We start from the raw sequence: 72,089 nt of genomic DNA, 5'->3' as shown, positions 1-72,089 counted from the left end.
GCGTTCGCTTCCGATACAGACCTTTTTTAAACCAATGATCATTTTCCATCAATTTCTAGGGCTTATTACATCCCTGAAATGCGATCTTTAGTATCTGCATGATATCCATTTACGGCCATCATTATCAGTAGTGGGAATGAAAGGAATGCAAATTTGATAAACAGAGTTTCCGCTTCATTAATTTATACCTAAAATTCCTGAAATTTTTTGCAACAACCAAAATATTTTTACGCAGTGCCTTCATTAATAATAATCTTAAAGGTCACTTTTCCTGTTTCCACTCCAGGTCTCTTATCATGTGTTTTCTGGTTTTCATCTAGATCATCCAGAAAACTTATATTCTTTAGTTATATTTTACTTACTGCATTGTATTTACCGTCCCATTGCTACACTACTGACCATTAAAATTGCTACACCAAGAAGAAATGCAGATGATAAACGGGTATTCATAAGACAAATATATTATACTAGAACTAACACGTGATTACATTTTCACGCAATTTGGGGGCATACATCCTGAGAAATCGGTACCCAGAACAACCACCTCTGCCCGTAATAATGGCCTTGATACGCCTGGGCATTGAGTCAAACAGAGCTTGGATGGAGTGTACAGGTACAGCTGCCCATGCAGCTTCAACACGATAGCACAGTTCATCAAGAGTAGTGACTGGCGTATTGGTACGAACCAGTTGTTCAGCCACCATTGACCAGACGTTTCCAATTGGTGAGAGATCTGGGGAATGTGCTGGCCAGGGCAGCAGTCGAACATTTTCTGTATCCAGAAAGGCCCGTACAGCACCTGCAACATGCGTCTGAGGTCATCAGTCCCCTAGAACTTAGAACTACTTAAACCTAACTAACCTAAGGACATCACACACATCCAGGCCCAAGGCAGGATTCGAACCTGCGACCGTAGCAGCATCGCGGTTCCTGACTGAAGCGCCTAGAACCGCTCGGCCAGGCTCGTGCATTATCCTGCTGAAATGTAGGGTTTCGCAGGGATCGAATGAAGGGTAGAGCCACGGGTCGTAACACATCTGAAATGTAACGTCCACCCTTCAAAGTGCCGTCAATGCGAACAAGAGGTGACCGAGACGTGTAACCAATGGCACCCAATACCATCACGCCGGGTGATACGCCAGTATGGCGATGACGAATACATGCTTCCAATGTGCGTTCACTGCGATGTCGCGAAACACGGATGCGACCATCATGATGCTGTAAACAGAACCTGGATTCATCCGAAAAAATGACGTTTTGCCGTTCGTTCACCCAGGTTCGTCGTTGAGGCGCTCCTGTCTGTGATGCAACATCAAGGGTAACTGCAGCCATGGTCTCCAAATGGTTCAAATGGCTCTGAGCACTATGGGACTTAACATCTACGGTCATCAGTCCCCTAGAACTTAGAACTACTTAAACCTAACTAACCTAAGGACATCACACAACACCCAGTCATCACGAGTCAGAGAAAATCCCTGACCCCGCCGGGAATCGAACCTGGGAACCCGGGCGCGGGAAGCGAGAACGCTACCGCACGACCACGAGCTGCGGTCCGTGGTCTCCGATCTGATAATCCATGATGCTGCAAATGTCGTCGAAATGTTCGTGCAGATGGTTGTTGTCTTGCAAACGTCCCCATCTGTTGACTCAGGGATCGAGACCTGGCTGCATGATCCGTTACAGCCATGCGGATAAGATGACTGTCATCTCGACTGCTAGTGATAAGAGACCGTTGGAATCCACCACGGCGTTCCGTATTACCCTCCTGAAATTACCGATTCCATATTCTGCTAACAATCATTAGATCTCGACCAACGCGAGCAGCAATGTCGCGATACGATAAACCGCAGTCGCATACGTTACAATCCGACCTTTATCAAAGTCGGAAACGTGATGGTACGCATTCCTCCTCCTTACACGAGGCATCACAACATTTCACCAGGCAACGACGGTCAACTACTGTTTGAGTATGAGAAATCGGTTGGAAACTTTCCTCATGTCAGCACGTTGTAGGTGTCGCCACCGGCGCCAACCTTGTGTGAATGCTCTGAAAAGCTAATCATTTGCATATCACAGCATCTTCTTCCTGTCGCTTAAATTTCACGTCTGTAGTACGTCATCTTCGTGGTGTAGCAATTTTAATGGCCAATAGTGTACTTGTATCGCTCCATTATTTTGATGACTTGTTCGAGTTTGGCTTGAAGTTAAGAAGTCACTTCTCAACCAAAGCTAAATTCTTTTCGAACGTGGCATCTGCTAGCACATTCTATATTTGCGCTTGGTAAGTACGCAACAAATTCGGAATTATTTTGCAGAAAGTTTTCTCAAATGTTACATGAGTGTCACATATCGCTATGCAATAATGTTTCTTGATTGTGATGTTAAATTAGTGGCATTGCTGGACAGGTTTGCTTGGGAGGAGATATTTGCATTTTTCTATATGGGAAGGTGCGCGCCCAGTATGGTTCCTAGTTGCTCTATGTGGGGAGAAGGCGGTTACTGAGCTTCATTGGAAGGGGTGAGCACCCCTGGGAACTCAAATGTTAAACAGAAGTGGTGCCGCGGCGTAAACTGTGCTTTTGTTGGTTGCTATAGGTACCTCTCCCTCCTGAGACAGAGGCTGCCGTGTCACCACTTCCGTTCCCAGAGATTAATTAAGGGTGATAGTTTCGCCTTTTCCATACAGACATCAAAGGCTGGGATCCCATGGTGCCATCTGAGCTGCTTTACAAAGTAGGCTGCTTATGCTCCAAAATTCAGGTGTATGTAACGAATATGTTGCTCCCACTATTGTTCTTGTTGCGAAGAGGCTGTCCAGTCAGTGGAGCACTGCTACATACCAATAACAGCCTCCTGTTTACTGATGTGCATTATGCAGAGTGAGAAGTTTCTACTGTGTTACTCTGTTTTTTTCCTGAAATAAGCAGTATTCTAGTCTGTCTCATTGGCAATATCACTGCATCATCGTTCCCATGTGCTGTTTCTTTTCTTTATTTTTTAAGTTGGGAGTTGAGGGCAGAGAAGGAAGTTTCTGGGTTATTCACCTCCTGGCCGCTGTCTCGTGCGGATCGATACATCCTAGGAGATATTTGAGGAAATGTAAGCGTCGAAATTGTGGTAGCTTCAGCAACCTCTGATACTGCTTACAGGATGAGGTTTGGGCACTCGTCTTCTCCAAGAGCAGTCCAGCCCTAGTTGTCGGTACTTGTAACTCATCTGCTAGGTCAGGTAAATGGTCAAAGTGCAGTTTCAAGATTACTCCAGATGCGCCCCCACAGTACATTGCCCCTCGGAGAGGATGTCTTCTATAGTGTTTTGTTCAACAGTCGGACACCTCAGCACCTGGAACCATAAACTGCGACCTCCAACCATCGCTGCAACAGGTCAGTCCATCCATGACAAAGGCGTCCACAAGCATGGCTGACGACAGGAGCTATCCAGATTCCTTAATTCCACAGGTTGCTGGGTGGGGAAGTCGTGACTTACTGGGACTTCAAGATGGGTCACACCCTCACACCACAACCAGTCGACCTTCAGCATCAACTGGGTGGTCTGTGCAGCAAAGCCCTGGGGGCCACTCCAGCAGACGACAGCCAGAAGGCTTCACTTGCCTGCCGAGTGATTGCTGCAGGAGAACCTGGCCATAAGGACCTACTTGCCTTTGTCGGGTGATATGGCCACAAACAGATCCGGCTGCATCATGGTGCGTTTACAGTATTTAGGTCGATACTTGGGCTGCCCCAGGCAGTTCATTCCAGTGAGCTCTCGTAGCCAGGGACCAACTGCTGTGTCACTTCATCAACCAGAACCTTGCTAAGGAACAAGTGCCATGTTAGATACCTTATTGCAGCCAGCAACTTCGTCTGCTTGGAGTAGCCCATGTCGCCACCATACTTCACCAAGACATGGCCTCTGCACCTGGGAGGGGGATGGGAGGCGGGGGCAGCGTGTGTCTACTTTGGTATTGACCGTCATAACGTTTCGTGCTATTAACTTTACCATTCCAAAGTGAACTCAGCAATTAAGTTTGATCTTTGATACTATGTGGGGTCATCTGCCTGATAAAGTGTTATTATGCCATTCAAGTGCATCCCCGACTTTACCACGTTCTGTGAATATAAAAACGTGCTCCAAGGAGATGTGTGCCCTAATACTAATAAACTTATGCTGTATTTTTTACCTGAGCTTTGTTCTTCTGTCTCCAACAGTGCCGTACACATCAGTTATAAAAATCATGACATCCTGATGTGGGAGAAAGATATTTTTAAGAAACCTAATCATTTTTTGAAGGAAAGTAGTTCCAAGTTGAATTTCATTTCCATTTTTGCCAAATATTGAGTCAAGTATTGAAAAAAGAAAGTTATGATAATCCTGTAGCATGTGTTTGAGAAAGGTGGGCACTAGTCCATCCAAGATGCATATTGCGCAGTGTAACACAAAATTTTGATTAATTAAGTCGATCGAGGCTACGATCGTTCTGCCAAGACTGCACTGTGAACGAGACTAAAAAGTGACTTAATGATTATTTGATTTATATTGTGTGGAACAGAAATTACAGGTATTGTTGTTGTTGTTGTGGTCTTCAGTCCTGAGACTGGTTTGATGCAGCTCTCCATGCTACTCTATCCTGTGCAAGCTTTTTCATCTCCCAGTACCTACTGGAACCTACATCCTTCTGAATCTGCTTAGTGTATTCATCTCTACGATTTTTACCCTCCACGCTGCCCTCCAATACTAAATTCGTGATCCCCTGATGCCTCAGCACTTGTCCTACCAACCGATCCCTTCTTCTGGTCAAGTTGTGCCACAAACTTCTCTTCTCCCCAATCCTATTCAATACTTCCTCATTAGTTATGTGATCTACCCATCTAATCTTCAGCATTCTTCTGTAGCACCACATTTCGAAAGCTTCTATTCTTTTCTTGTCCAAACTATTTATCGTCCATGTTTCACTTCCATACATGGCTACACTCCATACGAATACTTTCAGAAATGACTTCCTGACACTTAAATCGATACTGGATGTTAACAAATTTCTCTTCTTCAGAAACGCTTTCCTTGCCATTGCCAGCCTACATTTTATATCCTCTCTACTTCGACCATCATCAGTTATTTTGCTCCCCAAATAGCAAAACTCATTTACTACTTTAAGTGCCTCATTTCCTAATCTAATTCCCTCAGCATCACCCGACTTAAATAGACTACATTCCATTATCCTTGTTTTGCATTTGTTGATGTTCATCTTACATCCACCTTTCAAGACACTGACCATTCCATTCAACTGCTCTTCCAAGTCCTTTGCTGTCTCTGACAGAATTACAATGTCATCGGCGAACCTCAAAGTTTTTATTTCTTCTCCATGAATTTTAATACCTACTCGGAATTTTTCTTTTGTTTCCTTTACTGCTGACTCAATATACAGATTGAACAAGATCGGGGAGAGGCTACAACCCTGTCTTACTCCCTTCCCAACCACTGCTTCCCTTTCATGTCCCTCGACTCTTATAACTGCCATCTGGTTTCTGTACAAATTGTAAATAGCCTTTTGCTCCCTGTATTTTACCCCTGCCACCTTTAGAATTTGAAAGAGAGTATTCCAGTCAACATTGTCAAAAGCTTTCTCTAAGTCTACAAATGCTAGAAACGTAGGTTTGCCTTTCCTTAATCTTTCTTCTAAGATAAGGTCAGTATTGCCTCACGTGTTCCAGTGTTTCTACGGAATCCAAACTGATCTTCCCCGAGGTTGGCTTCTACTAGTTTTTCCATTCGTCTGTAAAGAATTCATGTTAGTATTTTGCAGCTGTGACTTATTAAACTGATAGTTCGGTAATTTTCACATCTGCCAACACCTGCTTTCTTTGTGATTGGAATTATTATATTCTTCTTGAAGTCTGAGGGTATTTCGCCTGTTTCATACATCTTGCTCACCAGACGGTAGAGTTTTGTCAGGACTGGCTCTCCCAAGGCCGTCAGTAGTTCCAATGGAATGTTGTCTACTCCGGGGGCCTTGTTTCGACTCAGGTCTTTCAGTGCTCTGTCAAACTCTTCACGCAGTATCATATCTCCCATTTCATCTTCATCTACATCCTCTTCCATTTCCATAATATTGTCCTCAAGTACATCGCCCTTGTATAAACCCTCTATATACTCCTTCCACCTTTCTGCTTTCCATTCTTTGCTTAGAACTGGGTTTCCATCTGAGCTCTTGATATTCATACAAGTCGTTCTCTTGTCTCCAAAGGTCTCTTTAATTTTCCTGTAGGCAGTATCTATCTTACCCCTAGTGAGATAGGCGTCTACATCCTTACATTTGTCCTCTAGCCATCCCTGCTTAGCCATTTTGCACTTCCTGCCGATCTCATTTTTGAGACGTTTGTATTCCTTTTTGCCTGCTTCATTTACTGCATTTTTGTATTTTCTCCTTTCATCAATTAAATTCAATATTTCTTCTGTTACCCAAGGATTTCTACTAGCCCTCGTCTTTTTACCTGCTTGATCTTCTGCTGTGTTCGCTACTTCGTCCCTCAAAGCTACCCATTCTTCTTCTACTGTATTTCTTTCCCCCATTCCTGTCAATTGTTCCCTTATGCTCTCCCTGAAACTCTCTACAACCTCTGGTTCTTTCAGTTTATCCAGGTCCCATCTTCTTAAATTCCCACCTTTTTGCAGTTTCTTCAGTTTTAATCTATAGGTCGTAACCAATAGATTGTGGTCAGAATCCACATCTGCCCCTGAAAATGTCTTACAATTTAAAACCTGGTTCCTAAATCTCTGTCTTACCATTATATAATCTATCTGATACCTTTTAGTATCTCCAGGGTTCTTCCATGTATACAACCTTTTTTCATGATTCTTAAACCAAGTGTTAGTTATGATTATGTTGTGCTCTGTGCAAAATTCTACCAGGCGGCTTCCTCTTTCATTTCTTAGCCCCAATCCATATTCTCCTACTATGTTTCCTTCTCTCCCTTTTCCTACACTCGAATTCCAGTCACCCATGACTATTAAATTTTCGTCTCCCTTCACAATCTGAATAATTTCTTTTATTTCATCATACATTTCTTCAATTTCTTCGTCATCTGCAAAGCTAGTTGGCATATAAACTTGTACTACTGTAGTAGGTGTGGGCTTCGTATCTATCTTGGCCACAATAATGCGTTCACTATGCTGTTTGTAGTAGCTTATCCGCATTCCTATTTTCCTATTCATTATTAAACCTACTCCTGCGTTACCCCTATTTGATTTTGTGTTTATAACCCTGTAGTCACCTGACCAGAAGTCTTGTTCCTTCTTCCACCGAACTTCACTAATTCCCACTATATCTAACTTCAACCTATCCATTTCCCTTTTTAAATTTTCTAACCTACCTGCCCGATTAAGGGATCTGATACTCCACGCTCCGATCCGTAGAACGCCAGTTTTCTTTCTCCTGATAACGACATCCTCTTGAGTAGTCCCCGCCCGGAGATCCGAATGGTGGACTATTTTACCTCCGGAATATTGTATCCAAGAGGACGCCATCATCATTTAATCATACAGTAAAGCTGCATGCCCTCGGGAAAAATTACGGCTGTAGTTTCCCCTTGCTTTCAGCCGTTCGCAGTACCAGCACAGCAAGGCCGTTTTGGTATTAGGTTTTTATATTGCTAACATATTTAGACTATGTACTATACTGAAGTAGCTTATGTATCCAGACATCGTGATATTATTGTAAGTCAAGCAGGTAATCTGATGTCTTACCATTTTCTGTATCCTGATGGAAGAGTGTCAGGAGTCATTTCCTGATTATGGCGGTTGTTTAAGTTATTTAGTTCTGCGATGCCTAAACCAGATGCTGAATGAATATTGCACTTCTTGAGAGTTTTATTCTTTTTTGAAGGAGGGATGCAGACGGTAAAGTGACATGACCGTACCACACCGCTATGTAATATTGTTTCATTTTTCTGCTACTATTGTGAGCTTATTTTATTGAGAATATTTGGTATAATAGTTTGGAAGCAAAGATTTACGTTTTTCGCACAATTAAGGTGCGCTCCCCGTGTGCTGTCTAGTTCCTATCTGTCAACAGAAGGTGATAAGTAAGTCTCATTAGGAGGTGGTAACATCCCTGAGAAATTGAGCAGTTGAACGGAAGTGAGGCCATGGCTCGCCTGGTGCTGTCGCTTCGAGCTGCTTTTGTAGGCTAGAACCAGTCAGGCTATGCTGAGGGCATAGACCGCTGTGCCACTATAGCTGTTCCCAGAGAACAATTGAGCACGACAGCTTTGCGTGACACGGCTAGAGCAGTGTGAGTGAGCCGATTAGTTTCATTCCAAAATTTTAGTGTATCCAATGGAATGAGTCACTCCGACAATCGTGTTTGCTTCGAAGAGATCGTCTAGTTGGTGAGATACTCGTGCGTGCCAGTACTAGCCTTCTGTTTGTGCACGTACGCTCTGCACGCCTAGAAGGGAACGTTTTTGCTGCATGCCCATGCTTTTTCATGAAATATACGATGTTCTTGTACGTCGCATTGGTAGCAGCATTAAGTTGTACCCTCCATGTGGACCTTTTTTTTGGGGGGGGGGGGAATTGGGGAAATGTAAGTGTCACGGTTGTGATAGTTCTGTCCGTATTCTGGGCAGCTTGGTTTCTTTTGTCTCGTTAACTTTGAATTTGTGAACTGCACAGAAGAGGAAATGTTGCTGCGTTTTCTTCCACACAGTATTTTACATAACTGGTACGCCGCCCTCCCGGCCCCTCACATATGCAGAGTCAGCGTCATTTTGTGTAATTTCTATTAACATTTTAGAAAACTTCTCTATCAGTTTTACGTGAATTACGTGCATCATAAAGAGCAAATAAAAATCTGTTTAACTCAGACTTGATTTAGAGTTGAAGATCCGTTGATTGTCCTACAACCTTTCCACGGTTAGGCTGTCCTCATGTAGCAGATACAGACTGTTGTATACCCAAGTTGGTGTTCTCACTGAGGTGGTGTTTTCGTTGTGTACAGTGGCCACACACCATCAATTGCTGTTTGAAGTTACAGAGAGGACCCTCTCCCCCACAAACGAGTTCCACGTATTTCTTATAAATGACGAGACTACTAACTCTCCACGGTTGTTACCTCTCATATGGCCGGCGAGAGTGGCCGAGCGGTTCTAGGCGCTACAGTCGACCGCTACGGTCGCAGGTTCGAATCATGCCTCGGGCATGGATGTGTGTGATGTCGTTAGGTTAGTTAGGTTTAAGTAGTTCTAAGTTCTAGGGGACTGATGACCTCAGAAGTTAAGTCCCATAGCGCTCAGAGCCATTTGAACCTCTCATATGTGACACGTGTCCTTTACTCGAATTTAAATTGATATAGATGTGATTCATATACGTAACGTCATTCAGGTGTGCTCAAAGAAGTACGCAATGAAGTAAGCGCTGAGTTGCTCTCAGATCTAAGCATATCTGAGATATTTTGACTTTTTCCAATATTTACACTGCCTGTGAAATGCCCCACATTATATGCGTAGTATGGCAAAGCATTTTAACTTCTGTGTAGATATCTGTTTTTATGTTCATACAGTTTGCATACTTTGTACATATGTTTTATCGTACAAACTGCAGTAGATTCAGATAGTAAGTCCTAATGTCTAAGGCGAACGTGTTTGTTACTGTGGAAACTAACAGTATGAAAGTTTCCGAAATCTTACCCCGCATGTGGAATGTATCGTACTCTCCGTTCTGATAGTCTATGGGCCAGCAGTTTGCGTTAGTGGTTGCAGTTCTGTGACTCCCTTCAAAGAGATACTTTCCACAAACCTTTTGAATTTAGCTATCAGTTTTTTACTTGTTGTAGATGAAGGAGCATACTCCTTGTATGCATTTGCGTTCTTTGGATAAGTTTCCATTGGTGACGTACCACGCAACTCGAAGAATTTCATGACTGCTTGGTAACGCAGATAATAATGTGCAAGACTTTCGCCCAGATGGCATCTCCCACGTCCGCGACTGTCTATTATTACTGCGTTGTTGTTGCTAAGTGGCTCTGCAAAAAGTTTAGAAATTCCTGTGTAAGACGCTCTGTCCGCAAATGCATAACCATATGATTCTGATCGTATACAGCGTACAATATGTATAATATGACAGTACAAACTTCTTCCGTGCCTAATAATCGCATCAGGCTGCTCGTTCTCATATCGCAACTAGAATTAATTAGGCGGAATCTGTGTTGATACATTTTTAAAAAAGGTTTTATTCACTATCAGACAAAGAAGAAAACTGTAAGTGTAAACATAAATGTTATGTTAGGATGCAATCAAGAGCTATTTTGAACGAAAGAGTTACAGCTAGCCGGCCGCAGTGGCCGTGCGGTTAAAGGCGCTGCAGTCTGGAACCACAAGACCACTACGGTCGCAGGTTCGAATCCTGCCTCGGGCATGGATGTTTGTGATGTCCTTAGGTTAGTTAGGTTTAACTAGTTCTAAGTTCTAGGGGACTAATGACCTCAGCAGTTGAGTCCCATAGTGCTCAGAGCCATTTGAACCATTTTTTTGAGTTACAGCTACCACGCTCACCCACTTTGCACTTAGTAACCCATAGACTTTTCGTAGTCACTCTCAGCTGGTGACGAAGCCACCCAACTACCCTTTCCAGTACCAGGAAACAAAGAGAGAAAGCTAAACAAAGCTAATACAGAAAATACGATTAAAGATTCGTGGCGCTGGCGAAATGACGAGTCTAATGGTACAAGGTACGGATCTATCTTCTGCATAAGTAAAGAGTTCCCTAATTAAATCAATCAGTGTACCTAAACTAACTTTTTCCGTTCAGCGAACAATACCGATGTTGTGCCTTCATGGCGGGCTAAACATTTTTCCTGTTCACCATTCAGTTAACATTAAAATCGCTGAAGGTGGCCAGTTTTCTTAAAATTGGAGCCTTACTTTCTTATTATGTCCAGAGACACGGCGGCGTATAGGGACACGAATTGGCACCCAAGCATGCCTCACAATCTAAACTTCAAAGGCCGAGCCGCTCCACCGAGCGTGGACCACAGAAACGGTTAGTGCTTCCTCGCCAACTTACGTCGACATCGGCTATCTCTTCATCTCCCGTGGAGGCATCCTGTGACACCCGAACTAACAAAAGCTCGGAGATCCGATCGCCGGACCTCTGTCGTACGCAGTCGCTTGAAGGTGTAAGGTGTGTCTGTGAGTAGCTACAAGGAAAAAGTTACCGCCGTCTTAGAACGCGGTAATCTCTTCATCTTACTCGGAAGCAGCAACGTGTATGTAGCTGCTAACCACGTGATAGGTGGTCAGGGGCTTGTACACCTACAGTAGCTACTATCGTGCAGGCACCCTGTTTATGCTACTGCGAGCTGCTGCGGACGAGAAATTCCCATTTGCGAGCAGCGCTGGGTCGAGAAAACCTTTTGCGACGTGCTACAGTTTCTCTCTATGCGCGAGATCGGAAGAAACACTGGGTGATCACAATAATTTTAGTTCAAAGTCAGTTATCTAGTAAAACTAGATGGCTCGAGCCTCCACGTGCTTCTGCACAAAAAAAGAGAAAAACAATTATCACCCAAGCAGCTTGGGGGTTCCTTAAAATGTGGTTGGACTTATTGACTAAATTGGCTACGTTAGGTCTGAGTGGTACCAACCACATCCGCTGCACCATCCCCAGTAATTTTAAATTAATGTCAAGTTTATAAAACAAATGTTAGCAGGCGGGAATAATTTTCTAGTGAACACAACTGTAATTTATTTTAACTTGTTCAGGACAGATTTGACTGAAATACTGTTAAGTGTTCTTGATTTGACCTCAGATATTTACCGAGTTAGTTCAACAGCGCCACTCAAATAATAATCACAATCATTCAGAAATTATTCACTTAATATTTCTTTTAAAATAGTGAAACTCTAAGATGGACAAAGTTCCGAGCGGAGAATACTTCTCGAAAACAATAATAATAAACCAAACACAATCCGAAGTCCAACCGCAAGCTGAAATCACTGTCCCACAGCGGTTGTTCAGAGTTAAAGTTAGACTCGACTTCGCGGTACGAAAATATTCTAAGTTCAACTCGTGCACGAAACTTTCTACAAGTCTCACAAACGCACTACCGAGAATTCTTCAAAGTCCAGCAGCACCCAACTGATGAAAATCACAAGTTTCACGCGACTTCGCGGTCCGAAAATATTCTATGTCCAGTTCGTGCACAGACTTTTGGCAGTCACACGTGCTACCCTTTTCAACTCAACTGAATGACTGCTCCCTACCACAGAAAATGGCCGCCCTTAAAAGCCGTCGGTTTGAACAATTTAAAGTCAAATCAAGTTTGTTTGCACATAAAATTTACTTTTACAATTAATATAGACACAATAAAATGCATGTAACACTTCTATTCAGACGAAAATTTTCCGATGAATTCAGATTCATCATCAGAATTTCTGTACAGGATCTTATTCTCATATTATTAAAATTTATGTGTTCTTCATATAGAACTTTTCATTATTTAAATTACTTTCAATGCACAAATAACTGATATTATTATTGTATTACCTATTTCCTTATGTCTACTTTTCCATACTGCCGCTATCTTTATAGTTCCAATTTTTTATCTATCAAAATTCTGGATTTTATAATCACGAAAACAGCATCCTGGGTCCTCATTTGAATTTTTAAAGCATGTAAAAAAAGTTACATAGATACCTTAATACTATTCATTCAGACCTTTCATTTGATACCTCGTTCGTAAAAATTTTTCAAAGCGTCTCCAAGAATTTACAGACTTGCTTAGTTATTAAAATATTCACTTTATTATAATTCAACAACTGCCAGGGCGACTGGACGTGCGTTTGTAAGAGCACAACCGGCTAATTTTCTGCTTTAAAATGAGCCTACAAGCTCCTTTGTGCAACATTGGGATCATTTTTTATTTATTTATACATCATAAATTCACTTTAGTTCTTTGCTGAAAGGTGCCTAGAGAAAGCCCGCCATGAGCCAGCGTGCCAGCCTTTTAGTTTCCCCCGTCACGTGGCTGGACACCAAACTGACCGTACTCATTTTAAAGGACCGCCGTCTGTCGGCCAGTGCCGAAACTAGGACGATTCTGCTGCTGTCAAGACGGCTGACAGTCACGCATCTAAGATGTAAACACGCCAGATTTTCGACTTTGCCGCGATTTTTACAACAGAAACTGCGGCCTTCACATCCGCCCCCCCCCCCCCCTCCTCCAAAGCCTGTCCACCTCACACTACCATATCTCAATTTCCGTGGATAGTTTTTCTTACTCTCGCCTTTCAACTCTAGATATTACTTCGCACGTTTTGGTTTCAACGTTATTATTTCATTGTACATTTTGTGTGTTCGTCATGTACACTACCTGGCCTACAGGGGGAAGGCAGCTCACTTAATACTTGTTAAATGTTAGTAGACAAATATAATGGCGTGACAGTGAAAACTCAGTTTGTGATTCTTTTGGGTTTACAATGCACTTTCACATTTAACTTGTCTGAAGCTCTCTCACTTGCTGTACCTCTCCCCTGCCCCTTTTCATTAATGGCATTTTCGACCAGACATCCACCTGCTGCGAGTAGGTAATGATGACGGATGCCTACGCGGTCGTGGGACAGCTGATCAGCAGGTGAGCGACTCTCTCGCCGTCTGATAGCGAAGACGTGTTAGGCCATACTTCACTCTTTTTATCTCAGTCTCCACTGACGTGGCGACAGTCACAATCTCTGTAATATTCCGTTACGACCAGTGATAAAAATTCCAGTGGCTACAATTTTTCACGCAAGGTATTTCTCATAATTAGATATTGTTTACTGATGTGCTACTGCTGGTTTGTGTCTTCGAACTGAGAATGAAATCACTCTAATAACCAGAAAAACTGTTTTGAATATGTTTTATCAGTTCGTATGGCGTACGGTAATAATCCCATCACATTTACTTCTTGCCACTGCTTTCTCAAATATTTCCTCCATTGAGTTGAATAAACATCGATTTCCACTTCCAAAATCATTTGAATTAGTTAAATACAGACAGTTTATTGGTTCTAATCAATGCAATCAAGCAGTGATCACTTCGTAAAAAAAAAAGAGATGCACTGTCCCACATGTGGCAGTATTCAGCGAAATTCTAACATGTACAATTAATTTGAACCTTACGCGAAAATTTACCTCATCGAAAGCTACAAGTTGTTGTTACGCATCATGATTTTACATTACGAAAATAACCAAACTAATTGTTAGTCGGCCAATGTCTGAAAGAAAAATAATAATTTGTGGCTTATTTTCAGTGACTGAAAAATTACGATGTAGGTGCTTATTCTTAGTGTCCAGTAGATGAGTTTTTTAAAAAAAATTCTGATTTCCGTTTGCATTACCTTGTTCTCCAGAATTCTCTCGCACCAGCTTAACAGAATCTTAACAGATTTCCAATCGAATGCCTAGCACTTCATGTGTAACAGGCAACTGAACAACAAATATGCCACGTTACGGATGGCATCACTGAGGTCGAAATCTTTTGAGTATTGCTGAAAACATTAATTAAAACAGATAAAGTTTACAGTAAAACCATGTTTTTGTCTGTATTTTAAATAAGTGTAAGCTGTCTCCTATCTGAAAGGGAAGTGTTGACGTTAAAATTCAGTTAGCTCCAGCAACAGGCAATTCTCAGACTTTCTCACTAGTAAAACATTCGTATACTTTCAGTATCGTGGAACTCTCACGAGTGCTCGAGGCGCTGATATCCTGTTTATGTTGTTGTTGGTTGTTATGCTGGTAAGGTCTGCTACAGAGCGGGATGACCGTGGCTCCCTGTGGCCGGTGTCTGACGGTTCTCACGTGAATGCCTTCTGTCCGTAGTCTGACCTTTTCTTCATGTATGTTCTGTTGTCTTTTCCCCACTACTGCCAGTGTTGGCCCAAGAGAATAGTCATTCATTATTGGTTCAAACCCAGTTTAGCCTGACTCATTTCCTCGAAGAAATGCTAAACGTGTGTTCTTGCAGATATGCTGTGAAAGGAGAGGACGTAAATTCGCTTTCGTCAGCTGAGAATGAAAATAATTAGTCACATAGCGAAAAAAACTTCGCTGTTTCAATTGCACTACATAAGTAGCATTCCAAAGGGCTTCCTTCTTTCGAATGTGGCAAAATGATTCAAACTTACGAAAACGTGTGATATTGAGGTGATAATAGTAACTATACTATTAAGACTCTAGTTCTAAGGATCTCTCTGCACATCTTATTCAACAGAATAGAAAGAACTGACGAACATATACTTAGATTGCTTTTAATATTAGTTTACTCAGTACTATCATTAGTCATAGTTGTTGAGAAAGAGCACTATCGGTAATGAAAACTGTCTTTAATGTGTATATATGATGGTGGATCATAACGTAACGCCTCCTGGGTCATAAAAAAACTTAATAATGAACATATATCAAGCAATTAGTAGAAAACATATCCTGAACTGTCCTCTACACAACGCTTCCGTTCGAACAGTCACCACGCATTTGCCCGCATTTGTGACATCGTTGAACTCAGGCACCAGAATCAGAATCTTTCAAAAATCCAAGTGTCACTGTTGGTTGCATGCTCTGACGCGTCCGTCTCGTCGAACCACTACATCAGCACGTCCTCGGTTGCCATCTGTGACAGACGTCAGCCAGCCGATGCGCCATTTATTTGCAACGTCCATTTCTCCGTTACCAAAACTCATCACTCAACGCCACACATTGCTGATATCCATTGCAGAGTCTCTATGCACTTTCTTCATGGAAGAGGTTAAAGCAGCTTTAAAATCTAGAATTTTTTCAAACTGGTTGTTGTGGCTTTGTTTAACGCTGGCGAAAGTGTGTACAAATGAATAGTGACTATTCCAGGGCGTTTCGGTATTGCACCCGGATAACTTCGACTTCTTGCTGTGATATTTCGGCGATAAGTATTCAGCCATCTTCAGGTGAGTGTTTTGCACTGGATGTTGTTAGTTCACATCGCTGCATTTTATACAAAAAACGGCGTGAAGGTGCATGCTCAAAGACGCTACATGAGCGACTTCTTTCGAGTTATACACGTCTTCGTCGAATATTGCTCAAGGGCATGCATAATAAGATACTACACGCGCGCCGGAAAGCAGTTTCGCGGAGTTAAAATTCAGGTGTAAAAAGAATAAAATTAAATGTCGCTATATTAGATGGGTAGATCACATAACTAATGAGGAGGTATTGAATAGAATTGGGGAGAAGAGGAGCTTGTGGCACAACTTGACTAGAAGAAGGGACCGGTTGGTAGGACGTGTTCTGAGGCATCAAGGGATCACAAATTTAGAATCGGAGGGCAGCGTGGAGGGTAAAAGTCGTAGAGGGAGACCAAGAGATGAATACACTAAGCAGATTCAGAAGGATGTAGGTTGCAGTAAGTACTGGGAGATGAAGAAGCTTGCACAGGATAGGATAGCATGGAGAGCTGCATCAAACCAGTTTCAGGACTGAAGACCACAACAACAACAACAGATATGTCACTGGTCATAGAATATTTTCTTTCCGAATAAATTTAAGATATCACTGGGTTCCACGCCTTATCCAGCCCAATGGCACCGTCACGATCAATAAGACATTGCGCTAAACGTATTTCCACCGACTCCTGACAATCGAAACCCAGAAGGATCACGCCGAGGCCATGATTTCCATGGTAGCGTAGCCGGTGGAATGTGCTGTGGAGATCCAGGGCTCGACTGTGGCTGACTTAACGGGCTGCGAAGGGCGAGTGTGACGTTCGTGTTCAACGCATCTTTTACAAACAGTGCGCGGTGTCTGACCAATATAGGCTTTGCCACACTGGCAAGGTATTCTGTAGATTCCAGCCTTCCACAATCCCAGATCGTTCTTTGCTGAACCGAGAAGAGCACACGTCTTTGTAGGGGGACCGAAGATTACATTGACTTGATGTTTTCCTAAGATTCTGCCTAGTTTCGACGAAATATTGCCGACGTACTGGAGGAACGCCCTGGGCTTGAACCGCTCCTTCCCCTCTTGATAGCGTGGGTAGTCACGTTTCTTCTTCCTTAAAGCGATGTTGACTTGTTGTGAATACCCATTATCTTTGAACACTGATTGTAGGTGTTCCAGCTCCTTTGCAGGGCCCCGTGAACCTACGTTCGAAAGACGCCCATAGTGTGTGATGGGAGGCGGCAGCTAGACGTCTGCAAATGCAAGTCTGTACGCGTGGCCTTACGGTAAACGGAATGCCCCAACGACCCATCCACTTTCCGTCTAACTAAGACGTCCAGAAATGGCTGACAGCCGCCCTTCTCCACTCCCGTCGTAAATTTGATTTTCTCCTTTATAGAATTCAGATGCTGCAAAACGCGTGACAGTTCATCTTCACCGTTTGGCCACACTATCGTCGGAAGACTTTGGTGTAGGTTCTGCCGAATCAAGTGCTCTCTCCTCAAAGTCTTACATAAAAACTTTAGCTAACAGAAGGGAGAGAGGACTACCCATGACAACCCCGTCAAGTTCCTCAAAATACTCACTATTGAATAAAAAGTACGTTGGGGAAAGGACGTGAAGAAATAGAGTCGTTATGTGAGCTTTGAACCTGTATGTTGATTTTAAAGCTTTTTATGAATCGGAGGGCATTATTTTTTGACCCGCGCTTGTACATAGTGAAACACTTTTAAAAATATGAAGGTACTGTGGCCGAACACCATGCATGTTTCTTATAATATGTTACAGTGTATTGAAAATAAGTTTGTCACTTTAGCTTCGCCAGGAAATATCAACAATGAAGAAAATTCTTTATTTTCAAAATGGCTCAAATAGCTCCAAGCAATATGGGACTTAACATCTGAGGTCATCAGTCCCCTAGATTTAGAACTACTTAAACCTAACTAACCTAAGGACATCATAGACATCCACGCCCGAGGTAGGATTCGAACCTGCGACCGTAGCAGTCGCGCAGTTCCGGAATGAAGCGCCTAGAACCGCCAGGCCACAGGGGCTGGCTCTTTATTTTCAAATCACCTATAGATTGTAAGATAGCAAGAACTATGCCACTTACATGAAGTCATTAAAGATCGCCTAACTCACGTTGAGCGAACAGTAGTGCTGAACAAAAATGACTGACAAGGCACAATGCATCTTGTAGAGGGTATAGTATGGACGTATTGGAGTAATTGATGTCGGGTGATGGTTTTAAAGTAATTCACACGACATGAAAACTTAGTGGAAACTCGTCGATTTACTGGAGGCTAGTTATTCCCAGGGAAGTATTCGAGTTGACCGCGTCCGGCTGGGGCTAGGCGAAGGGAAGTGACAATAGGCAGCTTAGGGCGGCTCAAGCTCTGACAAAGCGGTAACGGGGTGCGGCCTCCAGCTGCCTTTAGATGAGTGACAGTGAGTGGTTGGTTGACACCATGCTGGTTTACCGGGAAGCAGACGGAGAACTTGTATGCCTGTTGATAAATGTTCGTCGTCCCGTTTTCAGTGAAACATCCGAGTAAACCGCGCAAAACTATGGTGGAGCGGTCAACAGAGGCCAAAATATGCGTGTTCGTGACTATAGCAACTTCACGCTGAATTCACGGTTCACAGAGTCTGAAGTAAATCAGGTGAAGAGTGACAGAATGAAATACACCGGCCTACGATGGGAACTTAGGACCGAGGAATTTGAAGTACTCTCTTGGGAGTCAGAATTTCGGAAAAATTGGTGTTTTGTGCAGACGCTAACCTTGATGGGTGGCCTGGGATGAGCTAAATAGCAGAAGTTGAGAGGAAGGGAAATTTTGTGGACATTTGTTCACTTCCCAGAGCAGGCATTTGTCGGCGCTGGGAAGCGACGCATAATTAACGGTACTTGCGCTGCAATTGGCGTAAGTGATTTTGCTGGAGGGGAAACTGAGGCAAAGAGGGGACTGGGAGAAGCCTCCGTAGTGGTCTTCCGTTCCGAGCTTGCCTATAGTGCGGACGTGGCGTTCTTTACTCAGCTTGCCGAGAAAGAGTGAGCGTCTCTACAGTTTAGGACTTACCAAATGGAACAATTGAGCTTGGAGATAGGAAGTTTTGGTTCAGCTATGTACTGAGCAAGATAGCTAGGAGTGAGTAGGCGAGCGCAGCCTTGCAGCACCACGAGGTCGGCCGACGTCCGCACAATGACACCGCCCCGCCACGCTGTATTCGGTGATATTGCGCCCGCTCCGGCCACTGATTAATTTGTTGGATGACGTCGCCAAGGTTTCCTCGAGGGTTTCATGGGCCGTGTACTGTAGAATTCTTCTCGCCTGAGTCAGCCGATAGGAATTACTTTTGAGTTATCGCGCTTTACTCCGCGCAATTGCAATTTATTACCACTGCCTGATAGGAGAGTCTTGTAATGTGATGATAGAAGGTCGGAAGTTAAAATAAATTTGTGCAAGTAGTAGAAATCCCAAGTCACTTTCTTAATTAATCTTATGTTCAACATTTGCATCTGGTGTTCAATAGCTGAATATAACATCAATGTGCACCCCTTTTTAATTAAAAGTGATCAATTCTGAATCAATTAATGTCAACACTGCAACCGCAGTTCAATCAGGAGTCACAGGGCCTTATTATGTTTTTGCGTTATCCGATTTTGCGGCAGTTTTGCACTCTCTGTTGATCTGTTAGTCAATTAGCTGGGGTGAACACACGCCAAAACCAGATAAGTGACAGGTAGGGTGTTACATATGGATATGGCTGACCCATGCCAGGATATGATACTTCGGGATTTGCTAGGAAGTAGTCTTGAAAAAGGAAATTTTTTCCATGTCATCCATTGCTTAGCCATTTTTAAGTGAAAAACGGGTAGCATTAGTTACTATAAGTTACATTGTCTTCTTCATGTGCTGTCCTTTCAAATTGACATTTATAGGTGCCTGTGCACTGTATTTGTGATTTGTTGGAGTACTTATGATGTGCAGTGCCGTAATCAGCCGATGCTGAGCACACAGAACACAATCATTGGTGCTAGCCCTTTTGGGGGAATTCTTCATGAACTGTTTGTCGGGTCACTGCTCACACCCAGTGTATCAATTTGTGTCCTGATATATGTTTTGCGTTGTCTGATTATTGAGTGTAAGGGGTACCTGGGTTTTGAGTTTTCGTGTAACATAAAAGTGCAAATGATAACGAGGAGAAAAGCCAAGACACCGGCAGAATACAAACAGACTGTTACTCGGGAGAACATGCGTGATAGCGGGGAAAGCTCTACCGATGAGCGTGACGGACGCGAGTTGCAACTTCCTGAAACTGCGTCTCACGAATGGTTTAGTCCGCTGAATAGCAAGGATGTTGATAAAGGCAGTGATACTGAGGGCTCGGTGGACGGAGGGAGTACAGGATTAATCCGTAAGTATGAAAGAGCCATCCTAAGGAGCCAGAGTGTGTTGGAACAAAACGGTGTCCGACCATTATCAAACGATTCATTCACAAGTGATCCGACGGGGGTGCGGAGACTGTACTTGTCTAGATATCGAAGGGTTCCTCAGAACAGAGGAGAAGAGTCGCATTTTCAACCACAAAAGAACGAGGATCAAAATGCGGCTACTCTCAAAAACATTACGGACCTGTTGCAACAGATGCAAACGGTGAACTTAGAGCAGAGCGCCCACCTTAAGGCCGAAATTAAAAAGGTGAATTCGGAGTTGAAAGAGCAAGTAAAAGAGGAGGTATAGAATCTCGGCGTCAAAATAGAGAAAGAGATTGCCATCATCAAACGAACGGCAATTGAAGCCAAATTAATTGCGAAAGGTGCAAGGAAAATAGCGAGAGAAACTCGGGACTCCATGCAAAGCATGGCAAAAGTAGGAAGGGTCATGTTATCAAGGCTACAAAGCCGGATAAAACGTGTCGAAGAAAAGCAACAAGAGCAATCGGACATAGGGCCTAACGAGATGTTGAAAGAGGAGGTGGCGACATTAAAAAGAAATTTAGAGGACGAGGTATAACGTCTCATTACAGAGACATCAGGAAAGGAAAAGGGTGTAATTACTGCGTCGACTGAACCGTCACTTGCCGGAACACAGATAACCGCGTCACGGTGTGACAAAGTTGACGCTATAAGCAACGGGAGCCACGCCTTCATTCACAGCTCTGAGGCAAAGACCGAGGTAAACACGGACAGCGCGCAGCAGTCCAGTGAGCACAATTGCTGCCGGCTGATTAGATGTACCGAACAACTGTCGAACATACTAAGGGTGAGAGATGACGTTAGCGTGTCGGAACGAATTAGTCCACATCCCGAAGTTCATACGAATCGTAAGAACGGTAGAAATGATAACTGGAATGTTGAACGGTTTGACTACAAGCATTTTGTATCCGTCCGAAAGTTCTATCACTACAAGGACGAAGGTAATAGCTTGCATCCAAAAACTTTTATGGGACAATTTGAGTTATCTTTGCCCCCACACTGGCCATTGATGTACCAGCTGGATTTTGTGTGCTCCCATATGGAGGGCGCGACCGCTGAGTACGTGAGAAATGTAGCGAAGACCAGGGTCTCGTTCGAAGAATTCAAAAATGCCTTCTTGGGCAAGTATTGGTCTAAAGAAACCCAAGAAAGGATCAAACAAGAAATAATGATGTCCAGAGATATGGAAGGGGCAGGGTACCGGAGTCCGGTCAAATGTTTTGAAAATATGACAAAAAGGAACCAGTACCTAGACAACCCATGTAGCGGTGCGGAAATCATCAGATTATGCTACATGAAACTTCCCATCTCGTATCAACAATCACTTGCCGGTCGTTGTGGTAGGGATACTGAGGTATTTAAGGGCATTTTGCGCGAACTGGAATTCGCATTTCAAGAGGAACAGGCGCGGGAGAAAAGCCGACAGCGTGAACAAAATAACAACCGTCGCAATAACGGACACCAGTGGGATAGTAGGCCGCCACCGAACTACAACGGCCACAATCAAAATAAGAGTAATGGCAACTCGAAAAGAAGGTACACGGAAGAAGAGCGACACTCTCCGGTGCAACATAGTAAATCACAAAGGACCTGGGGCGGTAATCAGCAATCGGGAAGGAACAGGAATTATGATTACCAAAATAACAACCAGGAAGAGGTCGAAGTCCGCCCTCCGAAGCCTGGTCCATCCCACCTTAAAGGGCAGGATTACGAATGACTAGACCAGAGCGCGGACAGGAGTTGCAAAACGTCCGTAACCTTGGAACTAGTCAGTAACATAAACATTATCTAATACGAGGATGTCACCGAGTTACTCCTCGAAGAAAAGGAAGGGCAACAAAATAAAGAAATATACCCAGTATTCAAAATCAAATTAGGTGACTTAACGGTGGCCGCTGTAATTGATAGCGGAAGCCAGCTTTCAGCGATCTCAGAAGAGGTATTTAAGACATGTGCTGAACCCACCGACTCTTGCCACACAAAAGACGAAGGTGAGGGTTGCATTACTTGGAAAGAGTATAGAAATATCTCAACAGACACGTTTAGAATTCGAATGTCAGGGACATCAGTTGACTGCTAATCTTTTTGTCATTCCTAAACTGTCCACCGATATTATCATCGGTATGGATTTCCTATCAACGAACAAAGCCATAATCGATTTGGGTCGAGGAGAAGTCACATTAGGAGAGGGTGGCAAAATCTATCTTCGTTTCGGTGAACAGGCAATAGCAGGGCAGGTACAAAAGAGCTGTCTCAGACTACAGTTTCCAAACCAGGAGGAGGCAACAAGTGAAGCCGACGGCGGACATGACAATCGAGATAGTACTTCGAAAGAAGCATAGTTAGTAGAAATACATAAGGAAATAAGCGAGAAATTACAGGGCACAAAGGTCATAAGAGACGCAGACAAAGAAGGGTTAGACAATGTGCTAAGAAGGAATATTGAAGTTTTTCTCCACAAGACGGGCTCCATAAAGGGCTATCAATATAAATTTGCCGTAAAGAGGCACAAACCGTTTCGAGTACCGCCGTACCCGATTCCGTGATCGTACCGAGATCGTGTTTTTATCTAACTCCAGTGGATGCAGAGGGAGGATATGATAGTCACAATATAACAGCCCCCTCAGGATCGTAGACAAAAGGAACGGGGAAATTCAACTTGTGTTAGATTCCCGGCAGATCAATACGATCATAGTTCCGGAAACCGACAGACGTGAGAGGCTCGATGAGTTGCTGCAGAAATTTCATGGAGTTTCGATGTTTTCCTCTCTGGATTTGAAATCCAGCTTCTGGTAAATCGAGTTGGATCCAGAATGTAGAAGATACACGGCGTTCATCGCATTTGGTAGATGCTATCAATTTAAGAGACTCCCCTTTGGCCTGAATATTTCGTCTGCAGCATTTATAAGAGGATTAGGAACAATTCTGGATGAGGGGTTAAGCGAGAGAATAACATGTTACGTTGATGATATCCTCATTGCGGAAAAGACATGGGAATCTCACAACAATCTTCTAGGAGAAGTGATCTCCAAATTAAGAAAACATGGGGTGACGGTAAATACAAAAAAGTCCTATTTTGGAGGAAGACAAGTACATTTTTTGGGTCATATCATCTCAGGGGAAGGAATTATGCCACACCCAGACCAGATGAGGGCAATCGCAGAATTTGCAACGCCTACCACAAGGAAACAGCTGAGAGGCTTTCTCGGTGTCGTGAATTTTTACAAAAAATTCATATATATATAGGCATTGGCGACACCACGACTGTGTCAATTAACCGGAAAGAATGCGGCGTGGGTATGGGACAATGATGCAGAAAGCGAATTCAGTATGCTAAAATCACCTCTGGTAAAGGCTCCGATTCTGTCACATCCTGATCTGGCGCATGACTTCTGTATGGCCACGGATAGCGCGAAAACCGGGCTAGGGGTAATGGTCTTCCAAGAATATGAAGAAGATGGAGTAAAGATACACAAAACGATCGCTTCGGGAGTCGGGTGCTGAGTATAAGCGAAAGGAACTACTCAGTAACCGAACTGGAGGACCTCGTGATAGTGTGGGGGTTCCAGAAGTTCAAGTACTTTTTATTCGGACATAAGACACATGTCTATACCGATCATAGAGCTCTGGAGTTCATACTTACGGCCAAATTAACGCATGGGAGGCTTGCGAGATGGGTTGCTGTCCTCCAGGAATTCAATTTCACAATAGTCTACGTACCGGGACCCACAAACGTAATAGCGGATGCACTATCCCGTTCCCCTATGGGGATAAGCGATTATCAGGCTGAAGAACTGGAACAAGAGCATTGTTCCTTGTTCTATCTACGAAAAGTGGCATTTGAAAATTATATCACAGTGACAATGCGCGATATTGCGCGAGAACAAGACAAAGATCCTGTGCTGAGAGGAATAAAAGAAAAGTGGAAAGATAGAACGCAAGCTAGGCTTAGGCAGCATTATCTGTTAAGAAAGGGGGTCCTGTTTTACAGAAGAAATCCGGGTGAGACGTGGTGGGTCGTGTGTGTGCCAGAGGAAGTAATAAAAAAGCTCGTCTGGTATACACATCTCAGTTATGCTCACTTTGGATCCAGGAAGTGCTTCTTGAAACTAATAAGCGTTTGTCACTTCAAAAACAGGGAGAGACGAATATGCAAGGTTCTCGCGGTATGTAAGAAGTGTCAGAAGGCGAAAACAGGTACTGTAACCGTGCAGCCGCCGCTGTACCCCATTATTCCGGAGAAATTAAGACAAACAGCTGCGACGGACTTGATGCGTCCGTTACCAACCACACAAAGGGGTTATAGATACATCATGGCGGTCTTAGAATTAACGTGTAAGTACGTCACCCCGACACCATTGAAAAGAGCAACCGGGACAACGGTGAGCAGGACGCTACGTAAAGATTTCCTGGCACAGGTAGGGCCAGTAGAGTATATTTTGTCAGACAATGGGCCACAGTACGGGTCGGAGGTATGGAAGAGAACACTTGAAAGTCATGAAATTAAACCAGTTTTCATATCCCGCTTCCACCCCAGTTCTAATCCCTCTGAAAGACCAATGAAGGATTTACGAAACCTTTGCAGATTGTACTGCAGTAAGAAGCACGCCACGTGGAACATCTTCATCAAAGATTTCCAGGAAGTAATTAATGAGATACCTCACAGCACCACACTGTTAGCTCCAATTGCGGTACTAAAAAGCCGGGACCCGCCGGACAGGCTCCGTCAGTTAGTAGAATTTCCTCCAAGAACACGTCAGCGACATGGGAGCGTTGTGGAGGAAGCCCCACAAAATATCCGACGTGCGGGCGAGAAGCGCAAAGCACGAGCGGATAAAGGGGCGCGAGTACGACAATTTGTGGTTGGGGAAAAGGTACTCATTAAGACACACCGACTGTCAAACAAGCAAAGAAAGTTGTGCCACAAATTCTTCGCCGCGTATAGTGGGCCTTTGCGCGTGTGGAGAACAGCGCACGCCAACGCATTGGAAGTAAAATTCATAAAAACAGGAAAATCGCTGGGAGTGCATCCGATAGCACATGTAAAGGCATTTGTGGAATAATGAATTGCAGACTTTGTACATGGAATTGTAGTAAATATAGGCTCAGAATAAGGATTTTTGTTAAAGTGTCTTGTTTGTGTATATACTGATCTTAGTGGTAGAATATCTCGTTTATATGTGCTGATATTTTGCGTTTTTATTATTAATAATGATATCTCGCCTCTCGATGTTATGAAAGTGGAGTGCACTAGATTATTTTGTAAAAACACATGAATAAAGAATGGAAAACAAGTATTTCTGGGCGTACCCCTAGAAAAAGATAGATTAGGAACTCTGTAAAATACAGAACAGTTCCCCGTAATTGTATCTCCGTCATTAGAGAACATGTTTAAGGTGGTCAGTCGCGTAGGTCGTTACGAGGACGCACCGACGCATCTCGTATGCCCCTGAATACGTAAGAAGTGGACAGCTATGGGCAGTTGCGTGAATTAGCGCACCCAGTGCATGCTAAAACAGAACCGGATGTAATCATCTACAGAGCAAACAGCAGGATTGATACGCCAGAAATACTTGTTGATACCAAGATAGTCCCCCCCCCATTAACCATGGACCTTGCCGTTGGTGGGGAGGCTTGCGTGAATCAGCGATACAAATGGCCGTACCGTAGGTGCAACCACAACAGAGGGGTATCTGTTGAGAGGCCAGACAAACGGGTGGTTCCTGAAGAGGGGCAGCAGCGTTTTCAGTAGTTGCAGGGGCAACAGTCTGGATGATTGACTGATCTGGCCTTGTAACACCAACCAAAATGGGCTTGCTGTGCTGGTACTGCGAACGGCTGAAAGCAAGGGGAAACTACAGCCGTAATTTTTCCCGAGGACTTGTAGCTTTACTGTATGATTAAATGATGATGGCGTCCTATTGGGTAAAATATTCCGAAGGTAAAATAGTCCCCCATTCGGATCTCCCGGCGGGGACTACTCAAGAGAACGTCATTATCAGGAGAAAGAAAACTGGCATTCTACGGATCGGAGCGTGGAATGTCAGATCCCTTAATCGGGCAGGTAGGTTAGAAAATTTAAAAAGGGAAATGGATAGGTTGAAGTTAGATATAGTGGGAATTAGTGAAGTTCGGTGGCAGGAGGAACAGGACTTTTGGTCAGGTGATTACAGGGTTATAAATACAAAATCAAATAGCTGTAATGCGGGAGTAGGTTTAATAATGAATAAAAAATAGGAGTGCGGGTTAGCTACTACATACAGCATAGTGAATGCATTATCATGGCCAAGATAGACACAAAGCCCATGCCTACTACAGTAGTACAAGTTTATATGCCAACTAGCTCTGCAGATGATGAAGAAATAGATGAAATGTATGACGAGATAAAAGAAATTATTCAGGTAGTGAAGGGAGACGAAAATTTAATAGTGATGGGTGACTGGAATTCGTCAGTAGGAAAAGGGAGAGAAGGAAACATAGTAGGTGAATATGGATTGGGGGGAAGGAATGAGAGAGGAAGCCGCCTTGTAGAATTTTGCACACAGCATAACTTAATCATAGCTAACACTTGGTTCAAAAATCATAAAAGAAGGTTGTATACCTGGAAGAATCATGGAGATACTAAAAGGTATCAGATAGATTATATAATGGTAAGACAGAGATTTAGGAACCAGGTTTTAAATCGCAAGACATTTCCATGGGCAGATGTGGATTCTGACCACAATCTATTGGTTATGAACTGCAGATTGAAACTGAAGAAACTGCAAAAAGGTGGAATTTAAGGAGATGGGACCTGGATAAACTGAAAGAACCAGAGGTTGTAGAGAGTTTCAGGGAGAGCATAAGGGTACAATTGACAGGAATGGGGGAAAGAAATACAGTAGAAGAAGAATGGGTAGCTCTGAGGGATGAAGTAGTGAAGGAAGCAGACGATCAAGTAGGTAAAAAGACGAGAGCTAATAGAAATCCTTGGGTAACAGAAGAAATACTGAATTTAATTGATGAAAGGAGAAAATATAAAAATGCAGTAAATGAAGCAGGCAAAAAGGAATACAAACGTCTCAAAAATGATATCGACAGGAAGTGCAAAATGGCTAAGGAGGGATGGCTAGAGGACAAATGTAAGGATGTAGAGACTTGTCTCACTAGGGGTAAGATAGATACTGCCTACAGGAAAATTAAAGAGACCTTTGGAGAGAAGAGAACCACTTGTATGAATATCAAGAGCTCAGATGGCAACCCAGTTCTAAGCAAAGAAGGGAAGGCAGAAAGGTGGAAGGAGTATATAGAGGGTTTATACAAGGGCGATGTACTTGAGGACAATATTATGGAAATGGAAGAGGATGAAGATGAAATAGGAGACATGATACTGCGTGAAGAGTTTGACAGAGCACTGAAAGACCTGAGTCGAAACAAGGCCCCGGGAGGACAACATTCCATTAGAATTACTGATGGCCTCGGGAGAGCCAGTCATGACAAAACTCTACCATCTGGTGAGCACGATGTATGAGACAGGCGAAATACCCTCAGACTTCAAGAAGAATATAATAATTCCAATCCCAAAGAAAGCAGGTGTTGACAGATGTGAAAATTACCGAACTATCAGTTTAATAAGTCACAGCTGCAAAATACTAACGCGAGTTCTTTACAGACGAATGGAAAAACTGGTAGAAGCCGACCTCGGGGAAGATCAGTTTGGATTCCGTAGAAATGTTGGAACACGTGAGGCAATACTGATCTTACGACTTACCTTAGAAGAAAGATTAAGAAAAGGCAAACCTACGTTTCTAGCATTTGTAGACTTAGAGAAAGCTTTTGACAATGTTAACTGGAATACTCTCTTTCAAATTCTGAAGGTGGCAGGGGTAAAATACAGGGAGCGAAAGGCTGTTTACAATTTGTACAGAAACCAGATGGCAGTTATAAGAGTCGAGGGGCATGAAAGGGAAGCAGTGGTTGGGAAAGGAGTGAGACAGGGTTGTAGCCTTTACCACAACAACAACAACCAAGTTAGTGTAACAACTGCGAGTGTGAGCAGTGAGCTATATTTGTGTTGTGGCATTATGACATTGCTAATCCGAAATATGTTCACAGGCCTTATAAAACCATTCGTGACAAAAGGAGAAAACGGGAAGAAAATAGAGTAGAGAAGAAGCGTCGCAATAGAACACGATAAAGGACGCTATCCAAACTTCCAACAAAAATCTTGATAAGACTGACACAGGTATAAGTTTGTTGTGTTTTACACATGTTCGCAGGCACAATAGGAGGGACGTCTGCCAAATAGGGAACTCAGAAGAAAAAACAAGATTAGAGATGTTGTTGTTGTTGTTGTGGTCTTCAGTCCTGAGACTGGTTTAATGCAGCTCTTCATGCTAATCTATCCTGTGCAAGCTTCTTCATCTCCCAGTACCTACTGCAGCTTACATCCTTCTGAATCTGCTTAGTGTATTCATCTCTTGGGCTCCCTCTACGATTTTTACCCTCCACACTGCCCTCCAATTCTAAATTTGTGATCCCTCGATGCCTCAGGACATGTTCTACCAACTGATCTCTTCTTCTAGTCAAGTTGTGCCACAAACTTCTCTTCTCCCCAATCCTATTCAACACCTCCTCATTAGTTACGTGATCTACCCACCCAATCTTCAACGTTCTTCTGTAGCACCACATTTCGAAAGCTTCTATTCTCTTCTTGTCCAAACTATTTATTTTCCATGTTTCACTTCCATACATGGCTACACTCCACACAAATACTTTCAGAAACGTCTTCCTGACATTTAAATCTATACTCGATGTTAACAAATTTTTCTTCTTCAGAAACGCTTTCCTTGCCATTGCCAGTCTACATTTTATATCCTCTCCACTTCGACCAGTTATTTTGCTCCCCAAATAGCAAAACTAGTTTACTACTTTAAGAGTCTCATTTCCTAATCTAATTCCCTCAGCATCACCCGACTTAATTAGACTACATTCCATTATCCTTGTTTTGCTTTTGTTGATGTTCATCTTATACCCTCCTTTCAAGATACTGTCCATTCCGTTCAACTGCTCTTCCAAGTCCTTTGCTGTATCTGACAGAATTACAATGTCATCGGCGAACCTCAAAGTTTTTACTTCTGCTCCCCGGATTTTAATACCTACTCCGAATTTTTCTTTTGTTTCCTTTACTGCTTGCTCAATATACAGATTGAATAACGTCGGGGAGAGGCTACAACTCTGTCTCACTCCCTTCCCAACCACTGCTTCCCTTTCATGTCCCTCGACTCTTATAACTGCCATTGTAAATAGCCTTTCGCTCCCTGTATTTTACCCCTGCCACCTTTAGAATTTGAAAGAGAGTATTCCAGTCAACATTGTCAAAAGCTTTCTCTAAGTCTACAAATGCTAGAAACGTAGGTTTGCGTTTCCTTAATCTTTCTTCTAAGATAAGTCGTAAGGTCAGTATTGCCTCACGTGTTCCAACATTTCTACGGAATGCAAACTGATCTTCCCCGAGGTCGACTTCTAGCGGTTTTTCCATTCGTCTGTAAATAATTCGTGTTAGTATTTTGCAGCTGTGACTTATGAAACTGATAGTTCGGTAATTTAGAGATAAAAAGTAGTAAATAGTAAATATGTATTCGGGTTGGCCAACACCGTGTTAGTCGTAGGAATTGGTAGCTAGAAATGGTGATGGGAACCTGTCCAAAAAATCTTGATTCCCTATCCCTTGACTGTGTGTGTGTGAACGCCTATGAACAAGTTGTCTTGTACATTTTTTATGTTTATGTATAAAAAATGTTGTGTTACATTAAAGTTTTAATTGATCCTGAATTTGATTTACAAACAAGAAAATCATTCCATTTGTAATGAGACAATTTCATTGTCTTCGGAAAAAAAGAAAAAAAAAGTATGATACTGATGGTTAAACATCAGCACTTTCCATGTACTAAAGTTAGTTGTCTCAGTTTGTTAAGGTGGCGTAACTGAGCGTGAGGGAGTTGAAGCTACGACACCTGGCACACCACACACGAGCTGACAAGGAATGAGGACGACAGCAATGAGGGGAGCACACAGCTGACGATGGTGATGGCATGCAGACCACGCCCTGAATCGACGGGGATGGTGATCAGCTCAACCAAGGAGAGGTGAGATCCAGCACCTATGTGTACAACAAAGAGGTCGGTCCTGGTCTCTGTACATGGTGCGGATCGGGGGCAGCAATGAAGAGGTCCAAGAAGGTTTCAATATTTGTTGCTCGCCACGTCAGGTGGAGCGACAGCCCAGCTGACCTTTTGTGCCTAATAACACCAACTTTGAGGACCTGAGCTAAAAATAGACTCTCGTCTGATCACGGTCCCGCCCTTGCCCTAAAGCGTCTATAGAAGGAGCAATGACCTGTGGCTGAGCTGCGAGAGGTCACCGACCATAGATGGACAGATGAGGTCTTGTGCCTGTCGGACAAGATGCCAACAACGAGCTCTTAGGTGAGAGCCATCCTGCATCAAGAAGATGCGGGTGCCTGTGGCGCCATCTCGGTAATCGACGTTGCTCTCTTCTCAGCCGTTAGCCATCCCTCAACTTGCTAGTCAGAACTAATGTCACTTGCGTTCCTGCAAGAAATTTGTGACGTGTGTGTGTGAGTGTGTCAGTATCGATTCAAATCAATAACATGCGCCTCAACGAACGTCAAGTACTCATTTGTTCTGTTTATGAATTATGTTATAAGAAGGTTATGATTTTAGAAATGTTCCATTTGTTAAAACGTCATATATTGGTCATGCCACGTCTCTTTGTGTTAGAATAAGATTTCATACTTATACCTTGTTACAAATACACAACAGTGGTTGCTCAATACGCAATGATTCTTGTCATTTTGGTTGTGTTATATATATATATATATATATATATATATATATATATATATATATATATATATATATATATATATAAGGTACATGTGTGTACACAATCTAGACACTGGATGGGGCCAGACCTTATTGAATTGTGTAGATGTACAATATAAACGTCCAGAGACAGTGAGACACAAACAAAACCCTTTATTTATAAAATGTCAAACGGGCGTTCACATATAATTGAATGAGAGCAACCACTATCAACTTCACAAAATGTTACACGAATATTGTTCATGTATGTTTTTAGTAATTTAAGTCGAGTAGGGATGGATAACTGAGAGTGAATGGACCTTAAGTTATAATTGCGGGTCTTGCCATTCAAATGACAAGCACAGAGGTGTTTAAACATGTGTATTTGCCCTTTGCGACGTGTGTCCTTGTAATAATTGTAGTTTTCTTTTAAGTACTCTGACCAATAATTGTCTCAGGAATCGGCAGAAATTAAAGTAAAATTAAGACTAAATAATGACCACATCTTTATCAGTAAATCCAGTCATTGAAGGCAGGTACCCTAGGAATGAGTGGGAGTTGGCATCAGTGAGGTGGCAGTGGTAATCAATCACCCGTAACTAATCACGCGAACGGATTAAAAATACCAGTTATGGAGATATTAATTTTGTACCATAGGTGGTAACACCATAGGAGTCATCACCTGTACTACAAAACGGATTTGAAGAGAGGGGTTATGTAAGATGGGAAGAACTATGCCACTTACATGAAGTCATTAAATATCACCTAAATCACATTGAGCGAACAGTAGGGCTGAATAAAAATGACTGACAAGGCACAATGCATCTTGTAGAGGGTATAGTATGGACGTATTGGAATAATTAATGCTGGGTGATGGTTTTAAAGTAATTCACACGACATGAAAACTTTGTGGAAACGTGTCAATTTACTGGAGGCTAGTTTATCCCAGGGAAGTATTCAGAATTGACTGTGGCTGGCGGGGGAGCGGTGAAGGGAAGCGACAATAGGCTGCTTAGGGTGGCTCAAGCTCTGACAAAGCAGTAACAGGGCGCAGTCTCCAGCTGCCTTAAGATGAGTGACAGTGATTGGGTAGTTGACCCCATGCTGGTGTACCGGGAAGCAGACAGAGAACTTGTATGCCTGTTGATAAATGTCTGTCATCTTGTTTCCAGTGCAACATGCGAGAAAGCCGCACAAAGCTACGGTGGAGCGGTCAACAGAGGTCAAAATATGCGTGTTCGTGACTATAGCAACTTCACGCTGAATTCACAGTCCGCAGAGTCTGAAGTAAATCAGGTGAAGAGCGACAGAATGAAATACGCCGGCCTCTGATGGGAACGTAGGCCCGAGGAATTTGAAGTACTCTCCTGGGAGTCAGAATTCCGGAAAAATTGGTGTTTGTGCAGACGCTAACGTTGTTGGCTGGCCTGGGAGGAGCTAAATAGCAGAAGTTGAGAGGAAGGGAAATTTTGTGGGAATTTGTTCACTTCCCAGAGCAGGCATTTGTCGGCGCTGGGAAGTGACGCATAATTAACGGTACTTGCGCTGCAATTGGCGTAAGTGATTTTGCTGGAGGGGAAACTGAGGCAAAGAGTGGACTGGGAGAAGTCTCCGTAGTGGTCTTCCGTTCCGAGCTTGCCTATAGTGCGGACGTGGCGTTCTTTACTCAGCTTGCCGAGAAAGAGTGAGCGTCTCTACAGTTTAGGACTTACCAAATGGAACAATTGAGCTTGGAGATAGGAAGTTTTGGTTCAGCTATGTACTGAGCAAGATAGCTAGGTGTGAGTAGACGAGCGCAGCCTTGCAGCACCATGAGGTCGGCCGACGTCCGCACAACGACACCTCTCCGCCACGCTGTATTCGGTGATATTGCGCCTGCTCCGGTCACTGATTAATTTGTTGGATCACGTCGCCAAGGTTTCCTCGAGGGTTTCATGGGCCGTGTACTGAAGAATTCTTCTCGCACTTCGTATTACGCCTGAGTCAGCCGATAGGAATTACTTTTGAGTTATCGCGCTTTACTCTACGCAATCGCAATTTATTACCACTGCCTGATAGGACAGTCTTGTAATGTGATGATAGAAGGTCGGAAGTTAAAATAAATTTGTGCTAATCGACTGCATCTGTTTTCAATCAAGTAGTAGAAATCCCAAGTCACTTTCTTAATTAATTTTACGTTCAACATATGCATCTGGTGTTCAATAGCTGAATATAACATCAATGTGCACCCCTTTTTAATTAAAAGTGATCAATTCTGTATCAATTAATGTCAACACTGCCACCGCAGTTCAATCAGGAGTCACAGGGCCTTATTACTTTATTTTGCATTATCCGATATTGCGGCAGTTTTGCACTCTCTGTTGATCCGTTAGTCAATTAGCTGGGTCGAACACACGCCAAAACCAGAAAAGTGACGGGTGGGGTGTTACAAGTGTACAGCAAGCTCAACTCTGGTTCTCAAAGACTGGTTCGCAAAGCCGGTAATTTTGTCAACAAACTTCATATTTATGAGTTGTTAAGGTTGATGGCTGTACCCTGTCTTCAATGGCTCCGTGACGTTATACTAGGATTCCAGCAAGACAACGCAAGAAGGTATGATTCAGGTACTGTCCTAACCCTGTTATCCTAGTCCAAATTTTCTCCAAATCACTAACCGACTGAAAATGTCCGGTATGGGCTGAAGAGAGACCGGCGCTCTACCACTCACCAGCCACTACGATTGACGAATTCTGACAACTGAGCTGAAACAACATGTAAAGACATACCAGAATCTGTGACCCAAGCTCTGTATCACTTAATATCGAGCCTAGTAACAGCCGTTATTGCTGACAGAGCTTGCGGCTTTGTAGATCAAATTTCGCACCCTCCACACATCCAAATCGCCTACAGTTTTAATCACATATTCCTCCTAAGGAACTGTTTACGCACAATACGTAAAATTTTGTCTGTTACCCTTCGTGATGTTGGAACTTGTAACACCTCCGATTTATGTATCCCGCTCGATCTGGATCTGATAGCAGCCCAAACAGATATTAATTAATGTGACCGTGTACCTAACGGGGCTGGCAATCGGAATTGACTGCTACGGAGTTGTTACATTCCATTTTGTCCTTCTCAAATGCTGTAATAATGAAATGTCTGGTGACAAGAAGAACGCCAACACAGCTTCACTAATCAAGAACCTATATTCGTCTCAAAAACACAAAAAGAAGGAGACAGCCACTGCCTTCGTCATACACATTTAATAACGGCTAATCTCAGCACAGGCTTCCTCGCTATTCATTATCGTCACACGCAAATTCAATCACTGTAATCCAACACTGCAATCCAACACTGCAATCCAAATGATGCCGGCGCGGTAGACGCGAAACCAAAAATATCGGCACAGAATATCACTGATCACTCTCGTAATTATACTTCTTCACTTCCCCGTATTATTCTAGCACAAAGGGGTTAAACCGCGGCGATGGCCACTCCCTTTGTCGGTAAAGCCTTGCATTACAGCAACAAGCTTCCACACGGCTCGGCCCGCAACCCGGGAACTGACTTCAACTCTACACTCGCTCTCGCAACACGACACTATCGATTGTTTGCCCTATCGACCTGTGCCGAGTGCAAACTTATAGTAAGGGCCTACGGACCCCTTACAAACTGTAACGATCAAAGGATTATTTATTTAGGAAGGTGGCCGTAATAAACGTTACTGATTCTGTTGTTGAGTTATTTTCCAGAGAGCTGTGATTTTTCAGAGTAGAACTTTTTTTTTTTGTATCATGCAGCTCTTGTATTTGAAGTAGCTCTGTACAAACCAAGTTAAATAAAATTTCTACCACGTTTGGTTAGGTAGCTATAAACGTTGACTAGGGTGCTAGAAACGTTGGCTTCGTTGAAATGCATGTTCTCGCTGTGCAATGATAATTTAGGTAAGGCGTTTCAACGGGAGCTCATTTTGCTGAGTGAACAACTCAGTGAGCTTTCAAAACGATCTGCAGACGATGTGTAAAGCAAGGAGCGACCGTTTTCCTCAATTCGCTGATTGAAGTCACTTGCTGTTGTGGATTTAGTGACCTTTCCTTTTTTTCCTATCTTCTTTCCTATCTTCTTTCCTAATTTCTTTAGATATCACCACAAAATTAATGTGCTGGTGTTAAATCAGGTGACCTCGCAGACCATTCTTGACGGCCACGGCTTCTGACGCCGTACGGTCGAGACGCATTAAGTTGCACATTTGATACTGATTTGGACACCGCATTAAACGCACATTCCGCCACCAGAATATCCACCTGAATATAGTCAATTATCGACAGCGTGTTGCAGCCACCCATAAAACTTTGGACGATTCTTTCAGATAACTAAAATTAATAAAAATTTTACTTAAACTGCTTTGTGCACACTTGGTTTGAATACGTCAGCAACTTGATAGAAAGAAATTATGTTCTGTTTAAGAAGTCATAACTCTTTACAGTTACTCTCTGGAAAATATTTATGCTCATAACACTGCAGAAAAACTAACGTTTTCTGCGTTTATCTGTCTGAATAGATTTTCTTTTCACTTATCCATTAATCAGTTACAGAGTAAAATACCTTATCAGAAACGCCTCATGTATACGAGTTATAACAAGAAAAGCATTCCATATTGTGAGAGGTGATAATGTTAATGGAAGCAAGAAAAATATGACAAGGAAGCATTGTCTCTAAAATACATACCTGACGAGGTAGGAGCATTTGTTGATATTCGCTATTGTGAAACGCATCTATTCTACTGCAAGCTACGGACAACGTACAGAACGCAGTAAACAAATGAATAAAGAAATGAGAACACATTATTCTAATATTGTCAAAAACAGAGCTTCTAATGTAATCTGCTTGCTGTTACATGAGACCTGCAAGTGTAAGCAGCATTTAAAGTATGGTTTCAATATGGCCTCCATTCATAGTAAGGCATGCTTCTGTCTGCAGTCCCAAGAATCACATTCTGTCAGAGGAACTCCACATTGTTTACGTTTGCGTTGGCATGGATCAATGACGCGTTTCCACAGTGTTTGCACATCTTTAATGGGTCCTTCATACTCCAAAGATTTAAATTGTTCCCACAAGTGAAAATACAAGTGATTAGGGTCGGAGGAACGAGATGGCCAATCTAATGGATTTTCCTGACCAATCCATTGCCCACTTAATGTCTGTGTGAGGTATTCTAGCATGTTCTTCGCCTCGTTGCAATAGTCTCTTCACCACAACAGCCTGCCAGGATCCGCCATTGTTGGAGCCACGGAGACACAGTCTGTTAGTCGCTGGTAAAGACGGCTGAAGGACTGTGCAAATGGTACCCTGCGCTCTGGACATTTTTCAGCCTAAGTCAAATGAGTTCGGCTGTTGCTTCCATTTCCCAGACCATAACAGAATGTCATATGTGCCAGTTATCTTATGGAATATAGGCTTCCATTAAGGTGGTAGGCGAAAAGATAAAACTGAACCGTGAAAATTTACTTTCAAAATCTTTTCTTAAGGAATTTACTTTATTTACTAGCGATTCATCAAGAACATTAACACACTATGTGAGTGTGGAAGTAGTTGCCAAGGAATAACTGATGGAAAGAAATTAAATTTCAACCAATGGAAATTTTATTCATAAAAGTCCTTTCAAAACAGATTTAAAATTTATAAGTAGAAAAGCACCCTCGAAATAGCAAGATAGAATTTAACAAATGTGAATTTTATTCCTAAAGCTTTTTCAAAACAGTTTTAAAATTATCAGCAGAAAAGCATCCTCGAAATATCAAGTTACACTTATTCAGAGGCAGAATAATTTTATTTTATTTATTTTTATTTTTATTTATTTATTTATTTATTTTTTTGTTACTGTAGGAGCCTTCGGGCTGAGCAGCTTCCGCTCCCTTTCGACACGGCCGTAGTCACGACCGCTCACAACGGCCTCTGAAAACTACACTGGTGCAAATCTGCAACACACCACATTACTTTAAACTAAAATTTTCAACAACTCACATTAACTATGCACCCCATAAGAGGGATGGAAATGGTACAAACACTCACACTAAGAACTTATTTTCCACCAAAAGTGCCATTTGTTTTTAAAAGGGCTCTTACGGTGGAATGGTGGCAACTTTATAAAAATGACTATTTAAATAAAATCCATGAAATTCAGACTTACATGAAGTATACAACATGCTCTACATTACACATATACCGCCTCGCAAGATGATAGGCAATATAAAAACATATTTCATGAATTCAGCCCTTACCTTAATTCTATAAATTCGTGAACACCGAATCCGACAAACATGACAGATGCAGCTATTAACGTATGGCAGATTGACAGGGGGGGGATTACTAAACAACCCGAACCGCAGATTGCTCTAAACCTCCCCAATTCCACAAGGGAAAACGAACCACCCAATTCACAATAACCACCTTCCCGCGGGTGGGCAAACGGAGAAGAATGATGGGACGACCCCAAAACAAAGCGGCTGGTAACCTCACCAAAAAAAAAAAAAAAACCAAGTAGAATTTAACAAGTAAATGAAACAACATATCTCCAATCACTTAACTTCTAGCAAACTGCGATTGCTGGCGAAGACCTGGCGCAGCACCCTCAACGCTCTCCCGAACCGTCCGCTGCGAGCCGCTTCATCGGACGCAGGAAGGTGCGCCGATCTCTCGTCTCACGGCGTCGCAGCTCGCCCCGACCAGCGCGATGTCGTGGTTCCGCTCCTGTTGCTCTCTTGGGAACCGCGAAGCCACTACCCATTTCTATACGGCGCTGCCCACTGGACTCACTTGCGGACCTCACATGCGCCGACGCTCAAGGCGGACAAGTCATCTCGTGTCTCATTGCGCGACCAACCAACCGACCAATCCAACCGCCAATGATCGTTGCCCGAGCAACTCGAATAGACTGGCGGCCTAACGCGCAAACTCAGATGCAGGAACTCACCCCCAACCGGGCGACCACTAACTGAGTTCTGTTACTGGCGGAGTGGCAAGTCTCTCATTTTCTGACTTAACGTTTGATCCAAACGACAGGCATACTCGCACTCCGACGACAGACAATGACTGCCCGACACTGAGCCGGCAAACCATGTGACTAGACTCAAGCTGACAGACTGACCAAGAACACAAGTAGAATTTAACAACTAACTGAAACAACATATCACTAATCACTCAACTACTAACAACTGCGATTTCTGGCGAAGACCTGGCGCAGCATCCCCAAAACGCTCTCCCGAACCGTCCGCTGCCAGCCGCATCAACGGACGCAGGAAGGCGCGCCGATCTACCGTCTCACGGCGTCGCAGCTCGCCCCGGACAGACCGATGTCGTGGCTTGACCCCTGTTCCTCCCTTGTTGGCCGCGAAGCCACTACGCCTCGCTATACGGCGCGGCCACTGGACTCACGTGGCGACCTCACATGCGCCGACGCTCCAGGCGGCCAAGTCATCTTGTGTCCCAGTGCGCGACCGACCAACCGATCGATCCAACCGCCAATGCCCATTGCCCTAGCAAACTCGAGCAGACTGGCGGCCTAACACATACTAGCACTCCGGACGATCGACAGACACTGACCGCCTCACCAATGCGGACAAGAGACAGACACAGACTAACTTGGCTGACCAACTGCCTCCGACTAACCGACCAGACTGACAGACTAACTGCCTCCGATTGTCCTCCCACAGACTGACTCCCGCCACTCAAATGCACGTGAACAGGCAACTTTTCCCCTTTCACACAAGAGGGGGACACCAAAGCTGCGATAGCCACAGCGGCGCCACCACCACAAACGAAAGGCGACTGCTTTACACTACGCGCTGCGGCGCGCTCTTCAAGACAGCAAATTTACCACGGCTCAAAAACTACAATGTGAAAGTATTTCCCAAACTTATCAAAACACAAACTCGTTCCGTTAGAACTAACGTATGCACAGCCTTTAACCGGTCTGCGGTTAAGACACTAACAGATCTTTTTGCTATCTGAATCCACAGACAATAATATAACCGGCGTTCAATAAGTAGTGCAATACCTTTTTTTGCCGGAAAAAGTGGGAATTCTTTGTGGGACATCGTTGAACATTCCCGCTTCAACACCTATAGTTTCATGAAGCCGTCGGTAATTGACGTGTGTTCCAAGCAGAGAGCTGTTGTTGAGTTTCTTCTGGCGGAAAGCCAGAACATCGCAGATATCTATAGGCTCTTGCAGAATGTCTACGGAGACCTCGCAGTGAACAAAAGCACGGAGAGTCGTTTGACAAGGCGTCTGTTATCATCACAAACCTGTCTCATCTCCCGCATGCCGGCCAGACGCACACAGCTGTGACTCCTGCAGTGTTGGAACGTGCAGACACTCTCATTCGAGGTGATCGCCGCACAACTGGACGTCTCTGTTGGTAGTTCAAATGGTTCAAATGGCTCTGAGCACTATGGGACTTAACATCTGAGGTCATCAGTCCCCTAGAACTTAGAACTACTTAAACCTAACTAACCTAAGGACATCACACACAGCCATGCTCAAGGCAGGATACGAACCTGCGACCGTAGCGGTCGCGCGGTTCCAGACTGAAGCGCCTAGAACCGCTCGGCCACACCGGCCGGCTGTCGAACATCATCAGAGGCGATGATTCGTGATTTCATCACTTCGAACCGAAAATAAAATGGCAATCCGTAGAGTGGCCCACACAAACTCTCCTCCGAAGAAAAAGTTCAAAGCCGCGCCCTCACCCGGTAGTCATGGCGACGGTCTTGAGGATCGCTGAAGAGATTATTCTGTTTGATGTCCTCCCTCAAGGTGCAACGATGTACACTCATGCTCATAAACTAAGGATAATGCTGATACATGGTGAAACAACGTTCAAGTGGGCGGTTTGCGGGTTTAAATCATCTAGGGGTATGACCATGCGGTGCATTTGACCTGCGGTTGTCGCACGGTGGTGCTGGCAGCAGTCCACATACGCAGAGGTGTGTTGGCGCATGCCAGAGTACGGTGCAGCGAGTAAGTGTGCAGACGTTTTCAGACGTGCTAATGGTGACTGTGTGTTGAAAATGGCTGAAAGAACACATACTGAAGACGTTATGAGGGGTATAATACTAGGGCGACTGGAGGCTCGTCAAACACAGCAGGTCGTAGCACGGGTCCTCCGTGTGCCACAAAGTGTGATCTCAAGATTATGGCAACGGTTCCAGCAGACAGGAAACGTGTCCAGGCGCTACAGTAAGGGACATCCACAGTGTACAATACCACAAGAATGCCGATATCTCACCTTCAGTGCCCGCAGACGGCCACGGAGTACTGCAGGTAGCCTTGCTCGGGACCTTACCACAGCCACTGGAACAGTTGTCTCCAGACACGCAGTCTACAGACGACTGAACAGACATGGTTTATTCGCCCGGAGACCTGATAGGTGCATTCCACTGACCCCTGGTCACAGGAGAGCCCGTAAAGCCTGGTGTCAAGAACACAGTACATGGTCATTGAAACAGTGGTCTCAGGTTATGTTCACAGACGAGTCCAGCTAGAGTCTGAACAGTGATTCTCGACGGGTTTTCATCTGGCGTGAACCAGGAACCAGATACCAGCCCAATAATGTCCTTGACCTGTATGGAGGTCGTGGTTTGATGGTGTGGGGTGACAACACGAAGCCTCTGTGTATCCAAGAGGAGCTCACAAAATTTCATTAGACTGTTCTTCCTCATCCACCCCACAGCCCGGACCTCCCGACTTCCGACTTCCAACCGTTTGTTCCAATGAAGGATGCACTCCGCGGCAAGCAGTGCGTGGCTGGTGGGAAGGCTATTGACGTAGCAAGAAGTCGACGCCGACGTCGACGATTAGATTAGTACCATGCGGGCATACATGCCCTCCCAGTACTGTGGCTTGAGGCCTTCGCATTGAACGGACAATATGTTGATAAATAGGGATATGTAGCTAAATGAGCGGGGAATAGTGTCATGTGCTTTCAGAAAAAAAAGCGTTGCATTACCTTACTGATCGCCCCTCGTACCAAAGAGCTTGCAATAGAAGAGATGTGTTTAACATCAGCGGAGATGAACAAGCGCTCATAGTTCCGAAAGTAAGCATTTCAGAACCCATATTTACAGTAGACTTTTTTCTTGTTTTGGTCCATCCTACCACTATCAAAATGTGGAAGGCTTCTGTAACACACTGTGCATGTGGATCTAATGTTCCTCTTTGTTTGTGTGACAGTTTTTACCGGAAGTAAGCAAAGCAAGATTTGAAACTTCTTGGCAGATTAAAACTGTGTGCCAGACCGAGACTCGAACTCGGGACTTTTGCCTTTCGCGGGCAAGTGCTCTAGCGACTGAGCTACCCAAGCAAGACTCACGCCCCGTCCTCACAGCTTTAATTCCGCCAGTACCTCGTCTCCTACCTTCCAAACTTCACAGAAGCACTCCTGCGAACCTTGCAGAACTAGCACTCCTGGAAGAACGGATATTGCGGAGACATGGCTTAGCCAAGCCTGGGGAATGTTTCCAGGATGAGATTTTCACTCTGCAGCGGAGTGTGCGCTGATATGAAACTTCCTGGCAGATTAAAACTGTGTGCCGGACCGAGACTCGAACTCGGGACCTCTGCCTTTCGCGGGAAAGTGCTCTACCAACTGAGATACCCAAGCACGACTCGCGGCCTATCCTCACAGCTTTAATTCCGCCAGTACCTCGTCTCCTATCTTCCAAACTTCACAGAAGCCCTCCTGCGAACCTTGCAGAACTAGCTCTCCTGGAAGAAAGGATATTCCGGAGACATGGCTTAGCCACAGCCTCCTTTCTTCCAGGAGGTCACGAGTCGTGCTTGGGTAGCTCAGTTGGTAGAGCACTTGCCGGTGAAAGGCAAAGGTCCCGAGTTCGAGTCTCGGTCCATCACACAGTTTTAATCTGCCAGGAAGTTTCATATCAGCGCACACTCCGCTGCAGACTGAAAATTTCATTCTAAAAGCAAGATTTGTCTTGACCTCGACATGGAGTTCATTACATCATTAGATCGATTCCGACAAAACTGGGGAAGAAAGACAACGTAGTTCTTTTCAAAGTGACAATCCCTTTGCTACCTTCAGCCACTTGGGACAAGCACGTGAAACGTAATGCTGGACGGCTGAGAGGGAACTGCAGCGGCGCCGCCGCCGTCCCGCACGCTGGCTGCTGGCGCTTAGCGGACGCGTGGTGCGCACCTGTCTAGCCGGCAGCGGCGGCGGCGGCGGCGGCTGCGGCGCGCTGTCCCGGGCTGACCCACTTCCCGGTGCAGCCGCCGCCCCGTCTGCCGCCGGCGCGACCCGGCGCCGCCCACCCCACCCCACCCCACTCCACGCCACCAGCCCGCGCTCATCGAGCGCGCCCGCTGCGTACGTCACGGCAGCGGCGGCGAAAAAACCCGAGCGCCGCGGCGCTGCGCGACGAGAAGCGGCGTCAGCCCCACAGTCGGCGAGACGCCGCCCCCGGCCGGCCGGCGTGACGCCCCTACAGTCGCGGGGCCGGCCGCCGCGGAGGCAGCCGAGGGTACCTGGGCGTCTGGTGCAACACCAGCCTCCAGCGCTTCCACTTAAGAGGAGAACACGGCAGGTGCCATAACATGATTTCCCGAAAACTTCCCTCAGTGGATGGAGAGTCAAAATAAGCGAACACGTGTCTCAGCTTATCCTTAGATACTCGACCGTTTCTGAAAAAACGGTTTTTCCACCGCGGTACGCCTTTTACGGTGTATCTTCAGACAAAAGGATGACACAGTGAACAGCATCGCGGCTTCTTAATTTCGCGCCCTCTGTTCGAAACCCGGCTATTACATATATTTTTGTTCTTCACTTATACAGGATGGTCCATTGATAGCGACCGGGCCAAATATCTCACGAAATAAGCATCAAACGAAAAAACTACAAAGAACGAAACTTGTCTAGCTTGAAGTGCGAAACCAGATGGCGCTATGGTTGGTCCGTTAGATGGCGCTGCCATAGGTCAAACGAATATCAACTGCGTTTTTTTTAAATAGGAACCCCCATTTTTATTACATATTCGTGTAGTACGTAAAGTAATATGAATGTTTTAATTGGACCACTTTTTTTGCTTTGTGACAGATGGCGCTGTAATAGTCACAAACGTATAACTACTTGCGATCACGTACCATTCCGACAGTGCGGACGGTATTTGCTTCGTGATACATTACCCATGTTAAAATTGACACAATTGCGGAAAAGGTGTTGATGTATGGCTATTGTGATAAAAATGCCCAACGGGCGTGTGCTATGTATGCTGCTCTGTATCCTGGACGACATCATCCAAGTGTCCGGACCGTCCGCCGGATAGTTACGTTATTTAAAGAAACAGGAAGTGTTCAGCCACATGTGAAACGTCAACCACGACCTGCAACAAATGATGATGCCCAAGTAGGTGTTTCAGCTGCTGTCGCGGCTAATCCGCACATCAGCAGCAGACAAATTGCGCGAGAATTGGGAATCTCAAAAACATCCCTATTGAGAGGAATGTCGTTACACGTATTGCCAAATGCATTGAGGTTGACGGACATAATTTTGAGCGTTTATTGCATTAGTGTGGTATTTACAGGTAGTCACGCTGTAACAGCATGCGTTCTCAGAAATGATAGGTTCACAAAGGTACATGTATTATCACATTGGAACAACCGAAATAAAATGTTCAAAAGTACCTACGTTCTGTATTTTAATTTAAAAACCTACCTGTTACCAACTGTTCATCTAAAATTGTGAGCCATATGTTTGTGCCAATTACAGCGCCATCTATCACAAAGCGAAATACGTGGTCCAACTGTAACATTCATATTTCTTTACGTACTACACGAAGGTGTAATAAAAATGGGGGTTCCTATTTTAAAAAACGCAGTTGATATACGTTTGACCTATGGCAGCGCCATCTAGCTGGCCAATCATATCGCCATCTGGTTTCCTCCTTCAAGCTAGACAAGTTTCGTTCTTTGTAGTTTTTTCGATTGATGCTTATTTAGTGAGATATTTGGGCCGGTCACGATCAATGGACCACCCTGTACACCCACGTCTATAGAAGATTACTACACGAATTTTTTCATTGTATATTTATGTAACATTGTCCTTATACGTCTGATACTTGTATGTCGGATGAACGAACTTTAAAAAAATGAGAAAACTGTCCGAAATAGTTTTCGGTGAAATTCCTGTAGCGCACCTTGATTCAACTGCAAGCGCCATTGTTCGGGCAAGTGATCAGTTAAGCATGTTTTGTCGCAAAATTATTGTCAATACTTGAAATCTTCACCGATGTTACCAACGTTTTATTCCTGAGTAAGATTAACACTGCTTCGTCATGCTCGTGGTGTTCGAAATATTTGTGTTTCGAATGTTACTACGATCGCATATAAGAACTGATATGAGAATGAAATATCAGAATGTGACAATTTAAAAAGATTGTTATCCCTGAACCTACTGTACACACATATATTATATAACAAATGTGTGACATGTATTGTGAAAAACTGATATAATTTTACAATTAATATAACGCCCTCGTGCCCTGCAATTTATAACGAAACAGGTTGTTTATTATTTCGTTGTATACGACTACGGTTGCTGAGGATGCATGAAATACTAAAATCTCCTAATCTGATAAAAAAATTCATGTAGGAACCCCCTACGAACATGGGTGGATGAATAAAAAAATAGAAATAAAATACACTACTGGCCATTAAAATTGCTACACCACGAAGATGACGTGCTACAGATGCGAAATTTAACCGACAGGAAGAAGATGCTGTGATATGAAAATGATTAGCTTTTCATAGCATTCACACAAGGTTGGCGCCGGTGGCGACACCTACAACGTGCTGACATGAGGAAAGTTTCCAAGCGATTTCTCATACACAAACAGCAGTTGACTGGCGTTGCCTGGTCAAACGTTGTTGTGATGCCTCGTGTAAGGAGGAGAATGCGTACCATCACGTTTCCGACTTTCAGAAAGTCGGATTGTAGCCTATCGCGATTGCGGTTTATAGTAACGCGACATTGCTGCTCGCGTTGGTCGAGGTACAAGACTGTTAGCAGAATATGGAATCGGTGGGTTCAGGAGGGTAATACGGAACGCCGTGCTGGATGCCAACGGCCTCGTATCACTAGCTGTCGAGATGACAGGCATCTTATCCGCATGGCTGTGACGGATCGTGCAGCCACGTCTCGATCCCTGAGTCAACAGATGGGGACGTTTGCAAGATAACAACCGCCTGCACGAACAGTTCGACGACGTTTGCAGCAGCACGGACTATCAGCTCGGAGACCATGGCTGCGGTTATCCTTGACGCTGCATCACAGACAGGAGCGCCTGCGATGGTATACTCAACGACGAACCTGGGTGCACGAATGGCAAAACGTCATTTTGTCGGATTAATCCAGGTTCTGTTTACAGCATCATGATGGTCGCATCCGTGTTTGGCGACATCGCGGTGAACGCACATTTGAAGCATGTATTCATCTTCGCCATACTGGCGTATCACACGGCGTGATGGTATGGGGTGCCATTGGTTACACGTCTCGGACACCTCTTGTTCGCATTGACGGCACTTTGAACAGTGGACGTTATATTTCAGATGTGTTACGACCCGTGGCTCTACCCTTCATTCGATCCATGCGAAACCCTACATTTCAGCAGGATAATGCACGAGCCTGGCCGAGCGGTTCTAGGCGCTTCAGTCAGGAACCGCGCTGCTGCTACGGTCGCAGGTTCGAATCCTGCCTTGGGCCTGGATGTGTGTGATGTCCTTAGGTTAGTTAGGTTTAAGTAGTTTTAAGTTCTAGGGGACTGATGACCTCAGATGTTAAGTCCCATAGTGCTCAGAGCCATTTGAACCCATTTGATAATGCACGATCGCATTTTGCAGGTCCTGTAGTGGCCATTCTGGATACAGAAAATGTTCGACTGCTGCCCTGGCCAGCACATTCTCCAGATCTCTCACCAATTGTAAACGTCTGGTCAATGGTGGCCGAGCAACTGGCTCGTCACAATACGTCAGTCACTACTCTTGATGAACTGTGGTATCATGTTGAAGCTGCATGGGCAGCTGTACCTGTACACGGCATCCAAGCTCTGTTTGACTCAATGCTCAGGCGTATCAAGGCCGTTATTACGGCCAGAGGTGGTTGTTCTAGGTACTGATTTCTCAGGATCTATGCACCCAAATTGCGTAAAAATGAACACACATGTCAGTTCTAGTATAATATAGCTGTGGAATGAATACCCGTTTATCATCTGCATTTCTTCTTGGTGTAGCAATTTTAATGGCCAGTAGTGTAAAAACTACATTCGGGCTACGAAGACGAAGCGAAAATTAAGAAGCCACCAATTCGTCTGAGAATACCGAGCGGTAAAAGGCACACAAATAGCAAGAAAATATTTCGAAATCTTTGACTGCCTTTTTCTTCAGTAACAGTCGAGTATCTCAGATATGCCGGAACACATGTTCGCTTCTTTTTGATCTTTCTTCCACCGTGCGAAGTTCCTCGGAAAATGGGTGATGGCACTTGCCGTGTTCTTCTCATAGATCAGCTCACGTCCAGTAGTGTCCGAAACTGAGCACTGTCGGAAAAGCAGGCATACAGAAGGCGCGAAGTAAGTCGGGCACTGTCGACGGCCGTAATGAGTTACCCATGAAATTCCCATATCCTTATCGAAATCGCTGGCCAATGTCCGGCGCGCTGCGGGGCGAGTTGGCGACGTACTGCACCACTGAGAGGGTACATGGCGGAGAGCCCCCGTATCACTGCTACTTGTTCCATTTCCTGTTCCACTTATAAATGAAGCGAGAGGAAAACAACTGTCTGTAGGCTTGAGATTCCCCTGATGTCATCAGTCCTCTAGAGCTTAGAACTACTTAAACCTAGCTAACCTAAGGACATCACACACATCCATACCCGAAGCAGGATTCGAACCTGCGACCGTAGCGGTCGCGCGGTTCCAGACTGTAGCGCCAAGAACCGCACGGCCACACAGGCCGGTGTAACAATTGTGGCACGGTGACATGGCGCATTGCTATGAGAACACGAAGCACATGAATGTCTGGAAATGGTCTCCAAGTAGCCGAAATTAACCAATTCCAGTCATCAATCTGTTCAATGGGACCAGAGGAGCAAGTCCATTCCATGTAAACACAGTCCACAATGCTATGGAGCCACCACCAGCTTGCGCAGTGGGTTGTTGACAACTTGTGTCCATAGCTTCGGGGGATCTGCACCACGCTCGACCCTACTATCAGTTCCTACCAACTAAAATCGGGACTCATGTGATCAGGCTGTGGTTTTCCAGTCGTCTAGGGTCCAACTGGAATGGTCACGAGCCCAGGGGAGGCGCTGCAGGTGATTTCGCGCTGTTGTCAAAGGCACTAACGTCGGTCGTCTGCTTCCACAGCCCATTAAGCCCAATTTCGCCGCACTGGCATAACGGATACGTTAGTCGTACGTCCCATATTGATATCTGCGGTAATTTCACGCAATGTCGCTTGTCCGTCAGCACTGAAATATCTATTCACGCACCGCTGCTTTTTGTCGTTAATTCTAGGCCGTCGGCCACTGCTTTGTCCGTGGTGAGAAATAAAGACTGAAATTTGGTTTCCTCGGCACAGTATTGTCATTGTGGGCCTCAGAATATTGAATCCCCTAACGTTTTCCGAAATGGTGTGTCCCAAGTGTCTAGTTCCAACAACCATTCCACTTCGAAAGTCTCTGGCAATGGACTGCCCGTTTATACTTTGTGTACGCCATACTATCGCCATATGTATATTTGCATATCGCTATCCTATGACATTGCCCCCATTATATGTTGGTGGAAACAGATTCGTTCTTCAGTCTATTGCAAATGCCAGTTGGCTAAAGAATGTCTTCTCAGTCCAGGTATTGCCATTTGATTTCATGGAGCATTTCTGCAATATTCCTGTGTTAATCGAACCTGCCTGTAACTACTCCACCAGTACGCATATGAATCCTTCCATGTCTTCCAATCACCCGAGCAGTACTAAATAATGAGTGGTACAGGTATTCACTACGCAATGTCCTTTACAGATGAACTATAACGTCATAGAATTCTCTCATTAAACTGTAGTTCACCATTCACTTTCCCTACAACCGACCTTACGTGCCCGTTCCATTTCATGTCATTTTGCAACGTAGATATTTAATCTACGCGACAGTGTTAAGTGGAACATCACTAGAATTGCATTCGAACATTACAGGATTGTTTCTCCTGTCATATGTCTTACTTTTTGACACATTTATAGCATCTGCCACTCATCACAGCAAACACGAACCCTGTCCAAATCATCCTCTATCTCCTAGTCACTCCAACATAACACATTCCCGTACATTACAGCGTTCCCAGCAAACAAGTCTTTTGTATCTTTGGAGGAGAAGTGGAACACCGCTAACGACACATTCCTCTCTGGCTTTGCCTACGGCCTCATGGTGTCGACGTCCAACCTAATATCCTTACAGGTTCTTCCATTTCTGCCGATCTTGAGCTTCCGGTTGCCAGTTAAGTGCGACTGTCTTTCTTAAATATCTCTCTCTCTGTCTCATCTGACCGGTGGACTTCCCCTTGTAAATTAAACTCCAGTCTGGTACATGTTTTGACCGCCTGTCATCTTTTCCTCAAGCGACATGACCAGCCCACTGCCATTTGAATGTAGCTACTCTTTCCATTTTGTCACTCACTTTGTTGTCTGATGTCAAATGCTTTCTTTGTTTTTGTTCAGCGCAAATTTCTGAGAATGTACGTATGGAGTACAGCATTGCAGGATCGTGAAACATGGACTGTGGGAAAACCGGAACCGAAGAGAATCGAAGCATTTGAGGTGTGGTGCCACAGACGAATGTTGAAAATCAGGTGGGCTGATAAGGTAATGAATGAGGAGGTTCTGCGCAGAATCGGAGAGGAAAGGAACATGTGGAAAACACTGGTAGGGAGAAGGGACGGGATGATAGGACATCTGTTAAGACATGAAGGAATAACTTCCGTGGTACTAGAGGGAGCTGCAGAGGGCAAAAACTGTAGAGGAAGACAGAGATTGGAATACATCCAGCAAATGATTGAGGACCTAGGCTGTAAGTGCTACTCTGAGAGGTTAGCACAGGAGAGGAATTCGTGACGGGCCGCATGAAACCTGTCAGAAGACTGATGACCAAAAAAAAACAAAAAAAGAGCGCAGTCGGCCGCTAGCGGAACCACAAACGCACCCACTCCTGTACTTGCTCGTCCAACTAAAACCACATGTCTTGTTTCATGTCTCCAAAGGTGTGAAAATCGCACATTGTAGGGTCATTGTGTTGCAATGTTTCCCAATCAAATCGCTGAAGTGTTGCCTTATTCCGATTGGCAGTGTGTGGGGGGGACGGGCTTTATCATGCAACGGGATGATACCGTCCGATAGCATTCCGACAGCCCGAGAACAAACGGCACAGGCAAGAATGTAAACATCCCACATCTCCCCCGCCAAATAACTACAAAGCTGTTCACTCAAGTTCACACAGGAGCCTTCTGCCTGTCGAGTTCCTCGAGCGTGGAACCACAATCAGTGCGCAGCGGTCTGAAGACATTTTGCGGAAACTGCGACGCACCATAAAGTCAAATCTCCCAGGAGTGCTATCGGACTTAATCATCCTGTTGCAAGATAAAGCCTGCCCCCACACTGCTAATCAGACGAAGACTATACATTTCAGCGATGTGGTTGGGAAAAACTGCAACATTCCCCGTACAAGCCGGATCCACCACCGTTTGATTTTCACATCTTTAGCGTCCTCAAGAAAGAAATGCGTGGCCGTTGGTTTCAGTTGGATGAGGGAGTGCAAGAGTGCGTGCAGTTGTGGATCCGTCAGCGGCCGACCGTGTTCAACTAAACGGGAATTGATCGTCTCGCCTCCCAGTGGGATAAATGTTTGAAGGTGGTGATTACTTTTGAATGGAACCATTCCACGGTCCTGATGTGACGGGTAATCTGTTTCCATTTGACCGTCCCTTATACGTAGAGAGCGGTAGATTGATTGGCGTTTGGAGCTTGGGTTCGTATGTGAAAATTACAACGAGAATTGCGTCGTGCATTCTCTGGTTTCGAGCACAGCTTGACGTCTCATATTGATACAATAGATTCACATATCTACAGAACCATCCTGATACTCTTTGACACCATTTGTACAGTGGGGCATCCAGTCTCAATACGTGCATCAGAATTCCTTAGCGGTATTCTAAGAATTTGAATTGTAGATGAACTGTAGAAATCCATTCATACAATGGTGCGTAGCTTTTTCGTTACTTCCATGAGCACTGTGTGAGCGAAACCTATGTTAAACAACGGTGCAGATGCCGCGTGATTCATATAATTTGAACTATATTCTTACAAGTAGTACGAGCTATGTTTGGATCTGAAAAAATAACTGATACAAATCTTCCTAGAATTTTTCACGATACTTCCCATTCTCAAATTGAGAGTATTTACATAACGATTCTTTTCGAGCCGTGTGGTCATGCACTTATAAATTATACGTTTTGATCCTAACATAATCATTTACCTTCGAGGAAATTTACTCAGTGTTAATTGTTGTTCACTGACTGCATTCATTCAGCGTAAGACTACTAGCAGCATTTTTTATTCTAATCTTTCAGCTTGCAGGAGGTAACTCTGCGTCAAAATCTTCGAAGCAGGAATAAATAAATGATATACCAAGTTGCACTTAGTGTTCTTCTATCAGTCAATGTTTACAGTCTCTTTGTAGGTGAGTGTGTAAATTGCAACTGTGAGATAAGCATGTTCACAGTACGTGCTTCGTCTGTAAGGTGGATCATTTTAAACGTTTCGTAAATCAAATGAGGGTACCATTTGTAGGAAACTGAATCACAACACAGTATTTAAAAATTATTTTAAGCCCATCCATTAGCCGTTGTGCAAACTATGAGATACATAAGTTAACTTAATGTTGAAATAGACTCTTATCGGGTTAAAATGATACTTTCGAGGCTAAATATTCACAGATACAGAAGGGTATTTTAATGAGGTTCATTCTTCTACGTACTCAGAGATCAAATACAACACAGTTTGCTTAAAACGTTGTCATCTAATCACGGTTTAACACTCCTTCAATCATTTTCCACAGAAAATAAGGACAGTAAAGTGAGTAGAGCCTATCAACTTTGGCGTTTCATAATTTCTCGTTCTCGGGTATGAGCTTTAAAAACCTGCCCTTTGTGGAATTCGTTTATGTCAATGGATTTCCCCATTTGCAGCTTGGAATGTTGCTAGAATGATTCCTCATTCGCCTCTGATCCGCTTGTTTTGGGTATTTCAAAGCCTTTGAATCAAACAAACGTCTAGGCGTGACAGATCACCTCTCGAGGAAGAACTTTTGTTAGAGCAACGATGTTCGCTGACACCTCACAGCGGCGCCAGGCGTCCTTTGGTATTCGCCCGCAGTGGGACTACGAGATTTTGCCCACCCAGCAGGATATACTAACGAGGTGTGCTGTAAATCACCTAACCCACTGAAATAATAATTTTCAAGAAGAAAAACTTAAGAAAAAGTGCCACTAAGGGAGAAAGATGTTTTAGAAGACCACCTCGGTGTACCACCTTTCACGCGAAGCAGATGACTGGATGATGGCAACATACATTTCATACGATCGCCGCACAGTGCGTGCACTCTTCCGCCTCTCAGAGGCATAACCAGACTTAAAAGACGCCTAGTGTCACCGGAAGTGTCGATGAACTTTTACTCTCTAGCAAATGTTGCTGAAACGCTGTGCATACTTTTATTATTCTCACAACACCATCAGTGGTATACATCTTTTGGTGAGCATGTGTTCTAATTTTTAGATTAATCAGAGTACGTATACAGCAGCAAAAGCAAAGTCCTTCGAGAAACATAGCTATTGTGACAGTAATAAATAATCAGTTATACATTCTCTACACATAAAACGGAGCACCAAGAAGGAATTATTCGAATGGGACGTTAATCAGTAAATGTGATGTGCGTGTGTGGAAAAAACAAATGACTGTAATCTCATAAAAATTGGATGATTTATTCAAAAGATATAGCTTTACCAATTGAGCAACACACAAACTTTTACTCGGCCTAGCATTGACTGCTACAGTTGTTGGATATTGTGCCAAATTCCGTCCAATAGGTGCGTTAGATCGCTGAAATCCCGAGATGGTTGGCTTCTGTATGATGTTATTGCGTGATCTCAGCTTTGCTGTGGTGTTTTCTATGCACTTCCTGTAAGAGAGTCACTCCTAGATATTTTGGAGAGTCTTTGTGGTGAAGGACCTGACCATTAATGGTGACATTCAACTTCGCTTGGGCCATTCCGTTGTTAAGGTGAAAGCAGCTGACTTCAGTATTCGTAGGATTTGGTATGAGTCTCCACTTTTTGAAGTATTCATTTATTGTGCCTAGATCTGCGGATAGGATCTCCTCACCAGCTTCAAGAGTTCTCTGCTGGGGGGCCAGGGCCAGATCGTCTGCATAGATGAGCTTCCTTGATTCTGTTTCAGGGAGGTCAGATGTATAAAAGCTGAACAGGATTGGCACCAAATCTGAGCCTTGAGGAAGACCATTATTAAGCTTCTTCTGTCTGCTTAGTTGGTTGCCAAGGACTACTTGGTAGTATCTCTCAGATAGGATGTTGTTTATGAGCCTGTGTGTTACACTGGCGAGTTTGTACGGGAGTCCTTGTCTCCATACTCTATCATAGACAGCTGTAAGATCAATATAAGCCACTGATGTTTTAACGTGACGTTGTCATGCAGCTTCTATGTGTGAAGTTAAGCTGAGCACTTAGTCTGCGCAGCTTCTGTTTGGTCTGAATCCTGTCTGTTCGATGGCAATAACTTCATGGATCTTTGAACAGATTCGGTTGAGGATGCATCTTTCTAAAAGCTTGTAGGAGCAGCTCAGGAGGGCGATGGGGCGATAGCTATCAGTTTTGTTAACTGGTTTACCCCGTTTCAGTATTGCTATGATTTTTGTTCTTTTGAAGGCTTCTGGCATGTTCCCTGATAGCACAATATTAGTGAAGAAACTTGCAAGCCATCTACGAGTCCTCTTTTCCACAGTTGAGTTGATGAGGAACTCTGGGTGTATCCCATCAAATCCTGGAGCTTTGCCTTTTTTCATTTCTTTGATTGCTGCAGTGATATCATCTACAGTGAAGTCTCTGGAGTACTCTGATTTTTTGGGTGCCTTCTGCTTCGGTTTTCTAAGCTTTTTCTTAACCATTCTTGTGTGTTGCTTACGTTAGGTTGCTTCGGAGAGAGAACTTATTCTGTTCGCGATCTGGTCTGGTGTTACTTCAGGATCTTTTCTGGTGGGTGGTCGACTTCCTCCCAGTTTTCTCAAGAGGTTCCACCACGCCTCTCTGCTTGTCCTCTTAAAATCCAGACTTTCTGTTTTTCGCTGCCAGCACTCTTTATGAGCTTTATCAAGGTGTTTTAGGAGTTCTGCAGCAGTTCCGCTGTCATTGGTCGTTAAATAGGACTGATACAATTCCTCGCAGTCATTACTACAGCCTGGGATATATTTTCTTCGGGATCCTCTAGGCACGATTATTTTTTTTTTTTTTTGCTGTTATTAGACATGCTCCTACGGATCTTTCATAATTTTCACCTAGTGGGGGGATCCATCTGATCACTTTATCAAGTTCTTTGGAGAATTTAGTCCAGTCTGCTTTTCTGAAGTTCCATCTTGGTCTAGGCATTGATCTGATTATACAGGAATTTGAATTCCTACGTCTATAATTACTGGCCGGTGTTGGCTTTTTGGGAATCCTCCAAGGACTGTCCTTACTGTATGTAGAGGTTGTCCCTGGGAGTCCTGTGATACAAAACATAGTTCAGGGTTGGAATCCTCGTTCCAGTCTGCAGATTTAAATGTTCCATTGTCCTGTGAATCAAAAACTAGGCTAAGGTTGTTATGTTCAGCCCAGCTTGCCAGGTACTCGCCATTTTCGTCAATATCGCTGTATTTACAGTTGCTGTGATGGCTGTTGAAGTCGCCAATATATACACTTGGATGCGAGAAAACGGGAAGAACATGAGCTGGCCAGTTAACTACTGGAGGCTTGTAGACATTTGCTACAGTATCACCTTCAACTTTAATTGAAACAGTCTCAATATTTTGCACGGAGTTTGCAGATATCAGATGCGCATTTTCAATGTTACAGCGTATATAGGTAGCACAGCCGTAGTTCTGGCGGTATGTAGCTCCAAGACTCCATATCCAGCCATACGTCCTCTTGGATACAGTGTTTGCTCGTTATCTGTATGAGTTTCTTGAATGACTACCACATCTACATTGTTTTCGAGTAGCGTACGAGAGAGATGTTGTTATTTAGATCGGCTGAGCCCTTAAATGTTTAGCTGCAAAATCCGTATGTTATGGGCTAGGTTTCTGGTTGGTTGGTTCTGAGAAGAACCGTTGTGAAGTAGTTTCGCGTTCATGTTTAAGCCAGGATATCTGTAGCAGATAAGTCTGGCTGCCAGCTCTGATACTCGTTTAGCACCACCCAGGGGATAAGTGCAGCTTATGGTGTGCTGCGGACGCGAGCATCTTCATCCCCCGAAGACCGTGGCGGGGCCGTTGTCTGCCTGCTCTTACCTACTTCGTCCTCTTGTTTCCCGTCTTGTGAGCTACGTGCATGTATGAATACATATTGAAACAGAAGAAAAAAAATGTTCAAATGTGTGTGAAATCTTATGGGACTTCGCTGCTAAGGTCATCAGTCCCTAAGCTTACATACTACTTAACCTAAATTATCCTAAGGACAAACACACACACCCATGCCCGATGGAGGACTCGAACCTCCGCCGGGACCGGCCGCAGAGTGCATGACTGCAGCGCCTGAGACCGCTCGGCTAATCCCGCGGGGCGAAATAGATGAATGGCAGCAAATTTAGCGGCAAATGCATCTACAGAAAAACAGTTCTGATGAATTCCCACTTCTTTTTTTCAGTCTAACAAGATGATCTTACAGATTGGGCACCTTCATCGTATTTAATAGCACCTCATCGCCCGGTGATCAGTAGCCTAAGCGGTACGACATAATTAAAAAGAAACTCTAAATAATCGCCGTTGAAGATTAGAAGATTTTAAAGTGGTGGTAAGTAAAGAACATTTCTAGCCTGTTAACAGTGTATCATTGACAAATGCTAATGAGTACAGTGACATTACAGCTATCTTCTCTGCAACAAATTTGGAAGGGGGCCTAGTACTTGACGACTTCGAAAATACATTTTAACAGTGACAAACACAATCATCATTTCAAAACGTTGTTACGAGCACGACTGTCAGGTTTCCGAATCAACGAAGAATACGATAAGAGCACTGGTACCAACAATGATAAACAGCTAGTGTACAAAAGTTAACGAAGTTAAAAGATGTGTTCCACAAGGCACGTTGCTTTTTGTGATTATGTTGTTATCTTTAACAGAAAAAGTTAAACAGCATACTGAAAGGAATCTGCTTAACGGCAAAATTGAAAATAACAAACACCTACACTGTCATCCTAGGCATAATAGTCAGAATTAGACAAGACGTGCAATGTTTTCGAACTACAATGTAATCCTATCGTAAAGTTTATCGTGCAATGGTGAGACAAAAACTTTAGTAGATTAGAACATCTTATGTCAGGCTGGACATAGAAAATTGAACAACAAAAATCCTTGGCAGTTATTTTTACACGTTCCTGTTTGAATTGTTTTTGTAAAGATATGCTAGGTAAAACTAATTCAACAACGCAAAGACCTGAATGTTGACAAATAGTTAAGTTGGTTATTATTACCATCCTGGTAAAAACACTGTACTTAGGTAAATTTTAGCAAATACCAAAAGCAATGCGAAAACCAATGACTGACGTTTGTAGATAAATATGGCAATGTTATGTTTTCACATTCGCACTCAGTGCTGTATTGTTAAACAGTGGTGAGGGTAGCTTAGGTCTAATATAAATTCGACTAAAAACGACGGTCTTGTACTTAATAACATGTTTGCAATCCATCTAGAAACACCCAAACACTGTTAAGTCAACCTGGTTGAAAGCAACAAAACTTCACAACCTAGAACCTTCGGTTAACACTGGTAGGTTCAAAAGGAAACTCAGACATGTGCATCGGTTTTACTTGGGACTATATTATTTTGGAGGCAGTTGATGCAATTTATTATGTACGTACCTGTCTTAAATATATTTTCTCTTGGGCCTGCAGCGTGGTAGATGTCTTGTAATGGCATAATAAATTAAAGACGGTAATGTACCAGAAAGCTGCTATAATTGTTAATTGTTAGTTTTTACATTAGGTATAAGTTAATGTAAGTATTGCCATCCTCAGGCTATCTGAAACCAAATACACTTTGTTAAAAGTTGTTACGTTATAACTAATAACAATTATGTTTTATTGTGTGCTAGTAATTACTTCCACTAGTACTGGCACACAACAACAAAAATTGTTATAAGTTATAGCGTTACAACTTTTAACAAAGCGTATTTGATTGCAGATAGCCTGAAAATGACGATAATGCTGAAACAGGCCTATTGCTAATGTAAAACGTTCTGCAGTTAACAATTATAGGAGCATTCTGGTGCATTATCGTCTTTAATTTATACTTACCTTCAGTCACGGACGGACTGAGGGCAAGTGATAAGAAAAATAAAATACGAAGTGCTGATCTAAACTAGATTTGGGAATACATGTAGTTGACATAATATAAATTCAGCCATATTAACTATAGAAATAATTGCAACTTGCTATAAATCAGTGAACGACATTATAATCAATAACCACATGCTAAATGAAATCGAACTGTATGACATAAATTGAAACTTCATGAACCACGACACAAATAAAAAGTCAGATAAGTGCGAGTAAAACTCGCTCACCGAGAGTTCCGTACAAACTTAAGGATGGATGCAGACAGTACTGCCATATTAAGAATCGAGAATCTCGACAAATTTTGCCTTTTTCCCGTATCAATGCAAGCATGAATAACAAATGACAAAACATATTTTTTCTGTGATATAATTACAAATTAAAAATTTTCGTTTTTTTCCTTTGCTGTAATGTGAAACCCTGCTTCTTGCCAAATATCATGATTCTATGTCAATACGAGGCACTCTATAGGTTTTGATGAATGGGTTTGCGAGTATCAAAATTTGTGACATGCATGGCCGTATCTGCTGACTGCATTGACTTAGAAAGTTACATTTATTACACCGCCAAGGGACTGTATACCGTAATATGCAACAAAAATTTCAAATTGATACGACTACCGAAGGGGTAAAAAGGGGTGTTAACAGGCGGATGGACAAGCAGTCAGATAATTGACCAAAAAATTGTTTTTCGTGTGTTATAATTGTGAATTAAGCAGTTTCGGATGTTTAGTTGTACTGCGAAATCTTGCTCCTTGCATAATTTCACGGTTCTAGATCAAAGGAAAGTATTCTATAGGTTCTGAGGGGTGAGTTTTCGATTATGAAAACATGTAACATTAATGGCTATATCTTTTATTGCGTTGACATAGAAGGTTCAAATGTTTACACCGACGAGGGACCGTCGACCTTAATATGTGACATTAATTCAACCTTGATACTTCTAGCCTTTCCTGAGCGAAAGGGTTTTTAATTGTCGGACAGACAGAAGCATGAACAACAAAGCGATCCTATGGCGGTTCCGATTTTACCGACTGAATCCTAAACAGGACGCGGCAACATCAACGACCACGCAGCCAAAATGAAAGAGAACATTATACAACTGACCGGCTGCGAGTCGAGCTCGCTCACACAGGGTTCCGTACAAACTTAATTTTATATATAGGCAGGTCGTTCACTCCGGGGATCGACGATATCGACTTTTTTTATCTGTTATCGACACTGATATTGCCAGATGTCGGACCCTCAGGTTCAACAAGGCTTTCGAGAATATTCTAATTTCAAGTTGGTAGTCGGATAACAATTTGAAAAAAAGAAATATTTTTATCATGTGATATAATTACAAATTAACAGTTTTCTGATATTTCTCCTCCCATTGTACTGTGAAACCTTTCTTCTTGCCAAATTTCATGATTTTAGACCAATGGGAAATACCCTGCAGGTTTTTATGAATGAGTTTGCGAGTTAATAAAATTTTCTCGGGCTTCCAGCCACGTCAGGTGGTTGAAACCCCCGAGCTTTTAACCGAGCTCTCCCCGGTCATTGTCAAGTGGTAACACTGACTGCTGTATCGCCGTGGCCGCGTGTTTATATAGACGCACTGCTGGCTGTGACGTCACTGGTGCTCTCTTCCTCGCCTGAGGGAGGAGATTCTTAATAACGCCCTCTTCCAGTGTTGACTGTTTTATAAGCTCTGATGTCTCCGTCAGCAGTGGCAGAACACCCCTTAGAAAATGGACACCGAATTCTATTCGACGAAACCTCTGTCGTTATGAAGACAAAGGGATATTGGGATAGTGCCATAAATGAATCTATTGAAATAAAAACCTCTGAAAACACCATCGACATGGAGTGAGGTTAGCAGCTCAGCACAGCCTGGGACCCTGCTATCGCGATGTTAGTGGCCATGCACTTCTAGGCGCTTCAGTCTGGGACCGCGCGACCGCTGCGGTCGCAGGTTCGAATCCTGCCTCGGGCATGGATGTGTGTGATGTCCTTAGGCTAGTTAGGTTTAATTAGTTCTAAATTCTAGGGGACTGATGACCTCAGATGTTAAGCCCCATAGTGCTCAGAGCCATTTGAACCACTTTTATCGCGATGTTAAAACGGGCGCGACGGACGCGAAATGAAAACATTACCATATATGGCGGGGAAGAGAGCACCAGTGACGTCACAGCCAGCAGTGCGGCTATATAACGACGCGGCCACGGCGACACACTAGTCGGTCTTACCACTTGGCAATGACCGGGGAGAGCTCGGTCGAAAGCTCGTGGGATTTTAACCACCTGACGCGCCTGGAAGCCCGAGAAAATTTTATTAATTCATATTGCCGCGAAATTATGCATTCATACATGAGTTTGCGAGTAACAAACTATGTGACATAAATGGCATATGATTTGATTAAATTGACTTAGAAGGTAATGTTTGTTACACCACCAAGGGACCATAGACCTTAGTATGTGACATAAATTTCAATTTTATACGTCTATCCACTCCCGAGGAAAAATGGGTCTTAACAGATGGGCGGATCGGCTGTCTGATAATAAATGACAAAAATTTTTTCGTGTGATGTAATAAAAAAAATTTTAAAAAAACAGATGGCAGTTATAAGAGTCGAGGGGCATGAAAGGGAAGCAGTGGTTGGGAAGGGAGTGAGACAGGGTTGTAGCCTCTCCCCGATGTTATTCAATCTGTCAGAGACAGCAAAGGACTTGGAAGAGCAGTTGAACGGAATGGACAGTGTCTTGAAAGGAGGATATAAGATGAACATCAACAAAAATAAAACGAGGATAATGGAATGTAGTCGAATTAAGTCGGGTGATGCTGAGGGAATTAGATTAGGAAATGAGACACTTAAAGTAGTAAAGGAGTTTTGCTATTTGGGGAGCAAAATAACTGATGATGGTCGAAGTAGATGGGATATAAAATGTAGACTGGCAATGGCAAGAAAAGCGTTTCTGAAGAAGAGAAATTTGTTAACATCGAGTGTAGATTTAAGTGTCAGGAAGTCGTTTCTGAAAGTATTTGTATGGAGTGTAGCCCTGTATGTAAGTGCAACATGGACAATAAATAGTTTGGACAAGAAGAGAATAGAAGCTTTTGAAATGTAATGCTATAGAAGAATGTTGAAGATTAGGTGGGTAGATCACGTAACTAATGAGGAGGTATTGAACAGGATTGGGGAGAAGAGAAGTTTGTGGCCCAACTTGATTAGAAGAAGGCATCGGTTGGTAGAACATGTCCTGAGGCATCAAGGGATCACAAATTTAGCATTGGAGGGCAGCGTGGAGGGTAAAAATCGTAGAGGGAGACCAAGAGATGAATACACTAAGCAGATTCAGAAGGATGTAGGTTGCAGTAGGTACTGGGAGATGAAGGACCTAGCACAGGATAGATTAGCATGGTGAGCTGCATCAAACCAGTCTCAGGACTGAAAACCACAACAACAACAACAACAATAAAAAATTAATGACTTTCGGATTATTTTCCTTTGGTTGCAATGTGAAAACTTGGTTCTTGGAATATTTACTCATTCTAGGTCAAAGAGAAGTACTCAGTAGATTTTGATGAATGGGTGTGGGAATGTCAAAATATGTGAGATGGAAAGCCGTATCTTTTGAGTGCATCGACTTACAAGCTTCACTTTCGTACATCGCCAAGGTACCGTAGACTTCAGTATGTGACATGTATTTCAATTTTATACGTCTATCCTTTCCTGAGTAAGAGGCTTTTGAACAATCGGACAGACAGACGACGAAAGGACAACAAAATGATCCTGTAAGGGTCCCGTTATTACCGATTGATGTACGGAACAATAAGCATTTGCAGTCTTAAAAAATATAATCGAACTTTTTGTAAAAACGCTTCACATTCCTTTCAGGATACAGGAGCGGTGTAACCACTGGACAGTCGTTAACTGATATTGTGCGCTTGGCAGGGCTGGGACTGTAGTAACCCCTGAGGCCGCTACGGTAGACGCGAATGTCGCAGCCCAACCCTAGAATACACCCCCAACATCCGATACGGTGTCGTGCACGGGATAATAATAGTGAAAGGAGAGACTAATTTCTTTAACAGTAATGAGGCATAGCTCGTTAAGAATACGTCCGATTTGGAGATTTTTGTTTTGTTTTTTAATTCTTTTTTACTTACACAACAAAGTATGTAAGTTCTCCTTCACAAGAAAAAGACTTAAAAGAAATCTTTTATGCAATATAACAATTTTACATTAGAAAAAAGAGACAATCTTTTTACTTAGAGACAAATTGCAACCTTTAAAAAGAAACAACAACACGTTATTTTAAGAAAGCTGGGAATTAGGTGCTCTAACAACCAATAAGCTTGTAAAATGTTGAGAACAGATGAGATTTAGTTCAGAGTGTTTTTAACAGAAGGAACATTTTTCACTCGCCCTCTTAAAAAGAAATACAAAAAAGCAGGACCTTTTTTAAAAAAAAAAAAAGATTGTAAATTCAGAAGAATCTGAGTTGCAGAGATGCCGGACTAATGAATGCGAAAATAGTGAGCGCAACGATGGACAGGAAGGGATGGGTGGACACCCGATAAATAAGAAAAAAATGAAACGGCATATCGTTCGAGTCTTGCAGTCACGAAATCAATGACTGCATTTTCGTTAGTAGGAACTATTTCTTTTTACTTGTGCTTAAATTATATATTTATTTTTAAGTTGAGACGTTAGGCAAGAATGAAATCATTTTTTAAAATAGAAGTAACATGTTGTGGTTGTGGTCTTCTGTCCGAAGTCTGGTTCGATGCAACTCTCCATGTTACTCTATCCTGCGCAAGCCTGTTCATCCCCGAATAGCTACTCAACTAACATGCAGCTGAATCTCTTACAGTATTCATCTCTTGCTCTCCATCTACGATTTTTACCACCTACGCTTCCCCCCAGTGATAAATTGGTGATCCGTTGATGTCTCAGAATGTGTCCTACCAACTGAACCCTTCTTCTAGTCAGATTGTGTCACAAATTTCTTCTCTCCCCAATTCTATTCAGTGCCTGCTCATTAGTTACGAGATCTACTGATCTAATTTTAAGCATCTTTTGTAGCAGCACACTGAAAAGCTTCTATTCTCTTATCGTATAAACTGTTTACTGACCTTGTTTCACTGTCACACACATGTCTACCCTCCATTCAAATACTTTTAGAGAAAACTTAGTAAATCTTAAATCTATACTCGATGTTCATAAATTTCTCTTCTTCAGAAACGCTTTTCTTGCTATTGACAGTCCACACTTTATATTCTCTGTACTTCGACCCTCATCAGTTATTTTACTGACCAAATAGTGAAACTCGTGTACTTCTTAAGTGTCTCATTTCCTAATCTAATTCCCTCAGCATCACCTGATTTGATTCGATAACACTCCGTTATCCTCGTCTTGCTTTTGTAGTTGTTATTTTATTCCCCCTGTTAAGATACCGTCCATTCCGTTGAATTGCTTCTCCAAGTCCTTTGCTGTCTCTGACAGACTTACAATGTCATCGACAAACCTCAAAGTTTTTATTTCTTCTCCATGGACTTAAATTCCTACTCCAGATTTTTCTGTTTTTGGCTTTTCAGCTTGCTCAGTATACATATTGAATAACTGCAACCCTGTCTCAGTCCCTTCATTACTGCTTCCCTTTCATGCCACTCGACTCTTATAACTGCCATCTACCTGCCGTACAAACTGTAAATAACCTTTCGCTCCCAGTATTTTACCCCTGCCAGCATTAAAATTTGAAAGAAAGAATTCCAGTCAACACTGTCGAAAGTCTACAGTTTGCCTTCCCCTATCCTATCTTCTATGAGAAGTCGTAGGTTCAGTATTGCCTCTAGTGTCAATCATCCGGACTGTTACTACTGCTACTACTGAAAACGCTATTGTCCCTCTTCAGGAACCACTCGCTTTTCTGGCCTTTCAACAGATACCCCTCCTTTGTGGTTGCACCTACGGTAGAGCTATCTGCATCGCTGAGACACGCAAACCTCCCCACCAACGGCAAGGTCAATAATTGAAGGGGGGGGGGAGAAATAACATACTTTTTCTTTTATTATTAGTCATATGGAAATGAGAGCATTCATACTAAAGTAAAATTTGGTACAAAAATGAGAAACGTCAAACAGAAAATAAAATACTTTTAATTCTAGATGTTGAACAATATTACCAAGGTGCATAATTTGTTTTCGTTTGACAATACGACCTTTCGAGTATCTGTATCAAAGTTTAATTTATTTTCAAGTGACGAATAATTAAAGAGAAATATGTTTTTAATAAAAAATTATAATTCAGTATTTGTTAATTAATATTTCTGTTAGATAATAAACATAGAAATTAAATGAAAGCAAAGAAAAGTTGCTACTAAGATGAACGGAATCGACGAATTCACGATTACAGGTCTTTCACGCTATGTACTCAGCTACCGGCGGCTGTGTTAGTAAGCTGGAAATGCTTCGTAGTTCACTAGTCTCAGAAATCTTCTAGACTTATTTGTCAACGTTTTTCAAGGAATTACTTCGAAATGTCTTAGGAAACTGATGGCCGTGGACTGAGCTTCAGATCTTCTAAGAATTAAGGAGACGGAGGTGGGCGGAGCGGCCCATAATGTAAGAAAGATTGAAAACACTCGCCTTACATCTAATTAAGTGTTTCACACGGAAAGTACTTTGATCATCATAATTTAAGTTATTACATAATTAAAGTTGGTTCTTATACAGCATACAGAAACTTTCGACTGCTACATAAAATTGCCTGAAATTTTTCGTCTCCTTTTACACCAACCGTTTTACTTGTAATTTTCCTAGCAATTTTGGTCTTCCGATTCAAGTTTTGCTTTTGATTTTCGTTGTAGAAAATATGCACAACTTTATTAACATTTGCTGAAAGTCGGAACCAGTCCTCATTCACAGTGACATTGTAGCTACTGCTTTCATGAGCTCGAACCACAAAGCTTCATACTAGAGCACTACTCAGTTTATTTGTGACACCTTTAAATATGTCAGTGAAGCAAGGTGACACGATACCTCGATTCAGATAGCAAACTTTACATATAAGGCCCTGTTTGAATTAAGATTAATTAATTGAATATCTGTAAAATAAATTTATTACATCCAAAACACTTTGCCTTGACAAAATTCGGTTTCAGTTTTTTGTTCATCTACTCAAATGTAACTGCTTGATATAGTAACAAAAACAATTTTTATTTGGGTGTTTTCGGTGTTGTATTTTTTTAGGACCTCTATCTCTCCGTCAGTTGGCTTCAGTCAATATCTTATAATCGTTATTTGCATGCCTACAGCACTGAAATTCTGTAATTTTGTTGTAATGCAGTAAATCTTACATAAAATGACCTTCACTGTAATCTGAAATTGTATAAAATTTGAATAGGATCATACTTAATTCAACAGAATATTGGTGTGATTGGTGTGCATTGTGTATTGGTGTGTATTGTTGGTGGTGTAACTTAGCAATAGAAACAAATATATCATAATTTTTTTCGTTTTTATTCACCCTCCAGTATCACCTCAGACGCCCGTAACGCAGCGTAAAACACCAGGAACACAAATGGGTATGTATCTCCATGATAGTTCTAGATTTGTATATCTACCAAGTAGGAATCGATCAGTTGCCAGAAAATAAGCATAGGTTCATCTCATTCCCATCCGAATTGGATTAGTCACACATAATCAATCTGATGGTACATCTGTTGTTGCTTGTTTCAGATTGTGGGATTTAATTACTCATTGTGTATGCCAATAATGTTATATGTAGTAGTAGTGGTACTACCAGTAGCAGTAGTATTAGTTTTATTCGTCTTTGCATCATTTTTACAAGTATACTGGACATGTCTCGACAGTACAATTTAAGGGGATACGGAATCACCTATCCCCGCAATGTTAATATATGCCTACTATAGGGAACATTTTCTCACAAACTACTGGAGGCAGAGAAGTAAAAATTTTACTGTATGTGCATTCATATGTTACAACAATACTGAAACAACAGTTTATTGTCAAAGTATTTTCCTACAGAGATATTGTACATTTATTTTTAAGTAAATTTTTTCCATCGCTTTTTACTAGACTATCACCCCTAAGTCTTTTGTAAATCAAGTAATTAAAAAATCGTTGTTTCAGTATGTAATAGGGACCTATGTCACTACGTCATAAAAATTTCAGACTTCTAGGTTGACCAGTACCTGAGATAATGTTCCTAGATGAAGTAAAAAGTAAACTTACGGGAAACGGAGAAAGAAGATTAAAACATTCCTGATCCGTAGCTAATACCCCCTTCACAGTCTTCATAATCATCTTCAAGTCTTCTTTTGGCACCCCTCTGCACCTGTCTTGCTTTTTTCACTAATGTCTTGATTATATTATCAGCATGCCTTAGTCTGTGCTGATCTAAAAAGAACATAGCACGTACCGTACGGGAACCAACACACATACCCAACTTTTGAAGGACCTGGCATTTAGTTATATTTCCAAGATTGAAGGTTGCCACAGCATCATACACACCAAAATGTAGTGTATTAATTCCGACAAACACTGTTTTTGGGAGACGATGCCATATCACACTATTCAAGCACTCGTTGGGGTTCTGCGTTTTTCCGTGAAGACATTTCATCAGAAGACTTCTGTCAGCCAGATCTCTGAAAATGGGCTTTATTTCTGCCATGATGGCTGATGGTAGACTGCGGTGGTGAATGTATTTCTCTCCTGTTGTTAGTCCCCTATTGTATTTACACCAGCTGTTTTCACCTTTGGGGCACAAACCATGTTGTGGATGCTCATCCGTGGATGCGGTGTGGAAATATAAAGCCCATATAGCTCTCCTCATTTCTTCAAGATTGCCTGTATTTTGCCTGATTGCAAGGCCATAGCAGTTCTGAATGTGGTCTATTATGGAATCAGTCAATCTTCCTCTGCCATCCAAGGTTTTCCCATTATCTAGTTTTTTCCCTTTCATAACTGATTTTAACCTTCTCAGCCTGGCACCCATTCTCTTCTGCACATGTCCTATACATTCAAGTTTGCTTATATTTACACTGTTCCCATATGGTTTGCTTTCCAAAACTTCTTTGAATGCTTTAGAGTCACCATCTCCCAGATATTTGACATAGCGAACATTATACCACTGTGAAGAGCGATGAAAAATTTTCTTCACCCCAGCAACCTCCATGCCACCACTACTACCATAATAATTAGCAATACAGTCATCACTGTGTTCATTTTTCAGCCTGCCTGTGCACCTACAGTATTTAGACATTATTGCAACATCAATAACCTTGCCAGTATCAACACTAGTTGCTGTTACAACACCATTGTTGGAGGTGTGGCCCCTTTTTTGCCACGTGCCATCAAACGCCACTGTGAGGTCACGACTGCCGTCATTTTCTTCCACTGCTTCTTCCACAGCAACCTGCATTGACTTCTGTGCTACATCTTCAACTGCAGATCCTAGTACATAATTGTAAGCTTCAAACTTTGAAGGTGCACTTGGAAGATTTAGAACACCACATAGCATATCACCAGCTGCTTTGTCCTTACCAATTGCTCGCAATCCATAAACTAACCTAATATTTACACTATAAAGTTCAGTTTTCTTGTATCCATTATTTACAGTTACTGAAACCGAACTTGGAAACTTACAGCTGTATTTACAAACACTGCATATTAAATTAAACTGGGCAGCCAGGCCAACATGGGATTCTACTTTCAGAGAAACGTTTCCATGACATTTTTTGCAGCACAAACTGTTTTCAAGAGCTTCACACAATATATTCGTATCAATGAGTTCAAAAACTTCATTCCCTCTATCAAGTAAATTATATTTCTCTTCCAAATCTCTTAGTTTTTTATGAGAAGCACTGTTTTCATTTGGTGTAAGTTCGTTCGGCAAATCAGTAATAAATGGATTCACATTTTCCAACAGTGATGATGATGAACTGCTTTGCTTTGCTAATGAATCATTATTTCTTTTCTTTTGCCAGTTCACACGCTTTTTAAATACTTTTGCTTTAGCTCTAGGCATTTTCACTGCGAAAAATGAAGCACTAAATACGAAATAACTCAACAACAACTACTTTCTTATATCACACTCTTTACAAAACAGTCCCGCCACAAAGTCAAAGAGTAACTTGAGGAAACCAGAGAGAAACATTTTCGGGCAACTAGTGTATAAATAGTCGCTGGAAACCGGGATATTTGAATTCATGTCACTTTAAAGGTACTGCCAAAAAGTTCATGGTCAGCCACGAGAGACGTGTATAACTAAAGCGCAATACCCGATCTCACAAATATATAAAAATAAAATAGTTATAATTGTAGTAGAGCTATGTATGATACGTCATTTTAAAGAGGAAACATGGCAGAATATAATACGCCAATAAAAAAAAATTCGATTTTTTAACCCAAAATCCCATTCCGTATCCCCTTAAGAACAACAAAAATAACTTACTTCATATATACAGGCGTTTAAATCTTACAAGTCTAGTTTAACAACGTCGGGACAGGTAACTTGGGGAAACAATCGAGAAGCTAAATCAGGATGGCCGGATGAGGACTGGACCCTAAACCCTCCCAAACAGAAAGCCATCCTGTTTAAAACTGTGCTACCTGATTCGTTATATCCCCAGAGTACGATACTGTTTGGCACAGAAGTTATTTAATAACATAAAGTGCTACTGCTACACTACTCATCCATTCCCACTCCCAATCATAACGTAACGTGACGCACACCATCAGCGGACATCAAGACCAAGGCGACGACATTTGATGTTTGTATACTGCAACTACTCGTTTGCTAACCTAAAAACTAGAGTCTGCCTCCCTCTTTAATGAGTAAGGTGCTGCGCTCACAATAAGAATAAAATGTTAGCGTTGTACATTGCATGGTTTTGGGAGTAAAGTGTTCTAGCAAAAGACAAATAAAAGAGAAAGAAAAACGTAGTGTGAAAGTGTTATGTCAAATTATAGTTGTTTTATCATAGTTATTATTATTTAGAGCAGCAGGAATAAAGGACATCCAACCAGTTGCAATAAATGGTGATTTTCAAATAACCTTCACCACGGTTTTGACCGATCTAAACCCGTCCTTTCAGGAGGACAGACCTGCGTAAAATGCGGAACTTATAATGAAAACGCAATGGACTAGTATTACGTGTCTAGCAGAAGCTACTCTCTACGATAAGTGCAGGAGTATCACAAACAACATGGTATACATCAACAAAGAGAAAGTCATACTTACAAACCTCACATCAACAATTGACTCAATAAAAGCTGCCTCCAAGGCACATTTATCAGCAATGGTCTGTATGTCCATATGTAAAAATTAAAGCCCCAAGAATCGAGGACTTGTCAGATCAGTAAAACCAATCACTTAAAGTAACGGACCATGTTAGTAGCTACATGACGACTGGAGAGCGTGGATACCAGGATAACAACTCCTGAGGGACACGCACCGATAAACATGTTCGCTTGGCGCTCTAAACAGCTATTTAGTTGACCTATGAATTTATTCTCTATATTTTCATTATATTTAGTAACGTGCCACCGGCCTTGGCATAGTGCTAACACCGGTTCCCGCCAGATCACTGAAGTTCAGCGCTTTCGGGCTGGGCTAGCACTTGGATGAGTGACCATCCGGTCTGCCGAACGCTGTTGGCAAGCGGGGTGCACTCAGCCCATGGGAGGCAAACTGAGGAGCTACTTGATTGAGGAGTAGCGGCTCCGGTCTCGGAAACTGAGACACGGCCGGGAGAACGGTGTGCTGACCGCATAGCCTCCATATCCGCATCCAGGGACGCCTATGGGCTGAGGATGCCACGGCGGCCGGTCGCTACCGTGGGGCCTTCATGGCCTGTTCGGGAGGAGTTTAGTTTAGTTTAGTTTAGTTTAGTAACGTACTTATGCACTGGCAGTTTTACTTCTCGTACAATGATTTATTGGGAGTGACATTAATTTCATTGCACTCATTATGCTTGTAATAACGTACTTATGCAAGGACATCACAATTTACGCATGATAAATACTGACAGTTTTATAAGGATCTTAACTTATGCCAGTATATTTTACGTATTTGTCTTTTTCAGCATTTTACTCTATACTCGTAATTTCAATGTACTCAATGCTTATTGGCTGTTTAGACCGCCAAGCATACATCTTTATCGGCGCCTGTACCTCAGGAGTTGTTATCCTGGTATCCACGCTCTCCAGTAGGCATGCAGCTACTAACATGGTTCTTTATTTTAAGTGATTAGTTTTACTGATCTCAGAAGTCCTTGATTATAGGGGCCTTAATTTTTGCATATGGACATACAGACCGGAGCCGGTAAATATCATGTGGAGGCAGCTGTTACTGAGTGAATTGCTAATGGGAGGTTTTGTACTGTAAGGACGACTTGCCCTTTGTTGATATATACCATGTTGTTTGTGATATTCCTACACTTGTTGTAGAGAGTAGCTTCTGCTAGACAGTTAATACCAGTCCATGGCGTTTTCATTATAATTTATCGCATTATAAGCAGGTCTGTCCTCCTCAAGAAAACAGGTTTAGATCTGTTGAAACTGTGGTGAAGGTTATTTGAAAACCACCACTTATTGCAACTGGTTGGCCGTCCTTTATTCCTGCTGTTCTCTAACGGTTGCCATGCTCAAAATATTATTATTTATATGTTACATTTTTCATCAGATCCCTTCTCAGCGTTATCTAAACAATCCTTTGCTGTCTAGAACAAAGCACTTAACAGGTACTTTGTTTCTGCCTTTTTAAATAAGTTGGTTTTAGTAATCTCCTCAACCTCTTAATAATGTTAATTCAGTCTGTATCAAGATTGGTGCCCATGGGCAAAGCTGTTGGTGCAGTAATTTTTTTTACGTGTGAAACTGATCGGTAAATGTACTCACATGTACTGACATTTCCGGTGATTTGAACAGATCTTAACAATGAACTTGACTAATATATTTGGCTGTTGAGCTTATAGCTCTTTTCTGTAGTTTAAAACATCTACTGATATTTCCTGCATTTTTTCTTCATTAAGAATTCCGTAGCTAAGAGAATCAAAACCCATTCCAAGAAATTTTGTATTTGATATACAGTTTATAGAGGTGCCTACAACATACAATTTAACTGTGTAATTTTTCTACTCAGCCGGAAATTCATTGCATTTGTTTTTCTTATATTCAGTATCAGTTCATTACACACTGGCCAAATTACAGTAACAGTAGTTTTAGTAACCAAATTGCTTTGCCAAATTTTTATCTTAAAGTCGTAGTACTTAGTATTTTGCTTTTGTTTTTATTTATTAAACGAAGGGAAGTTATTAATGTTGCGTTTTAATGGTTGAGGATGCAAATCAGGGGTGTTCGTTAATTTCGCACTGTATGTATAAACAAGAACGAAAAGTACGATGTACTACATTGTTTCTGAAATTTCTATTTTATCTTTAACCTCATAAAGTATAACATATAAGTATTTCTTAATTCTTTTAATTTTATCTGTTGTTTTTATTTAATTTATATTGTACTGGCCAATTATTTGTGCACATGCCACGTGATTTACTGTACGCTCACTACATACATATTATTTTTACTTTAGTTTTATGTCATCGTATCACTGTTGGCAAAGTGTATCTTGCAGCGTCAGGTATGACCAGGTTTCAGGATGTCGTTATATTAAAGCACAAAGGAATTACAGACATTGGCTGCGAGTGGGCATCGATTTAAAGCAGCGGGAAAGGTTGAAAATTTCTGCCACACCGTGATTCAAACCTGTATCTCCTGCTTACTAGGCAGTCCGAAAGAACAGACACCACATATACGTTTTCATCCTATTTGTACTATCTTTGACAGTATTGTTTGTAATGTTGTAGTTATGAGTTTTATATTGTCACCTCTTTTTTCTTTCTCACAACGTAGATCTAGTGGGTAGATAGAACCCGGTTGTCATTAATAAAGTTAAAAGTAATCCAGAGTGTTTGTTCATTTAGTATAATGACTGAGATCACGGTTCCTGGGATATGGTGCCAATTATGAAAAATGAAGTAGTGTCAATGCACCACTGATAAATTAATCAAGCAGCTAAGCAAGTTTTGCCTTTAGAATCAATAGTTTTTACATAAAGCCAAGAACAGCGCTGGTTTTCATGCCTAGCTGTTTTATGGAATTATCTTCTGGGCAAATGGCATCTAAAATAAACAAATCTCTGATTTGGCTGTTGCAACTAGTGAGCATATACCGTAAAGTAGATAGTCCTACATGTTGTAGAAGCCTATTTTAGGATCTTGTCATCCGAACACTCACGTCCCAGTACATTTACTCCCTAATTGTTTTTATTGCTTGTAATGATAGTCAGGGAAGATCAGTTTGGATTCTGAAGAAATGTAGGAATATGCGAGGCAATACTGACCCTATAATTCATCTTATGAGTTGGGTTAAGTGAAGCCAAACCTAGTTTTATGGCATTTACAGACTCAGAGAAAACTTTTGGGGATGGTGACTGGAATACTCTTCTTGCTCATGGTTCAAAATAGAGTTAGGCACTTTGGAGGGAAGATATTGAACAAATTGCCAACATAAAACGAACATTATGGATCGCTACTAGTTTAGCAGAAAATTAAATCCAAAATTCATTACTAACCCTTTCTACGAATTATCTGATTATCTAAATCCATGCTAAGTAGTGGTCTTCAATGGAAAACTACGTGACAACTAGTAATGCACTGAAAGTAGAACACAGTATTTACGATGTGAGTACACATTCACTCTGAAAAGTACGGTTATATAATGAAACAAATATCTATAGAACCCAGTACAAGTTACAGGTTTCCTATCTAACGGCTTCCAGTGGCAACAGAAATGGTTTTCAGTATTTCGGGTAATTATTGACCGAATTTAAAAATTTAAAATGATGTCGTAATCTACTCATTAAGAGATATAACTTTATGGTAAAAAATGGACACAATAAGACAAGTATTACATTTAAAAGCCCTGTGTTTGTGTTGAGGCTGCTTAACAGATTTACCAATAGCCAGACTTCATTCACCCTATATTTCGGCGTGAGAGTACTTAGCGACTTCCAAGAAACTTGAAGCGTAATTTCCAACATCACCTGAAC

This window comes from Schistocerca serialis, chromosome 4, assembly GCF_023864345.2.
Source record: "Schistocerca serialis cubense isolate TAMUIC-IGC-003099 chromosome 4, iqSchSeri2.2, whole genome shotgun sequence".
Lineage (NCBI taxonomy): Eukaryota > Metazoa > Arthropoda > Insecta > Orthoptera > Acrididae > Schistocerca > Schistocerca serialis.
The sequence above is the reverse complement of the archived record's forward strand: the minus strand, read 5'-3'. Positions refer to the sequence as shown.